The sequence below is a fragment of the Tachyglossus aculeatus genome, chromosome 11 (assembly GCF_015852505.1).
Source record: "Tachyglossus aculeatus isolate mTacAcu1 chromosome 11, mTacAcu1.pri, whole genome shotgun sequence".
In the NCBI taxonomy this organism is placed as follows: Eukaryota; Metazoa; Chordata; class Mammalia; order Monotremata; family Tachyglossidae; genus Tachyglossus; species Tachyglossus aculeatus.
This window is the reverse complement of record NC_052076.1, coordinates 29,538,943-29,610,195: the sequence shown is the minus strand read 5'-3', so window position 1 is coordinate 29,610,195 and position 71,253 is coordinate 29,538,943. Positions and strand designations below refer to the sequence as shown.

Below are 71,253 nucleotides of genomic sequence, written 5' to 3'. Positions count from 1 at the left end.
GAGCCCGCTGTTGGGTAGGGACCGTCTCTATATGTTGCCAACTTGTACTTCCCAAGCGCTTAGTCTAGTGCTCTGCACACAGTAAGCGCTCAATAAATGATTGAATGAATAAATGCCATTATTATTATTATTATTATTATTATTATTATTGGGTGCAGGGCGCCTCCTAGTGGCGCCAGGGTGAAGCGCCTGCAGCAAACTCTGATGGTCCTGTGCTGGACTCTGGACCATCATCATCATCATCATCAATCGTATTTATTGAGCGCTTACTATGTGCAGAGCACTGTACTAAGCGCTTGGGAAGTACAAATTGGCAACATATAGAGACAGTCCCTACCCAACAGTGGGCTCACGGTCTAAAAGGGGGACCATCATCATCAGTGGCATTTAGTGAGTGCCCACTGTGTGCAGAACGCTTGGGTGAGTACAGCAAAAGAGTTAGTAGACAAGTTTCTTGCCCGCAAGGAGCCTACAGTAAAAGGGGAAGCCAGGCATTAGAAGAAATAACAACGGACCACATGATGATGATATTTCAGTGCTTACTATGGGCCGAGCACTGTTCTAAGTGCTGAGGTAGATAAACGGTGATCAGGTTGTCCCACGTGGGGCTCCCAGTCTTAATCCCCATTTTCCAGATGAGGTAACTGAGGCACAGAGAAGTGAAGTGACTTGTCCAAAGTCACACAGCTGCCAAGTAGCGGAGGTGGGATTAGAACCCGTGACCTCTGACTCCCAAGCCCGTGCTCTTTCCACTAAGCCACGCTACCTCTAGACTGTAAGCTCACTGTGGGCAGGCAATGTCTCTTGTTGCCTTCACCTCCTCCAGGAGGCCTTCCCAGACTGAGCCCCCTCCTTCCTCTGCCCCTCCTCCCCCGCCTTACCTCCTTCCCTTCCCCACAGCACCTATATATATGTATACGTTTGTACATATTACTCTATTTATTTTACTTGTGCGTATCTATTCTATTTATTTTATTTTGTTAATATGTTTGGTTTTTGTTCTCTGTCTCCCCCTTCTAGACTGTGACCCCACTGTTGGGTAGGGACCGCCTCTATATGTTGCCAACTTGTACTTCCCAAGCGCTTAGTACAGTGCTCTGCACACAGTAAGCACTCCATAAATACGATTGATTATACACGCCCAAGTGGTTAGTACAGTGCTCTGCACATGGTAAATGCTCAAATACAATTGACTGTCCAATACTGTGGTGGGGGGGGGGGGCTTGATATTCATTCATTCAATCATATTGAGTGCTTACTGTGTGCAAGGCACTGTATTAAGTACTCAGGAGAGTACAATTTAACAACAGACATTGATTTTTCTGCCCCCAATGAGCGTGAAGGCCAGGAGAGGGACAGAACCCCTTCCATGCTGGAGTGTTGAGTAAGTACTCAGTCATGGTATTTGCTATGTGCCAAGCTCTGTGGGAAGCAGTGGGGTAGATCCAAGACAGATTGGATACAGTCCCTGTTCTGCTTGGGGCTCACAGTCTAGGGAGGGAGAAGGCGTATTTAAATCCCCCATTTTACGGGTGAGGAAATGAGACACAAAGAACCTAAGATCACACAACAAGCAAGTGCTGCAGCCAGGATTAGACTATAAGCCTTCTGCTACCTAAGCCCCTGCTCCTTCCACTAAGCCGCAATGCTCCTTATTGCAGCTACGGCCAGTACCAGTCACTCAATCGTATGTGAGCACTTACTGTGTGCAGAGTGCTCTACTAAGCGCTTGGGAGAGCACTGGTCCACTGGTCACGCCTTTCCAGCTCCGTGACAACAGTTGACGATCAGAATGATGCTATCTAGGGGAAAAACCCCTCAAGTCTGTCTCACATCTGCTAACTTATACTTCCCAAGCACTTAGTACAGTGCTCTGCACACAGTAAGTGCTCAAATACGAATGAATGAATCTATCTCAGCAACCGGGGCAGTTAGGTGACACCCCTCCCTCTCCCCCTCACTTCTTACCCCTCTGCCTTGTTGCTTCCCAACTCCTCCTGCCTCACTGGCTTTCGGCCTCTGTCTTTAGAGTATCCATCCTCTCTTCTCTGCTTTCCACCCCACTTTTCTCCTGCCATTTAGTCATAATAATAATAATAATAATAATGATGCCACCCCCTGATGCCTTACATCCTTCCTCCAGATCTGCTTGCCTTCAGCTGGAACTTGGTGACTCTGCTGAAAGGGCTGGATCTCTGGTTATGGGGGAAATTCAAGTGGGCATTCAATCAGATTTATTGAGCACTTACTGTGTGCAGAACACTATACTAAGCGCTTGGGAAGTACAAGTTGGCAACATATAGAGACGGCCCCTACCCAACAATGGGCTCACAGTCTAGAAGGGGGAAACCGACAGCAAAGAACATGTAGACAGGTGTCAAAATCACCAGAACAAATAGAATTAAAGCTATATGCACCGCATTAACAAAATAAATAGAATAGTAAATATGTACAAGTAAAATATTGTAATAAATCTATACAAGTGCTGGGGGGAGGGGAAGGAGGTGGGGTGGGGAGGAGAGAGGAAAAAGGGGGCTCAGTCTGGGAAGGCCTCCTGGAGGAGGTGAGCTCTCAGTAGGGCTTTGAAGGGAGGAAGAGAGCTAGCTTGGCGGATGTGTGGAGGGAGGGCATTCCAGGCCAGGGGAAGGATGTAGACCGGGGGTCGATGGTGGGACAGGCGAGAACGAGGTACAGTGAGGAGGTTAGTGGCAGAGGAGTGGAGGGTGCGGGCTGGGCTGGAGAAGGAGAGAAGGGAGGTGAGGTAGGAGGGGGTGAGGTGATGGTGAGGTGATGGACAGCCTTGAAGCTGAGAGTGAGGAGAGGGAGGGCAGGAAAGGGGAGGCCCCCTTTTAGACTGTGAGCCCACTGTTGGGTAGGGACTGTCTCTATGTGTTGCCAATTTGTACTTCCCAAGCGCTTAGTACAGTGCTCTGCACATAGTAAGTGCTCAATAAATACGATTGATTGATTGATGGCTTTGCTCTCAGGCCCCCGGGTCAGTAATGATAATAATAATAATGATATTTAAGTGTCTAAGACTGCGGACACCTGAGGGGAGATCCATCAGGGTGATGTCTCCCAGCTGCTCTGCTTTCTTCCACGCTACACCAGGACTCTACTTCTATTAGTGGCTCCCACAGCCCTTACTCATTCAATTTAATTTATTGAGGGCTTACTATGTGCAGAGCTCTTGGGAGAGTACAATACCACTTAACCCAGACCTCAAAATTGTAACACAACCACCCAGGCCCTGCCCTCGAAGGGAGAGACATGAGCCCACACATACCACCTTGCATCAAGTGCTGAGAAGCAGCATGGTGGAGGGGCTAGAGCACAGGCCTAGCAGTCAGAAGGTTATGGGTTCTAATCCCCACTCTGCCACTTCTGCTGGATGACTTTGGGCAAGTCACTTCACTCCTCTGGGCCTGTTATCTCATGTGCAACATGGGAATTGAGACTGTGAGTCCCATGGGGGACAGGGACTGTATTCAACTCAACTTGATTGTATCCACCCCATTAGTACAATGCCTGGCACAGAGTAAGGGCTTAACAAGTATCATTATTATGTACTGGGGGAGGAACAGAAAGACGGCAACATCTCTGCCCTCAAAGGTAGTATGAAGTAGGAGTGAGGAGAGATAGTGATGGTATTTTCAGTAGTCACTATTTGTGGAGCACTGAATTGACTCATTCAAATGTTAAGTGCTTACTGTGTGCAGAGCACTGTACTACTACTACTACTAATAATAATAATAATAATGTTGGTATTAAGCGCTTCCTATGTGCAAAACACTGTTGTAAGCGCTGGGGAGGATACAAGATGATCAGGTTGTCCCAAATGGGGCTCACAGTCTTAATCCCCATTTTCCAGATGAGGTAACTGAGGCACAGAGAAGTTAAGTGACTTGCCCAATGTCACACAGCTGACAATTTGCGGAGCTGGGATTTGAACCCATGACTTCTGACTCCCAAGCCCGTGCTCTTTCCATTGAGCCACACTGCTTCTACTAAGCACTTGGGAAAGCACAGTAGAGTGACAATCCCTGCCCACAACACACTCACAGTCTAAAGCAGGGGAGACAGTCATCAATATAGACATAAATAAAATGGCATATCTACCTAAGCGCTGTGGGGCTGGAAGGGGGGAAGAGCAAAGGGAGCAAGACCACGATGCAGAAGGGAGTGGGAGATGGGGGGGAAAGTGGGAAGTCTGGGAAGGCCTCTTGGAGGAGATATATCTTTAATAAGGCTTTGAAGAGGTGGAAAGTAATTGTCGGATTAGAGAAGGGAGGGCGTTCCAGTGGTTAGCGGCAAAACAAGTGTGATGGAGGCCCATTGAGAAGGTTAGCAGCACCAGAGGAGTGAAGTGTGTGGGCTGGGTTGTAGGAGGGTGCAAGATGGTGGAGGGCTTTAAAGCCAATGGTGAGGAGTTTTTGTTTGATACCAAGGTGGATGGGCAACCACTGGAAACTTTGGAGGATGGGGGAGTGACGTGTCCTGAACGTTTTTATAGAAAAATGATCCGGGCAGCAGGGTGAAGTATGGACTGGAGTGGGGAGAGACAGGAGGCTGGGAGGTCAGCAAGGAGGCTGGTGAAGTCATCGAGGCAGTATAGGATGAGTGATTATCCATAATGTGTTTATAGTCTATTTATATTCTATAGTTTATATTCTATTTTATTTTGTTAGTATGCTTGGTTTTGTTCTCTGTCTCCCCCTTTTAGACTGTGAGCCCACTGTTGGGTAGGGACTGTCTCTGTGTTGCCAACTTGTACTTCCCAAGCGCTTAGTACAGCGCTCTGCACACAGTAAGCGCTCAATAAATACGATTGATTGATAGTCTAGAGGGAGCTTAGAGTCAGCAGGGCTTGTTAGGCAACTGTCCTTTCTCCTCTAAAAAGGGAGTCAGGGCGGGTTGCTAAAGTCATCCACTAACTGCTTTCTCCTTGCCAGTTTGGTTGCAAAGTTAATTCGGATTGTATTGACTCTAGAGCGAAAATAAATCAGAAGGCCCCTGTCCTACAGTGGGCTCACCACTGATGGGGCGAGGACAGGAACAGAGAAAAGAAAGTTACAGAGAAGGGGAGCGGTGGAAAAATATCGGAAGAGGAACGGACCATGGAGGGGCAATCCTGGGGTTCCTCCCCCAGGCCTCGGGGGTTGGTTCCAAGCTCCAAACACACAAACAGCTCTCAAGAATCTGCAGTTTCCTTACCAGCTGGGGGTAGAGAGACCAGGCTCTCCTCTCCTCTTTAAACTGCAAGCTCCTTGTGGGCAGGCAATGTCTGTTACTCTACTATACTCTCCCAAGCACTTAGTACAGTGATGATGGTATTTGTGACATGTTTAACATGTGTTAAGCACTTTTCTAAGCACTGGGGTAGATACAAGCTAATCAGATTGGATACGGTCCCTGTCCCACATGGGGCTCAGTCTTAATCCCCATTTTTCAGATGAGGGATCTGAGGCACAGAGAAGTTAAGTGACTTGCCCAAGGTCACAAAGCACATTTTTGAGACTAGCTTCTATCATGATTTTTCAAGAAATACTCTTCAGTTTCCTTTTTTGTTCTTAGTTTACAGTTTAAGTGTACTGTGTGCCCTGCACACCGTGAATGCTCAATAAGTACGACTGACTGACTCGGATGCTTTCCATTTTCAGATGGGGGATCTGAGGCACAGAGAAGTTAAGTGACTTGCCCAAGGTCACAAAGCACATTTTTGAGACTAGTTTCTGTCTTGATTTTTTTTCAAGAAATACTCTTCAGTTTCCTTTTTTCTTCTCATTTTACAGTTTAAGTGTACTGTGTGCCCTGCACACCGTGAATGCTCAATAAGTACGACTGACTGACTCGTTGGATGCTTTCCATTTTCAGATGGGGGATCTGAGGCACAGAGAAGTTAAGTGAGTTGCCCAAGGTCACAAAGCACATTTTGGAGACTAGTTTCTATCTTGATTTTTTTTTTCAAGAAATACTCTTCAGTTTCCTTTTTTCTTCTCCTTTTACAGTTTGAGTCACTGTACACAGTGAATGCTCAATAAGTACGACTGACTCTCCTGGCGTCGTTGGATGCTTTCCAACTGTGGTGTAGTGTACTCTCCCAAGTAAACACTCTGCACAGTGTAGGCATTCAGTAAATATCACTGATTGATGGATTGATTTGGGGGTGGGGCTGCTCTAGGCCACTGATTGCCCAAGGCCCACACACCCACATATTGTGCTATGGGGGGCAGGGGCGGTGGGGGGAGATGGAGACTTGGCCCTAAGGGGCCGGTGGTCAGGTGGATTCGAAGCAGTGGGGCGTAGTGGATAGACCGCGGGCCCGGGAGTCAGAAGGTCATGGGTTCTAATCCCACTTCTGCCACTTCATCATCATCATCAATCGTATTTATTGAGCGCTTACTGTGTGCAGAGCACTGTACTAAGCGCTTGGGAAGTACAAGTTGGCAACATATAGAGACAGTCCCCACCCAACAGTGGGCTCACAGTCTAAAAGGGGGAGACAGAGAACAAAACCAAACATACTAACAAAATAAAATAAATAGAATAGATATGTACAAGTAAAATAAATAAATAAGTAGAGTAATAAATATGTACAAACATATATACAGGTGCTGTGGGGAAGGGAAGGAGGTAAGATGCGGGGGTTGGAGAGGGGGACGAGGGGGAGAGGAAGGAAGGGGCTCAGTCTGGGAAGGCCTCCCGGAGGAGGCCACTGCCACTTGTCTGCTGGGTGACCTTAGGCAAGTTCCTTTTTCATTCATTCATTCAATTGTATTTAATGAGCACTTACTGTGTGCAGAGTACTGTACTAAGCGCTTGGGAAGTCCAAGTTGGCAACATATAGAGACGGTCCCTACCCAACAGTGGGCCCTTGACTTCTCTGGGCCTCAGTTACCTCATCCTCACTCTCGGATTCAAGGCTGTCCATCACATCACCCCCCCCGCCCCCACAACCTCCCTTCTCTCCTTCTCCAGCCCAGCCCACACCCTCCGCTCCTCTGCCGCCGCTCACCTCCTCACCGTACCTCGTTGTCGCCTGTCCCGCCGTCAACCCCCGGCCCACATCCTTCCTGGCCTGGAATGCCCTCCCTCCACACATCCACCAAGCTAGCTCTCTTCCTCCCTTCAAAGCCCTATTGAGAGCTCACCTCCTCCAGGAGGCCTTCCCAGACTGAGCCCCCCTTTTCCTCTTCCCCTCCCCACAGCACCTGTGTATATGTTTGTACAGATTTATTACTCTATTTTACTTGTACATATATACTATTCTATTTATTTTGTTAATGATGTGCATTTAGCTTTAATTCTATTTGTTCTGATGACTTGACACCTATCCACATGTTTTGTTGTCTGTCTCCCCCTTCTAGACTGTGAGCCCGTTGTTGGGTAGGGACCATCTCTATATGTTGCCAACTCATACTTCCCAAGTGCTTAGTACAGTGCTCTGCACACAGTTAGTGCTCAATAAATACGATTGAATGAATGATGTCCAACCTGATTTGCTTGTATCTCCCCCAGGACTTAGTAAGGTGCCTGGCACATAGTAAGTGCTTAACAAATACCACAATTATTATTATTATGGAGGCTGGTTTCGAAGGTGGGGCCAGTCCCCCACTTTTTGCCTGGTGCTGCCTCACCCCACCGTGTACGTGTGGAATGGACACGGTGACATCGTGCTACGTTTGGTAGAAGAGCATTTTGCTACCGCCTGCCTTTCATTCGGAGCTGGGGGTGAACTTGGGGTGGAGTTTGGAAGGGGGAAGGAGAAGAAGAGATGTGGGGGAGAAGAGGAAAAGAGGAGGGGATGGAGAAGAAAGAAACAAAACATCCCGAAAGAGGCCCACTGCCTCTTTCACGGCCACCCGCTGGTCCTCATCTGGCACCGGTGCTGGGCTTGAGCAGAACCCAGCTCTCACTTCAGAGGAGGATAATAATAATGGCATTTTATTAAGCGCTTACTATGTGCAAAGCACTGTTCTAAGCGCTGGGGAGGATACAAGGTAATCAGGTTGTCCCTCGGGGGGCTCACAGTTTTCATCCCCATTTTACAGATGAGGTAACTGAGGCCCAGTGAAGTGACTTGCCCAAAGTCACACAGCTGGCAGTGGGCAGAGCCGGGATTTGAACCCATGACCTCTGACTCCAAAGCCCGGGCTCTTTCCATTGAGCCGTGTCAAGCACTGTCCTGAGCGCTGGGGCGGATACAAGGCGATCAGGTCAGACACAGTCTCTGTCCCACATGAGGCTCACAGTCTTAATCCCCATTTTACAGATGAGGGAATTGAGGCCCAGAGAAGTGAAGTGACTGTCCCAAGATCACACAGCAGACTAGTGATGGAGCTGGGATTAGAACTTCTGAATTCCAGGCGCAGCCTCTATCCACTAGGCTAAGCTGCTTCCTAATAGGCTCAGTGGAAAGAGCCTGGGCTTTGGAGTCAGAGGTCATGGGTTCAAATCCTGGCTCCACCACTTGTCAGCTGTGTGACTTTGGGCAAGTCACTTCACTTCTCTGTGCCTGTTACCTCATCTGTAAAACGGGGATTAAGACTGTGAGCCTCATGTGGGACAACTTGATCAACTTGTAACCTCCCCAGCACTTAGAATAGTGCTTTGCACATAGTAAGCACTTAATAAACACCATTATTATTATTACTATTATGATATTTGTTAAGCACTTACTGTGTACCAGGCACTGTATTAAGCGCTGGGGTAGACACAAGCAAATTGGTTTGGACACAGTCCCTGTCCCACATGGGGCTTAGTCTCCATCCCCACTTTCCAGATGAGGGAACTGAGGCCCAGAGAATCAATCAATCAATCATATTTATTGAGCGCTTACTGTGTGCAGAGCACTGTATTAAGCGCTTGGGAAGTACAAGTTGGCAACATATAGAGACGGTCCTTACCCAACAGTGGGCTCACAGTCTAGAAGACTGAGCTCCTTGTCTTCCCTCCCAAACCTTGTCCTCTCCCTGACTTTCCCATCTCTGTTGACGGCACTACCATCCTTCCCGTCTCACAAGCCCGCAACCTTGGTGTCATCCTCGACTCCGCTCTCTCATTCACCCCTCACATCCAAGCCGTCACCAAAACCTGCCGGTCTCAGCTCCGCAACATTGCCAAGATCCGCCCTTTCCTCTCCATCCAAACCGCTACCCTGCTAATTCAAGCTCTCATCCTGTCCCGTCTGGACTACTGCACTAGCCTTCTCTCTGATCTCCCATCCTCGTGTCTCTCTCCACTTCAATCCATACTTCATGCTGCGGCCCGGATTATCTTTGTCCAGAAACGCTCTGGACATATTACTCCCCTCCTCAAAAACCTCCAATGGCTACCGATCAATCTGCGCATCAAGCAGAAACTCCTCACCCTGGGCTTCAAGGCTCTCCATCACCTCGCCCCCTCCTACCTCACCTCCCTTCTCTCCTTCTACTGCCCAGCCCGCACCCTCCGCTCCTCCACCACTAATCTCCTCACTGTACCTCGCTCTCGCCTGTCCCGCCATCGACCCCCGGCCCACGTCATCCCCCGGGCCTGGAATGCCCTCCCTCTGCCCATCCGCCAAGCTAGCTCTCTTCCTCCCTTCAAGGCCCTGCTGAGAGCTCACCTCCTCCAGGAGGCCTTCCCAGACTGAGCCCCTTCTTTCCTCTCCCCTCGTCCCCCTCTCCATCCCCCCGTCTTACCTCCTTCCCTTCCCCACAGCACCTGTATATATGTATATATGGTTGTACATATTTATTACTCTATTTATTTATTTATTTATTTTACTTGTACATTTCTATCCTACTTATTTTATTTTGTTGGTATGTTTGGTTCTGTTCTCTGTCTCCCCCTTTTAGACTGTGAGCCCACTGTTGGGTAGGGACTGTCTCTATGTGATGCCAATTTGTACTTCCCAAGCGCTTAGTACAGTGCTCTGCACATAGTAAGCGCTCAATAAATACGATTGATTGATTGATTGATTGATTAGAAGGGAGAGACAGAACAAAACCAAACATACTAACAAAATAAAATAAATAGAATAGACATGTACAAGTAAAATAGAGTAATAAATATGTATAAACATATATACATATATACAGGTGCTGTGGGGAAGGGAAGGAGGTAAGATGTGGGGTGGAGAGGGGGACGAGGGGGAGAGGAAGGAGGGGGCTCAGTGTGGGAAGGCCTTCTGGAGGAGGTGAGCTCTCAGTAGGGCCTTGAAGGGAGGAAAAGAGCGAGCTTGGCGGATGGGCAGAGGGAGGGTATTCCAGGCCTGGGGGATGACATGGGCTGGGGGTCGATGGCGGGACAGGTGAGAATGAGGCCTAATGGTGAGGAGATTAGCTGCGGAGGGTGCAGGCTGGGCTGGAGAAGGAGAGAAGGGAGGTGAGGTAGGAGGGGGCGAGGGGATGGATGGACAGCCTTGAAGCCCAGGGGGAGGAGTTTCTGCCTGATGGGCAGATTGATTGGTAGCCACTGGAGATTTTTGAGGAGGGGAGTAACATGCCCAGAGCGTTTCTGGACAAAGACAATCCGGGCAGCAGCATGAAGTATGGATTGAAGTGGGGAGAGACAGTTGCCTAAGGTAGGTCATTTGTTCATTCAATCATATTTATTGAGCGCTTACTGTGTGCAGAGCACTGTACTAAGCGCTTGGGAAGTACAAGTCGGCAACATATAGAGACGGTCCCTACCCAACAGGTCACCCAGCAGACATGGCAGAGCTGGGATTAGAAACCAGTTCCTTCTGACTCTCAGGCCAGTGCTCTATCCATAAACCACATTCCTTGATTAATTGATCGATGCAACGAGGCACAGGGAGCCCGTGGAGGAGAGGACGACGAGGTTCCGAGCGATGTTTCCTTGCCATAAGTGCAAGTGTAGACTGGAGTAGGGACGGGCTTGAGGGTGTGAGGCCAGCAGGGAAGTTTAATGCAGTAATCTAGCGGAGGCATGGCTAGAGCTTGCACTAGGATGGTAGCAGCTTGGGCAGAGAGGAAGGGGCGGATCTGGGAGATGTTATGCAGGAAAAACCGGCAGGGTTTGGCATTCAGCTGAATGTGAGGGTTAATAGACAGTGAAAAGTCACAGAAGACACCATCGACCCCTGGCCTGGAATGCCCTCCCTCCGCACATCCGCCAAACTAGCTCTCTTCCTCCCTTCGAAGCCCTACTATGTGCTCACCTCCTCCGGGAGGCCTTCCCAGACTGAGCCCCCTTTTTCCTCTCCCCCTCTCCATCCCCCCGTCTTACCTCCTTCCCTTCCCCACAGCACCTGTATATATGTATATGTTTGTACATATTTATTACTCTATTTTACTTGTACTCATCTATTGTATTTATTTTATTTTGTTAATATGTTTTGTTTTGTTGTCTGTCTCCCCCTTCTAGACTGTGAGCCCACTGTTGGGTAGGGACTGTCTCTATATTATTGCCAACTTGTACTTCCCAAGTGCTTAGTACAGTGCTCTGCACACAGTAAGCGCTCAATAAATACGATTGATTGATTCCCATAGCACCTGTATATATGTTTGTACAAATTTATTACTCTATTTTACTTGTACATATTTACTATTCTATTTATTTTCTTAATGATGTGTATCTAGCTTTATTTCTATTTATTCTGATGACACCCATCCCCATGTTTTGTTTTGTTGTCTGTCTCCCCCTTCTAGACTGTGAGCCCACTGTTGGGTAGGGACTGTCTCTATATATTGCCAACTTTTACTTCCCAAGTGCTTAGTACAGTGCTCTGCACACAGTAAGCGCTCAATAAATACGATTGATTGATTCCCATAGCACCTGTATATATGTTTGTACAAATTTATTACTCTATTTTACTTGTACATATTTACTATTCTATTTATTTTCTTAATGATGTGCATCTAGCTTTATTTCTATTTATTCTGATGACACCCGTCCCCATGTTTTGTTTTGTTGTCTGTCTCCCCCTTCTAGACTGTGAGCCCATTGTTGGGTCGGGACCGTCTCTATAAATACGATTGATTGATTTCCATAGCACCTGTATATATGTTTGTACAAATTTATTACTCTATTTTACTTGTACATATTTACTACTCTATTTATTTTCTTAATGATGTGCATCTAGCTTTATTTCTATTTATTCTGATGACTTGACACCCGTCCACATGTTTTGTTTTGTTGTCTGTCTCCCCCTTCTAGACTGTGAGCCCATTGTTGGGTAGGGACCGTCTCTATGTGTTGCTGACTTGTACTTCCCAAGCGCTTAGTACAGTGCTCTGCACACAGTAAGCGCTCAATAAACACAATTGAATGAATGAATGAATGAAATGGGTTGAGGTGGGTGAGGGCGTTATTAACTGGGAAAGGAAAGTTGGAGGGAAAGGTGGGTTTAGGGGGAAAGAGGAGTTCAGTTTTAGACTTGGTGTGTTGAAGGTGCCAACAGGACATCCAAATTTTGGAATTTTTTTTTTAATGATATCTGTTAAGTGCTTATGATGTGCCTGCACTGTACTAAGTGCTGAGGTAGATACAATGTTGTCAGGTTGAACAACCTCCTGTTGCCCACTGTTGCCCACTGAGTCCACTGTTGGGTAGGGACCGTCTCTATATGTTGCCAACTTGTACTTCCCAAGCGCTTAGTACAGTGCTCTGCACACAGTAAGTGCTCAATAAATACGATTGATTGAACACAGTCCCTTTAATTCACTCACTCATATTTATTGGTTGTTTACTGTGTGCAGAGAACTATACTTAGCGCTTGGGAGAGTACATTACAACAATAAACAGACATGATCCCTGCCCACAACAAGTTTACAATCTAGAGTCCAACAAGGGGCTCACAGTCTTAATCCCTAATTTACAGATGAGGGAACTGAGGCCCAGAGAAGTGAAGCGACTTGCCCAAGGTCACAAAGTAGACAAGTGGCAGAGCTGGAATTAGAACCCAGGTCCTTCTGATTTCCAGGCCTGGGCTCTAGCCACCAAAGCCACGCTGCTTCCATTGGGGTTTCCCCGTGCAGGTCCAGTGCTTAGAACAGTGCTTTGCACATAGTAAGCGCTTAATAAATGCCATTATTAAAAAAAAAAAATCCTGGAGGCACGAGGAGAACGTGGGATTCCCGGGCAGATGAGAGGCCGGGGCTAGCCGGAGAGATTCAGGAGACGTCGGCGCAGAAGCGGTAGTAGCTCCTTCTGGACGGGGAACCTGTCTTCCCCCTCCGCCCCACTGTGCTGTGCCAAGCACTTCGTCCATTCATTCAATCGTATTTATTGAGCGCTTACTGTGTGCAGAGCACTGGACTAAGCACTTGAAGTACAAGTCGGTGACATATAGAGACGGTCCCTACCCAACAACGGGTTCACAGTCTAGAAGGGGGAGACAGACAACAAAACAAAACATGGAGACAGGCGTCAAAATCGTCAGAGCAAATAGAATGAAAGCTAAATGCACATCAATCAATCAATCATATTTATTGAGCGCTTACTGTGTGCACAGCACTGTACTAAGCACTTGGGAAGTACAAGTACACATCATTAACAAAATATATAGGATAGTAAGTATGTGCAAGTAAAATAAAGAGTAATAAAACTGTGCAATCTTTCATACACAGCGATAGATTCATTCATTCAATCGTATTTATTGAGCGCTTACTGTGTGCATAGCACTGTACTAAGCACTTGGGAAGTACAAGTCGGTGACATATAGAGACGGTCCCTACCCAACAACGGGTTCACAGTCTAGAAGGGGGAGACAGACAACAGAACAAAACATGTAGACAGGCGTCAAAATCGTCAGAGCAAATAGAATGAAAGCTAAATGCACATCATTAACAAAATATATAGGATAGTAAGTATGTGCAAGTAAAATAAAGAGTAATAAATCTGTGCAATCTTTCATACACAGATAGATGATAGCAATAGATAGATTCATTCATTCATTCAATTGTTTTGAGCGCTTACTGTGTGCAGAGCACTGTACTAAGCACTTGGGAAGTACAAGTTGGCGACATATAGAGACGGTCCCTACCCAACAACGGGTTCACAGTCTAGAAGGGGGAGACGGACAACAAAACAAAACATGGAGACAGGCGTCAAAATCGTCAGAGCAAATAGAATGAAAGCTAAATGCACATCAATCAATCAATCAATTGTATTTATTGAGCGCTTACTGTGTGCAGAGCACTGTACTAAGCGCTTGGGAAGTACAAGTACAAGTTGTACAAGTACACATTAACAAAATATATAGGATAGTAAGTATGTACAAGTAAAATAAAGAGTAATAAATCTGTGCAATCTTTCATGCACAGATAGATAGATGATAGCGATAGATAGATTCATTCATTCAATTGTATTTATTGAGCGCTTACTGTGTACAGAGCACTGTACTAAGCACTTGGGAAGTACAAGTCGGCGACATATAGAGACGGTCCCTACCCAACAGCGGGTTCACAGTCTAGAAGGGGGAGACAGACAACAAAACAAAACATGGAGACAGGCGTCAAAATCGTCAGAGCAAATAGAATGACAGCTAAATGTCCAGTGCTCTGCACATGGTAAGCGCTCAGTAAATACCACTGACTGACTGAGAGGAGAGAGAAAGCGGGAAGGGCAGAGAGCTTAGAACAGAGCCATGGGGGAAGCCGGCAGGAAGAGGAGCGACAGAGGAGCCAGCCGACAAAACTGAGAAGTGGACATGGAGGGAGAAGAGGAACGAGGGTAGTAATGACAGCAAACTCGTCACACACCCCTCTACACACAAACACGCACCCAAAAAACCCCCAAACTCATGATGTAGTGGATAGAGCACAGGCCTAAGGGGTCAGAAGTTCATGACTTCTAATCCCCGCTCCGCCACTTGTCTGGTGGGTGACCTTGGGCAAGTCACTTCATTTCTCTAGGCCTCAGTTACCTCATCTGGAAAATGGGGATCAAGACCGTGCGGCCCGACGTGGGATAGGGACCAGGTCCAACTCGATCTAGGCTGTGAGCTTGTGGGCAGGGAAGGTCTGGTGTTATGTCATAGTCTCTCAAGTGCTTAGTAAAGTGTTTTGCACACAGTAAGCGCTCGATTCATTCAATCATATTTATTGAGCGCTTACTGTGTGCAGAGCACTGTACTAAGCGCTTGGGAAGTACAATTTGGCAACAGATAGAGACCATCCCTACCCAACCACAGGCTCACAGTCTGCGAGGTTCAGTGGAACGAACAATGAATACGAATGAATGAATGATTTGTTTGTATCCACTGCAGCGCTTGGTACAGTGCTTGGCACATAGCCTTAAATAGCACAATGATGATGATGATTATACTTTCCTGGACACGGGAGAACAATAGAAAGAGAAAATACGGTCTATGCCTTAAAGGGGCTGACAGTCCAATGGGAACAGTGCTTTGCACATAGTAAGCGCTTAATAAAGGCAATTAAAAAAATAGGTACACATTTATGCATTGAACTAGTAGTCGTATTAATGGTGTGTGTTAAGAACTTACTATGAGCCAAGCGCTGGGATGGATCATCAGGTCAGACATAGTCTCGGTCCCTCCCCAGGCTGACCGTGTAAGTAGGAGGGAGCATGGGTTTTGAGTCCCCATTTTGCAGACGAGGAAACTAAGGCCCAGAGGAAGTAAAATGACTTGCACAAGGTCTCACAACAGGCAAGTGGCGTTCTTGCCACTGGGCCACACTGCTTCCCGGGCCCTGGAGGTGGGGCAGAGGGAGGAGGAGGAGGCCTGATGCTTGCCCTCGGGATGGGTTGCAGTGCACAGCACTGGACGAAGTGGTTGGGACAGCAAGTAGGGCAGACTATGTATTTATTCTATTTATTTATTTATTTATTTTATTTGTACATATTTATTCTACTTATTTTGTTAATATGTTTTGTTTTGTTCTCTGTCTCCCCCTTCTAGACCGTGAGTCCACTGTTGGGGCAGGGACCGTCTCTATATGTTGCCAACTTGTACTTCCCAAGCACTTAGCACAGTGCTCTGCACACAGTAAGCGCTCAATAAATACGATTGAATGAATGAATGAAAAGACAGGTCCAGAAGGAGCTACTATCGCTTCTGTGCTGACGACTCAGTACAGTTCTCTGCACGCAGTAAGCGCTCAATAAATACGACTGAATGCATGAATGAATGAAAAGACAGGTCCAGAAGGAGCTACTATCGCTTCTGTGCTGACGACTCAGTACAGTTCTCTACACGCAGTAAGCGCTCAATAAATACGATTGAATGAATGAATGAATAAATACCATTGAATGAATGAGTGACAACTCCTAAGTCTCTCTGGCTAGCCCCGGCCTCTCACCTGTCCGGGAATCCCGCACTCTCTTCTTGCCTCCCTTGGAAGCAGCGTGGCTTTGGTGGATATAGATCCTGGGCCTGGAAGCCAAAAGGATCTGGGTTCTCATCCCAGCTCCGCCACTTGCCTACTGTGTGACCTTGGGCAAGCCGCTTCACTTCTCTGGGCCTCAGTTCCCTCATCTGCAAAATGGGGATTCAATACCAGTTCTCCCTCCTACTTAGATTGTGAGCCCCGTGTGGGACCTGATTATCTTATATCTACCACAGTGTTTGACACTGTCTGTTGCCGACTTGTACTTCCCAGGCGCTTAGTACAGTGCTCTGCACACAGTAAGCGCTCAACAAATACGATTGATTGATTGACCGTCTCTATCTGTTGCCAACTTGTACTTCTGTCAAGTCGTCAGAACAAATAGAATTAAAGCTAGATGCACATCATTAACAAAATAGAATAGTAAATATGTACAAATACATATACAGGTACTGCGGAGAGGGGAAGGAGGTAGAGCAGGGGGGATGGGGAGGAGGAGAGGAAAAAGGGGGCTCAGTCCAAAGTGTCTTGGACATATTGAATTCCCTTGAAGAACCCCTACAGTAAGGGGATGGGAGAGGGAGGAGGAGCCCGTGAAGGAGACTGAGAATGAATGGCCGGAGAGATAAGAAGAGAAACAGGAGAGGACAGAATCCATGAAGTCAAGGTTGGATAGCGTGTTGAGGAGAAGGGGGTGGTCCACAGTGTCGAAGGCAGCTGAGAGGTCGAGGAGGATTAGGGTAGAGTAGGAGCCGTTGGATTTGGCAAGAAGGAGGTCATCGGTGACCTTGGAGAGGGCGGTTTCGGTGGAGTGTAGGGAACGGAAGCCAGATTGGAGGGGATCTAGGAGAGAGTTGGCATTGAGGAATTCGAGGCATTGAGTGTAGATGACTCGTTCTAGGAGTTTGGAAAGGAAGGGTAGGAGGGAGATAGGGAGATAACTGGAAGGGGCAGTGGGGTCAAGAGAGGGTTTTTTTTAGGATGGGGGAGATGTGGGCATGTCTGAAGGCAGAGGGGAAGGAACCAGTGGAGAGTGAGCAGTTGAAGAAGGAAGTTAAGGAGGGGAGGGGGGAAAGGGTGAGAGATTTCATAAAATGAGAGGGAATTGGGTCTGAAGCACAGACCAATCCCCTTACTGTGGGGGTTCCCCAAGGTTCAGTGCTTGGTCCCCTTCTGTTCTCGATCTACACGCACTCCCTTGGTGACCTCATTCACTCCCACGGCTTCAACTATCATCTCTACGCTGATGACACCCAGATCTCCATCTCTGCCCCTGCTCTCTCCCCCTCTCTCCAGGCTCGCATCTCCTCCTGCCTTCAGGACATCTCCATCTGGATGTCTGCCCGCCACCTAAAACTCAGCATGTCCAAGACTGAACTCCTTGTCCTCCATCCCAAACCCTGCCCTCTCCCTGACTTTCCCATCACTGTTGACGGCACTACCATCCTTCCCGTCTCACAAGCCCGCCACCTTGGTGTCATCCTCGACTCCGCTCTCTTGTTCACCCCTCACATCCAAGCCGTCACCAAAACCTGCCGGTCTCAGCTCCGCCAGATTGCCAAGATCCGCCCTTTCCTCTCCATCCACACCACTACCCTTCTCATTCAAGCTCTCATCCTATCCCGTCTGGACTACTGCATCAGCCTTCTCTCTGATCTCCCATCCTCGTGTCTCTCCCCACTTCAATCCATACTTCATGCCGCTGCCCGGATTGTCTTTGTCCAGAAACGCTCTGGGCATGTTACTCCCCTCCTCAAAAATCTCCAGTGGCTACCAATCAATCTGCGCATCAGGCAGAAACTCCTCACCCTTGGCTTCAAGGCTGTCCATCACCTCGCCCCCTCCTACCTCCCCTCCCTTCTCTCCTTCTCCAGCCCAGCCCGCACCCTCCGCTCCTCTGCTGCTAATCTCCTCACCGTTAGGCCTCATTCTCGCCTGTCCCGCCATCAACCCCCGGCCCACGTCATCCCCAGGGCCTGGAATGCCCTCCCTCCCCACATCCGCCAACCTAGCTCTCTTCCTCCCTTCAAGGCCCTACTGAGAGCTCACCTCCTCCAGGAGGCCTTCCCACACTGAGTCCCTTCCTTCCTTCCCCCTCGTTCCCCCTCCATTCCCCCATCTTACCTCCTTCCCTTCCCCACAGCACCTGTATATATGTATATATGTTTGTACATATTTGTTACTCTATTTATTTATTTTACTTGTACATATCTATTTATTTTATTTTGTTGGTATGTTTGGTTTTGTTCTCTGTCTCCCCCTTTTAGACTGTGAGCCCACTGTTGGGTAGGGACTGTCTCTAGATGTTGCCAACTTGGACTTCCCAAGCGCTTAGTACAGTGCTTTGCATACAGTAAGCGCTCAATAAATACGATTGATGATGGAGTAGCAGTTGGGAGGAGGGAGATCTCATCTGAAGATACTGCTGGGAAGGATGGGAAAGTAGAGCAGAGGGTTGAAAGCGGCGTGGATGGAGAAGGTGGAGGGGTGACTTTGGGGAGCTCAGACCTGATGGCGTTAATTTCACTAATGAAGTAGGAGGCCAGATCATTGGGGGTGAGGGATGGAGGAGGGGGAGGAACAGGGGGCCTGAGGAGGGTGTTAAATGTACTTTCAAAGCGCTTAGCCCAGTGCTCTGCACACAGTAAGCGCCCAATAAATGCAACTGAATCAATGTACTTTCCAAGCGCTTAGTCCAGTGCTCTACACACAGTAAGTGCTCAATAAATACGATTGAATGTATGAATGTGCTTCCCAAGCGCTTAGTCCAGTGCTCTGCACACAGTAAGCGCTCAATACGACTGAATCACTGTACTTCCCAAGTGCTTAGTCCAGTGCTCTGCACACAGTAAGTGCTCAATAAATACGATTGAATCAATGTACTTCCCAAGCGCTTAGTCCAGTGCTCTACACACAGTAAGTGCTCAATAAATACGAATCAATGTACTTCCCAAGTGCTTAGTCCAGTGCTGTACACACAGTAAGCGCTCAATAAATACGACTGAATGAATGAATATGTTGCCGATTTGCACTTCCCAACCGCTTAGTCCAGTGCTCTGCACACAGTAAGCGCTCAACAAATCTGCCTTGCATATAGTAAGCGCTTAATAAATGCCATAAAAAATACGATTGAATGAATAAATACGACTGACTGAATGTCTGGAACAGCTGACGGGGGTGATGGGTGTGGGGGTCAGTAAGGGAAGAAAAATAGTTTTGCAGGGGAAAGGTGGATAAATGCACATCATTAATGAAATAGATGGAGTAATAAATATGTCCAAATATACATTTGCAGGGGAAAGGTGGATAATAATAATAATGGCATTTATTAAGCGCTTACTATGTGCAAAGCACTGTTCTAAGAGCTGGGGAGGTTACAAGGTGATCAGGTTGTCCCATATGGGGCTCACAGTCTTCATCACCATTTTCCAGATGAGGTCACTGAGGCCCAGAGAAGTGAAGTGACTTGCCCAAAGTCACACAGCTGACAACTGGCGGGGCTGGGATTTGAACCCAGGGCCTCTGACTCCAAAGCCCGGGCTCTTTCCACTGAGCCACGCTGCTGTGGGTAAATCCACATCATTAATGAAATAGATGGAGTAATAAATATGCCCAAATATACATTTGCAGGGGAAAGGTGGATAAATCCACATAATTAATGAAATAGATGGAGTAATAAATATGCCCAAATATACATTTGCAGGGGAAAGGTGGATAATAATAATAATAATGGCATTTATTAAGCGCTTACTATGTGCAAAGCACTGTTCTAAGCGCTGGGGAGGTTACAAGGTGATCAGGTTGCCCCACAGGGGGCTCCCAGTCTTCATCCCCATTTTCCAGATGAGGCCGCTGAGGCCCAGAGAAGTGAAGTGACTTGCCCAAAGTCACACAGCTGACAACTGGCGGGGCTGGGATTTGAACCCAGGGCCTCTGACTCCAAAGCCCGGGCTCTTTTCACTGAACCATGCGGCTGTGGGTAAATCCACATCATGAATGAAATAGTTGGAGTAATAAATATGTCCAAACACACATTTGCAGGGGAAAGGTGGATAATAACAATAATAATGGTATTTATTAAGCGCTTACTATGTGCAAAGCGCTGTTCTAAGCGCTGGGGAGGTTACAAGGTGATCAGGTTGTCCCACAGGGGGCTCCCAGTCTTCATCCCCATTTTCCAGATGAGGCCGCTGAGGCCCAGAGAAGTGAAGTGACTTGCCCGAAGTCACACAGCTGACAACTGGCGGGGCTGGGATTTGAACCTAGGGCCTCTGACTCCAAAGCCCGGGCTCTTTCCACTGAGCCACGCTGCTGTGGGTAAATCCACATCATTAATGAAATAGATGGAGTAATAAATATGTTTCACATATGCGTTTGCAGGGGAAAGGCGGATAAATCCGCATCATTAATGAAATAGATGGAGTAATAAATATGTTCAAATATATATTTGCAGGGGAAAGGTGGTTAATAATAATAATAATGGCATTTATTAAGCGCTTACTATGTGCAAAGTGCTGTTCTAAGTGCTGGGGAGGCTGCAAAGTGATCAGGTTGTCCCACACGGGGCTCAGTCTTCATCCCCATTTTCCAGATGAGGTCGCTGAGGCCCAGAGAAGTGAAGTGACTTGCCCAAAGTCATCATCATCATCATCAATCATCAATCGTATTTATTGAGTGCTTACTGTGTGCAGAGCACTGTACTAAGCGCTTGGGAAGTCCAAGTTGGCAACATCTAGAGACAGTCCCTACCCAACAGTGGGCTCATAGTCTAAAAGGGGGAGACAGAGGACAAAACCAAACATACTAACAAAATAAAATAAATAGAATAGATACGTACAAGTAAAATAGAGTAACAAATACGTACAAACATATACACATATATACAGGTATATCATATATACACGTGACTCCAAAGCCCGGGCTTGCCCAAAGACTTGCCCAAAGTCACACAGCTGACAACTGACGGGGCTGGGATTTGAACCCAGGGCCTCTGACTCCAAAGCCCGGGCTCTTTCCACTGAGCCACGCTGCTGCGGGTAAATCCACATCATTAATGAAACAGATGGAGTAATAAATATGTTCAACTATGCGTTTGCAGGGGAAAGGTGGATAAATCCACATCATTAATGAAATAGATGGAGTAATAAATATGCCCAAATATACATTTGCAGGGGAAAGGTGGATAATAATAATAATAATGGCATTTATTAAGCGCTCACTATGTGCAAAGCACCGTTCTAAGCGCTGGGGAGGCTACAAGGTGATCAGGTTGTCCCACGGGGGGCTCCCAGTCTTCATCCCCATTTTCCAGATGAGGCCGCTGAGGCCCAGAGAAGCGAAGTGACTTGCCCAAAGTCACACAGCTGACAATCAATGAATCAATCGTATTTGAGCGCTTACTGTGTGCAGAGCACTGTACTAAGCACTTGGGAAGCCCAAGTTGGCAACATACAGAGATGGTCCCTACCCAACAGTGGGCTCACAATCAATCAATCAATCGTATTTATTGAGCGCTTACTGTGTGCAGAGCACTGTACTAAGCGCTTGGGAAGCCCAAGTTGGCAACATATAGAAACAGTCCCTACCCAACAGTGGGCTCACAGTCTAATAGGCGGGGTGGGATTTGAACCCAGGGCCTCTGACTCCAAAGCCCGGGCTCTTTCCACCGAGCCACGCTGCTGTGGGTAAATCCACATCATTAATTGCACATAGTAAGCGCTTAATAAATCATCATCATCATCATCATCAATCGTATTTATTGAGCGCTTACTATGTGCAGAGCACTGGACTGAGCGCTTGGGAAGTACAAATTGGCGACAAATAAATGCCATTATTATAATGAAATAGATGGAGGAATTAATATGTTCAAATATGCGTTTGCAGGGGAAAGGGGGATAAATCCGTATGATTAATGAAGTAGATGGAGTAATAAATCCGCCCAGATGGACATTCCCAGGTTTCCAGGGTCGGCCGCCCCTTCCCCCCAACGCCTCCCGCCTTTCCACCGCCTCGTCCTCGAACTCGGGCCGCGGCGCTCCGACCTCCGCTGGACCAATCAGAACGCCGCAATTCGGCCAATCGCGGCGCCCCGAGCCCGCCGTCCCGCCCTCCCCGGGGGTCCCCCCGCCCGCCCAGCCAATCAGAGCGCCGCGCCCCCGGCCGCCGGAGCCAATGGGCGGGCGGCCTCCCCTTCCCCCCCCACCGAAGTCCCGCCAGCCAATCGCGGCGAAGGTCCCGCCCACCCCGCCGGGCGGGCCAATCGGCGCGCGGGGCCCCGCCCGGCCGGCCAATCGGCGCTTCCGCGTGGCCGCGGCGGGGGCCAATGGGCTCGGAGCGCGGCGCCGCCGCGGTGAGGCCCGGCCCCGATATCCCTCCGCCGGCGCGGTTGGGGCCCTTCCCGTCCCGGCCGCCTCAGAGGCACGCCTCAGTCCTTCTCCCTCCGCCGCGCCGGTCCCCCCCCGCGGAGCAGGAAGAAGAGGGAACCGGTGAATGGGCTTGTGGTGACCCAACGCCGCCGCCATGGAGCTGATCACCATCCTGGAGAAGACCGTCTCGCCCGGTAGGCGGGAGGCCGCGGGATCGGGGGGGGTTGGCGGTTTTTCCGGCCCTCCCCGCTGACCCCTGTCCCTTCCTCCCCGCAGATCGCAATGAGCTGGAGGCGGCGCAGAAGTTCCTGGAGCGGGCGGCCGTGGAGAACCTGGTGCGTGCGGAGCCCGGGAATCCCCCCTCCCCACCCCCACCGCGCCCCTCTCCTCCCCTCCCCCTCCCCCGGGCCAACCTAACCCCGGCCGGCCGCGCGGAGGGGGGCGTGTCCGGGCCGCCGGCCAATGGCGGGGCGCGGGGCGGCGGCGGCAGCCAATGGGCGCGCGAGCCTTGGGCGGCGGCGCGCGCGCGCGCTCAGCCACGTTCGGTTGCGCGGCGCTGCGTGCTGGGCGTGGGGGGAGGGGCGCGCCGGGGCCTAGGGCCATGTGGGAGCCTCCTCACGCCCATCAGCCGGATTTAACGATGATAAGGATGGCGTTTATTAGGCGCTTACTAGGTGCAAAGCACTGTTCTAAGCGCTGGGGAGGCCACGAGGTGATCGGGTGGTCCCACGTGGGGCGCACGGGCTTCACCCCCATTTTGCAGAGGAGGGAACTGAGGCCCAGAGAAATGAAGTGGCTCGCCCAGAGTCACCCAGCTGACCAGGGGCAGAGCCGGGATTTGAACCCGTGACCTCTGACTTCAAAGCCCGGGTTTTTTAGACTGTGAGCCCACTGTTGGGTAGGGACCGGCTCTAGATGTTGCCAGCTTGTACTTCCCAAGCGCGTAGTACAGTGCTCTGCACACAGTAAGCGCTCAATAAATTAGATTGATTAATATAATAATAATATAATAAGATGGCATTTATTAAGCGCTTGCTATGTGCAAAGCACCGTTCTAAGCGCTTGGGAGTCTACAAGGTGATCGGGTGGTCCCACGTGGGGTGCACGGGCTTCACCCCCATTTTGCAGAGGAGGTCACTGAGGCCCAGAGAAATGAAGTGACTCGCCCAAAGTCACACAGCTGACCAGGGGCAGAGCCGGGATTTGAACCCGTGACCTCTGACTTCAAAGCCCGGGTTTTTTAGACTGTGAGCCCACTGTTGGGTAGGGACCGGCTCTAGATGTTGCCAACTTGGCCTTCCCAAGCGCTTAGAACAGTGCTCTGCACACAGTAAGCGCTCAATAAATACGATTGATTAATATAATAATAATAATATAATAGGATGGCATTTATTAAGCGCTTGCTATGTGCAAAGCACCGTTCTAAGCGCTGGGGAGTCTACAGGGTGATCGGGTGGGCCCACGTGGGGCGCACGGGCTTCACCCCCATTTTGCAGAGGAGGGAACTGAGGCCCAGAGAAATGAAGCGACTTGCCCCGAGGCACACCGGGGGCAGAGCCGGGATTTGAACCCGTGACCTCTGACTTCAAAGCCCGGGTTTTTTCTTTTAGACTGTGAGCCCACTGTTGGGTAGGGACCGGCTCTATATGTTGCCAGCTTGGACTTCCCAAGCGCTTAGTACAGTGCTCTGCACACAGTAAGCGCTTGATAAATACGATTGATTGATTGATTAATATAATAGGATGGCGTTTATTAAGCGCTTGCTATGTGCAAAGCACCGTTCTAAGCGCTGGGGAGTCTACAGGGTGATCGGGTGGGCCCACATGGGGCGCACGGGCTTCACCCCCATTTTGCAGAGGAGGGAACTGAGGCCCAGAGAAATGAAGTGACTTGCCCCAAGTCACACAGCTGACCAGTGGCAGAGCTGGGATTTGAACCCGTGACCTCTGACTTCAAATCCTGGGTTTTTTCGTTTAGACTGTGAGCCCACTGTTGGGTAGGGACTGTCTCTATATGTTGCCAACTTGGACTTCCCAAGCGCTTAGTACAGTGCTCTGCACACAGTAAGCGCTCAATAAATACGATTGATTAATATAATAATAATAATAATATAATAGGATGGCATTTATTAAGCGCTTACTATGTGCAAAGCACCGTTCTAAGCGCTGGGGAGTCTACAGGGTGATCGGGTGGGCCCACGTGGGGCGCACGGGCTTCACCCCCATTTTGCAGAGGAGGGAACTGAGGCCCAGAGAAATGAAGTGGCTTGCCCCGAGTCACACCGGGGGCAGAGCCGGGATTTGAACCCGTGACCTCTGACTTCAAAGCCCGGGAGCTTTCTTTTAGACTGTGAGCCCACTGTTGGGTAGGGACCGTCTCTATATGTTGCCAACTTGGCCTTCCTAAGCGCTTAGAACAGTGCTCTGCACACAGTAAGCGCTCAATAAATTTGATTGATTAATATAATAGGATGGCATTAAGTGCTTACTATGTGCAAAGCACCGTTTTAAGCGCTGGGGAGTCTACAGGGTGATCAGGTGGTCCCACGTGGGGCGCATGGGCTTCACCCCCATTTTGCAGAGGAGGGAACTGAGGCCCAGAGAAATGAAGTGACTTGCCCCGAGGCACACCGGGGGCAGAGCCGGGATTTGAACCCGTGACCTCTGACTTCAAAGCCCGGGTTTTTTAGACTGTGAGCCCACTGTTGGGTAGGGACCGTCTCTAGATGTTGCCAACTTGGCCTTCCCAAGCGCTTAGTACAGTGCTCTGCACACAGTAAGCACTCAATAAATACGATTGATTAATATAATAATAATATAATAGGATGGCATTTATTAAGCGCTTACTGTGTGCAAAGCACCGTTCTAAGCACTGGGGAGTCTACAGGGTGATCAGGTGGTCCCACGTGGGGCGCACGGGCTTCACCCCCATTTTGCAGAGGAGGGAACTGAGGCCCAGAGAAATGAAGTGACTCGCCCAGAGTCACACAGCTGACCAGGGGCAGAGCCGGGGTTTGAACCCATAACCTCTGACTTCAAAGCCCGGGCTCCTTCCTTTCCCCACAGCACCTGTATATATGTTTGTACATATTTATTACCCTATTTATGTTACTTGTACATATCTATTCTATTTATTTTATCTTGTTAATATGTTTGGTTTTGTTGTCTGTCTCCCCTTTCTAGACTGTGAGCCCACTGTTGGGTAGGGACTGGCTCTATATGTTGCCAACTTGGACTTCCCAAGCGCTTAGTACAGTGCTCTGCATGCAGTAAGCGCTCAATAAATACGATTGATTGATTGATTAGTATAATAGGATGGCATTTATTAAGCGCTTGCTATGTGCAAAGCACCGTTCTAAGCGCTGGGGAGTCTACAGGGTGATCAGGTGGTCCCACGTGGGGCGTACGGGCTTCACCCCCATTTTACAGAGGAGGGAACTGAGGCCCAGAGAAATGAAGTGACTTACCCAGAGTCACACAGCTGACCAGGGGCAGAGCCGGGATTTGAACCGATGACCTCCGACTTCAAAGCCTGGGCTCTTTTTTTTAGACTGTGAGCCCACTCTTTTAGACTGTGAGCCCACTGTTGGGTAGGGATCGTCTCTATATGTTGCCAGCGTGTCCCTCCCAAGCACTTAGTACAGTGCTCTGCACACAGTAAGTGCTCAATAAATTTGATTAGTATAATAATAATATAATAGGATGGCATTTATTAAGCGCTTGCTATGTGCAAAGCACCGTTCTAAGCGCTGGGGAGGCTACAAGGTGATCAGGTTGTCCCACATGGGGCTCACAGGCTTCACCCCCATTTTACAGAGGAGGGAACTGAGGCCCAGAGAAATGAAGTGACTTGCCCAGAGTCACACAGCTGACCAGGGGCAGAGCCGGGATTTGAACCGATGACCTCTGACTTCAAAGCCCAGGCTTTTTCTTGTAGACTGTGAGCCCACTCTTCTAGACTGTGAGCCCACTGTTGGGTAGGGACTGTCTCTATATGTTGCCAACTTGGACTTCCCAAGCACTTAGTACAGTGCTCTGCACACAGTAAGCGCTCAATAAATTTGATTCATTAATATAATAATGTAATAGGATGGCATTTATTAAGCGCTTACTTTGTGCAAAGCACCGTTCTAAGCGCTGGGGAGTCTACAAGGTGATCAGGTGGTCCCACGTTGGGCGCACAGGCTTCACCCCCATTTTACAGAGGGGGTCACTGAGGCCCAGAGAAATGAAGTGACTTGCGCAAAGTCACACAGCTGACCGGGGCAGAGCCGGAATTTGAACCGATGACCTCTGACTTCAAAGCCCGGGCTCTTTCTGCCGAGCCACGCTGCTTCCCTACTTCCCAAGCGCTTAGTACAGTGCTCAGCACACAGCAAGCGCTCGATAAATACGAATTTATTGAGCGCTTACTGTGTGCAGAGCACTGTACTAAGCGCTTGGGAAGTACAAGTCGGCAACACATTGAGATGGTCCCTGCCCAACAGCGGGCTCACAGCAGCTGTATATATGTTTGTACGGTTTTATTTGATTTGTACGTACTTATTCTGTTTATTTTATTTGGCTAATATAATAATAATATAATAGGATGGCATTTATTAAGCGCTTACTATGTGCAAAGCACTGGTCTAAGCTCTGGGGAGTTTACAAGGTGATCAGGTTGTCCCACGGGGGGCTCACAGGCTTAATCCCCATTTTGCAGATGAGGGAACTGAGGCACGGAGAAGTGAAGTGACTTGCCCAAAGTCACACAGCTGACAATTGGCAGAGCCAGGATTGGAACCCATGACCTCTGACTCACTCCAAAGCCCGGGCTCTTTCCACTGAGCCACGCTGCTTCTCTATGTTTCGTTTTGTTGTCTGTCTCCCCCTTCTAGACTGTGAGTCCGCTGTTGGGTAGGGACCGTCTCTACATGTCGCCGACTTGGACTTCCCAAGCGCTTATTACAGTGCTCTGCACACAGTATATGCTCCATAAATACGATTGAATGAATCTTCTAGACTGTGAGCCTGTTGTTGGGTAGGGACCGTCTCTATATGTCACCAACTTGTACTTCCCAAGCGCTTAGTCCAGTGCTCCGCACACAGTATGCACTCCATAAATACGACTGAATGAATCTTCTAGACTGTGAGCCCGCTGTTGGGTAGGGACCATCCCTAGATGTCACCGACTTGTACTTCCCAAGCGCTTCGTACAGTGCTCCGCACACAGTATGCGCTCCATAAATACGATTGAATGAATCTTCTATCAATCAATCAATCGTATTTATGGAGCGCTTACCGTGTGCAGAGCACTGTACTGAGTGCTTGGGAAGTCCAAGTTGGCAACATAGAGAGACGGTCCCTACCCAACAGTGGGCTCACAGTCTAGAAGGGGGAGACAGACAACAAAACATATTAACGAAATAAAATAAGTAGAATGAATATGTACAAGTAAAATAGAGTAATAAATCTGTACAAACATATATACATGTCGCCAGCTTGTACTTCCCAAGCGCTTAGCACAGTGCTCCGCACACAGTATGCACTCCATAAATACGATTGAATGAATCTTCTAGACTGTGAGCCCACTGTTGGGTAGGGACCGTCTTTAGACGTTGCCAACTTGTACTTTCCAAGCGCTTAGTACAGTGCTCCGCACACAGTAAGCACTCCATAAATACGATTGAATGAATCTTCTAGACTGTGAGCCAGTTGTACTTCCCAAGCGCTTAGTACAGTGGTCTGCACACAGTAAGCGCTCACTAAATACGATTGAATGAATGAAAGGAAGAAGGGTGGATTTGGGGGTGGATGTTTTGGGTGGGTGGGGGATTGGCGGGGCTTCATTCATTCAATCATATTGAGCGCTTACTGTGTGCAGACCACTGTACTAAGCGCTTGGGAAGTACAAGTCTGCAACATCTAGAGACGGTCCCTACCCAACAACGGGCTCACAGTCTAGAAGATTCATTCAATTGTATTTATGGAGTGCTTTCTGTGTGCGGAGCACTGGACTAAATGCTTGGGAAGTACAAGTTGGCAACATGTAGAGATGGTCCCTACCCAACAACGGGCTCACAGCCTAGAAGATTCCTTCAATCGTATTTATTGAGCGCTTACTGTGTGCGGAGCACTGGACTAAATACTTGGGAAGTACAAGTTGGCAACATATAGAGACGGTCCCTACCCAACACCGGGCTCACAGTCTAGAAGATTCCTTCAATCGTATTTATGGAGCGCTTACTGTGTGCGGAGCACTGGACTAAGCGCTTGGGAAGTCCAAGTTGGCAACATATAGAGACGGTCCCTACCCAACAGCGGGCTCACAGTCTAGAAGATTCCTTCAATCGTATTTATGGAACGCATACTGTGTGCAGAGCACTGGACTAAATACTTGGGAAGTACAAGTTGGCAACATCAATCAATCATATTTATTGAGCGCTTACTATGTGCAGAGCCCTGTACTAAGCGCTTGGGAAGTACAAATTGGCAACATATAGAGAGAGTCCCTACCCAACATTGGGCTCACAGTCTAAAAGGGGGAGACAGAGAAAAAAAAAACAAAAACAAACACACTAACAAAATAAAATAAATAGAATAGATTTATTATGGTCCCTACCCAACAGCGGGCTCATGGTCTAGAGTCTTCCTCTCCTCCCCCGGTGGGGTGTGACCTCCCCGCGGCCCGGAAATCCCCGCCATCCCGACCCCATTGGTGGCCATGGACCGTCTCTATATGTTGCCGACTTGGCCTTCCCAAGCGCTTAGTCCAGTGCTCTGCACACAGGAAGCGCTCAATAAATACAATGGAATGAATGGAGACCGTCTCTATCTGGTGCCGACTTGTACTTCTCAAGCGCTTAGTCCAGTGCTCCACACGCAGGAAACGCTCAATAAATACGATGGGAATAAATCTTCTAGACTGTGAGCCTGTTGTTGGGTAGGGGCCGCCTCTCTATGTTGCCGACTTGTACTCTTCCCAAGCGCTTAGTCCAGTGCTCTGCACATGGTAAGCGCTCAGTAAATACAATGGAATGAATCTTCTAGACTGTGAGCCCGTTGTTGAGTAGGGATTATCCCTATCTGTTGCCGATTTGGACTTTCCAAGCACTTAGTCCAGTGCTCTGCACACATTAAGCGCTCAATAAATACGATTGAATGAATCTTCTAGACTGTGAGCCCGTTGTTGGGCAGGGACCGCCTCTATATGTTGCCCCCTTGTACTTTTTCCCAAGTGCTTAGTCCGGTGCTCTGCACACAGGAAACGCTCAATAAATAAGATGGAATAAATCTTCTAGACTGTGAGCCTGTTGTTGGGTAGGGACCATCTCTATTCGTTGCCGACTCGTACTCTCCCAAGTGCTTAGTCGAGTGCTCTGCACACAGTAAGTGCTCAATAAATACAATTGAATAAATCTTCTAGACTGTGAGCCCGTTGTTGGGCAGGGACCGTCTCTATATGTTGCTGACTTGTAATAATAATAATAATAGCATTTATTAAGCGCTTACTATGTGCAAAGCACGGTTCTACTCTCCCAAGCACTTAGTCCAGTGCTCTGCACACAGGAAATGCTCAATGGAATAAATCTTTTAGACTGTGAGCCCGTTGTTGGGCAGGGACCGTCGCTATATGTTGCCGACTTGTACTTCCTAAGCGCTTAGTCCAGTGCTCTGCACACAGGAAACGCTCAATAAATACGATGGAATAAATCTAGACTGTGAGCCCGTTGTTGGGCAGGGACCGTCTCTATATGTTGCTGATTTGTATTCTCCCAAGCGCTTAGTCCAGTGCGCTGCACGCCGTAAGCGCTCAATAAATACGACTGAACAAATTAATGAAGAGAGATGGGCAGCCGGACCTTTTTCCCCACTCCAACGGATGTTCACTCATTCAGTCGTATTGATTGAGCGCTCACTGGGGGCAGAGCACTGGACTAAGCGCTTGGGAGAGAACAAATCGGCAATGTATAATAATAATGATGGCATTTGTTAAGCCGAGCCCTGTACTAAGCGCTGGGGTAGATACAAGGTCATCAGGTTGTCCCACGTGGGGCTCACAGTCTTAATCTCCATTTTGCAGATGAGGGAACTGAGGCCCAGAGAAGGGAAGTGGCTTGCCCAAAGTCACACAGCTGACAACATTCATGTATATATGTATATATGTTTGTACATATATACACATAAAGATATATATGTATATATGTTTGTACATATATACATATAAACATATATATGTATATATGTTTGTACATATTTATTACTCTATTTTACTTGTACATATCTATTCTATTTATTTTATTTTGTTAGTACGTTTGGTTTTTTTCTCTGTCTCCCCCTTTTAGACTGTGAGCCCACTGCTGGGTAGGGACTGTCTCTATAGGTTGCCAACTTGGACTTCCCAAGCGCTTAGTACAGTGCTCTGCACACAGTAAGCGCTCAATAAATACGATTGATGATGATGATAAGTGGAGGAGCCGGGATTAGAACCCATGACCTTTGACTCCTAAGCCCGAGCTCTTTCCACAGAGCTACCAAACAACGGGCAGGTTCCGGTCTTGCCTCCTTTTTTCCTCATAAGAAGAGACGCGGGATGGTGTGGCTATAGGCCGCTTCCGCGGGTTGGGCGACCGCCGGGTAGAGCCAGGGTGGCTAGAGTTGAGCAACCCACGTGCCAGTCGCACTCCTGTTTCGGCTTCTCCCTCATAAAACGGAGCTGCGGGGTTGAGAGGGACACCACCCTTTATAACCTCTCTTTAATGGGAGCAGGCCTATGACTACTGCAACCAAATGCACCCATTCATTCAGTCATATCAGGCAGAAACTCCTCACCCTGGGCTTCCAGGCTGTCCATCCCCTCGCCCCCTCCTACCTCACCTCCCTTCTCTCCTTCTCCAGCCCAGCCCGCACCCTCTGCTCCTCCGCTGCTAATCTCCTCACTGTACCTCGTTCTCGCCTGTCCCGCCATCGGCCCCCGGCCCACATCCTCCCCCTGGCCTGGCATGCCCCCAATCCCTCTGCCCATCTGCCAAGCTAGCTCTCTTCCTCCCTTCAAGGCCCTGCTGAGAGCTCACCTCCTCCAGGAGGCCTTCCCAGACTGAGCCCCTTCCTTCCTCTCCCCCTCGTCCCCCTCTCCATCCCCCCCATCTTACCTCCTTCCCTTCCCCACAGCACCTGTATATATGTATATATGTTTGTACATATTTATTACTTTATTTATTTATTTATTTTATTTGTACATATCTATTCTATTTATTTTAATTTGTTAGTACGTTTGGTTTTGTTCTCTGTCTCCCCCTTTTAGACTGTGAGCCCACTGTTGGGTAGGGACTGTCTCTATATGTTGCCAATTTGTACTTCCCAAGCGCTTAGTATAGTGCTCTGCACATAGTAAGCGCTCAATAAATACGAATGATGATGATGATGATATTTATTGAGCGCTTACTGTGCAGAGCACTGGACTAAGCCCTTGGAAAGGCCATTTCGGCAACAGACAGCCCCTACCCAACAACGGGCTCACAGTCTAGAAGGGGGAGACAGGCGATGATGCCCATTTGCATCACCTAAACCAGACAACAGGCTCCCACCCGAAAAACGTATGGACAAGGGGGGGAGATCATTTTTATCGCCTGTTGCGATTTCTCGGTACCTTTGGTTTAGTGACTTTTAAAGAAAATGATGGCGGGCAGGAGTATCCGAGAGGTGTGGATTAGCACTCTGAGAGGCCCTAAACTATTTTAGCCTGAAAAGGGGACCCCCCAGTGCCTTCACTGTTCTTCTCTGTTAATTGTAAGTACCTTATATGTGGCTTTGAGTGAGAATCGTGAGGCGTGGAAAGAAGCCTGGGTACCTTGTCCCTTCTAGACTGTAAGCCCACTGTTGGGTAGGGACTGTCTCTATATGTTGCCAGCTTGTGCTTCCCAAGCGCTTAGTCCAGTGCTGTGCACACAGTAAGCGCTCAATAAATACGATTGATCGATTGTCCCTGGATTTTCTCCTTAATAGAACCTCACGTGATTTTTGAGACTAGCCTCCACCGTTGACCGTGCCAAGCTGAAAATTGCATCCTCTCCTTTAAGGCTCACTGTCAGTTTGGGATGCTTTTGAGATTTTTGAACAGAAATTTTTTTTTTTTTAAAGTAAGGCTTTGAAGGGCCGTCTTGTACTGTCCCCCTTTTCTGGGTCCACGGGCTGAGTTTACGAACTCAGCCCCCAAATGAATTAAGGGATCCACAGTTAGTGTAACCACCGACTGTTAGACTGTGAGCCCACTGTTGGGTTGGGACTGTCTCTATATGTTGCCAATTTGTACTTCCCAAGCGCTTAGTACAGTGCTCTGCACATAGTAAGCGCTCAATAAATGCGATTGATTGATTGATTGACTATTAAGGAGTTTCAATTAAGTTGGTTCTTGGTTGCCTCAGTCAGATAAGATTGCCCGTGTAGGGTCGCCCTGGATTTTTACAGTTTCCACTGTGAAATTGGATTCTGTACTTCCCCTTATTTCCCAAAGGATGACTATCTTTCCCAGTTTTCATCTCCTTTCCTTGTCCACACTATTTCTATCATTAAGTTCATTTCCGTCATTCTCTCTGCCATTTTTTTTTAAGCCGTTAGAGCTGTTATCCTTGACCGAAGCCCGGTGGAGGAAGTGGGGGACCTAGGGCCCCGGGACCACTTTCTCTTGAGTCACTCCAAAATATTACCCTCTCATCCATGAAGAAGGGAATACCTTTTTTTTTTTTTTAAAGTGTCTTCTTAGGCGTAATCTCTTTTGGGGTGATGTTCCTCACGGGAAGTCAGTTGAGTTCTCTTCCCCTTTCACCCGGGGCGGAAACCCACTTTGATTGAGGGAAGTGTAAAAGCAGAGTTAGAAATATTCTGGTCTGGAGCGGATCGAGGTGTGGGGACTTGCCGAAGCTTGAGGTGGGCAGCCGGGTGGTGGTTGCACACAGTAAGCGCTTAATAAATACGATTGATTGATTGATTGATTGGGGCAGCTTGGGGTGGGGCCTCAACCAGCTGACCGTCCTCATTGGGCGCCAGATCGTGAAATGGGGGGATATGGTCATGGCTGCAGGAGCCCCTTCGTGAGGAATGTGGCAAATGGCCTCATGTAGATTTGCAGTCAGTCAATGGTATTTATTGAGCACTTCATTCATTCATTCAATCGTACTTATTGAGCGCTTGCTGTGTGCAGAGCACTGTACTAAGCACTTGGGAAGTCCAAGTTGGCAACATATAGAGGCGGTACCTACCCAACATCGGGCTCACAGTCTAGAAGGGGGAGGCAGGGAACAAAACAATCAATCAATCAATCAGTCGTATTTATTGAGCGCTTACTGTGTGCAGAGCACTGTACTAAGCGCTTGGGAAGTACAAGTTGGCAACATATAGAGACGGTCCCTACCCAACAGTGGGCTCACAGTCTAGAAGGGGGAGACAGAACAAAACAATCAATCAATCAATCAGTCACATTGAGCGCCTACTGTGTGCAGAGCACTGTACTAAGCGCTTGGGAAGTACAAGTTGGCAACATACAGAGACAGTCCCTACCCAACAGTGGGCTCATAGTCTAGAAGGGGAGACAGAGAACAAAACCAAACATATTAACAAAATAAAATAAATAGGATAGATATGTACAAGTAAAATAAATAAATAGGGTAATAAATATGTACAAACATATATACAGGTGCTGTGGGGAAGGGAAGGCGGTAAAATGGGGATGGAGAGGGGGAGAGGAAGGAGGGGGCTCAGTCTGGGAAGGCCTCATGGAGGAGGTGAGCTCTCAGTAGGGCCTTGAAGGGAGGAAGAGAGCTAGCTAGCTTAACAAAACATATTAACAGAATAAAATGAATAGAATAAATATGTACAAGTAAAATAAATAAATTAATGCGTGCCGAGCACTATATTAAGCGCTTTGGGGGAGTAACAGAACAGACACATTCCCTGCTCGCAACAAGCTTACAGTGTCAGGGCTCGGGGCTCTCCTAGCTTGGCTGTCCCGTCCTTGGCAGGGAGAGGGGAGGCAAGCGTTGGCAGCCCCCACCCGCCGCCGGGCTGACGGTTGTCCCCTTCGTTGTCCCCTTCTCCTCCGCTAGCCCACTTTCCTGGTGGAACTGTCCAGAGTGCTGGCAAACCCCGGGAACAGCCAGGTGGCCAGAGTCGCAGCTGGCCTACAGATCAAGAACTCTTTGACGTCAAAGGACCCGGACATCAAGGCCCAGTACCAACAGAGGTGGCTCGCCATCGACGCGAACGCCCGCAGGGAGGTCAAAAACTACGTAAGTAATCCAGATCCTCGTCGGGCTTGGGAAGAAATGCCCTCTGTCCACTTCGGGCGGTGGAGGGATTGAGGGATCACTTCGGGGGTGAGGGGTTCGGGATTCGGAGCGGCCCCGGGAATGCCGTCTGCCTTGCGGACCTTCCCAGGGTGCCTCGGCGTTCCTCGGAGGCATTGCTGGAAAAGGTGAGAGGATTCTAATCACGTGGGTTGGCTTTCCCCCCGGTCCAGTTTGCCCATTGAAAAGTTCTATTGCTTGTGTATTTCTGAATTACTATATATATATAGTAATGGTATTAAGTGCTTACTATGTGCCAGGCACTGTTCTGTGTCTTGGGGTACATACGTTGGACACAGCCCATGTCATCATCATCATCATCAATCGTATTTATTGAGCACTTACTGTGTTCAGAGCACTGTACTAAGCACTTGGGAAGTACAAGTTGGCAACATATAGAGACGGTCCCTACCCAACAGTGGGCTCACAGTCTAAAAGGGGGAGACAGAGAACAAAGCCAAACATACTAGCAAAATAAAATAAATAGAATAGATATGTACAAGTAAAATAAATAAATAGAGTAACACATGTACAAACATATATACATATATACAGGTGGAGTGGGGAAGGGAAGGAGGTAAGATGGGGGGATGGAGAGGGGGACGAGGGGGAGAGGAAGGAAGGGGTTCAGTCTGGGAAGGCCTCCTGGAGTAGGTGAGCTCTCATGTCCCGCATGGGGCTGACAGTCTTAATCCCCACTTTACAGGTGAGGTAACTGAGGCCCGGAGGAGTGAAGAGACTGGCCCAAGGTCACACAACAGATGAGTGGCAGAACTGAGATTAGGCCCCAGATCCTTCTGACTTCAGGCCCTGGCTCTATCCATTAGGCCGCACCGCTTCTCAACATGGGCCTTGCAAGTTTTCCCACCGGTCCGAAAGGGTTGAATCACGACCGGTGGCTGAAATAGCTTGGGTAGAGAGCCTTTCTAGGTTCACAGTCACCAGGCCGCTTTAGGACCCACTGGAGGCAGGGTGGATTTAGGACTTCCATCCCCAGCTCCCAAAGTGGAGACGTTTGTGCATTGGAAGGAACCTTAGCGTTTTTTCCTGAAAAGATGAAGGCCGGAGGCAGCTGCATGGCCCAGCAGAAAGAGCTTGAGCCTGGCAGAGGACCTGGGTTCCAATCCCAGCCCCATCACTTGCCTGTCTAGGGTGATCTAGGGCAAGTCATGTCATTATCTGTGCCTCATTCTCCCACCCTCTTCGGCTCTAAGCCCTTTGCAGGATGAGGACTGAGTCTGACCTGCTGACCCAGCGCTTAGTGCGGCGTTTTATAATTTGATAGGAATAATTGTGGTATTTCATTCATTCAGTCGCATTTGAGTGCTTACTGTGTGCAGAACACTGTACTAAGCACTTGGGAAGTACAAATTGGCAACATATAGAGACGGTGCCTACCCAACAGTGGGCTCACAGTCTAGAAGACTGTGGTATTTGTTGAGCGTTATTATGTGTTAGGCACTGGACTAAGCACTGGGGTAGATACAAGATATTTGGGTCAGACACAGTCCCTGTCCCACATGGGACTCACTCACAGTCTTAATCCCCATTTACAGATGAGGTAACTGAGGCCCAGTGAAGTGAAATGGCTTGTCCCTGGTCACACAGGAGACAAGTGGGGAACCCAGGTCCTCTGACCGCCCCCAGGCCACTGCTTCTTCCAGTAGGCCGTGCTCCTCTAGCTGTTTGAAGTATAGTATGTACTTAAATATACCATCATTATTATTATTATCGGGAGGACATCAGGGAAAATGGGTGGTTGCAGGGAAAATGGGTAGTACAGTGCTAAGCGCTTAGTACAGTGCTCTGCACATGGTAAGCGCTCAATAAATACGATTGATTGATTGATTGGTTGCGGGGGTAATCGGGGCGACTAAATGGTGCACCTCTAACCCCAAGTTTGAATGCTTCCCCAAACATGCTGTTGCCCTGGCAGAGCCGGAAGCTTGGGCTGGCAAGACCGGGAGTGCAGTGCCCAATTCCAGACTTCCAAATCAGTTGTCTTGCTGCCTTGTCAGTCCGAGATGGGATCTGAATTATTGTTATTTGTGGGTTTTCCCATGTGTCAAGCACTCTTCTAAGCACTGGGTTCAAAAGAAGTTCATCAGGCTCCTGTGACTTCCTAGCCGATTCACTCATTCCCCAAGACGCTTCTAAGTGAAGTAGAGGCAACTGGAATCCAAGGGCATCCAGCCATTTGCCTTTTCTCTCGTCCGCTTTAGTGAAGCCGTCGATGGCCTTGGGCCAGTTGGGGCTCAAGCTGCTGATTTTTTGGCCACGGTTTCCCTGTGACCGGAGTAGCGACAACCGAACCGGGGGCTGCCTTAGGTCACCAGAGTTTATTGGGGTTCTGCGGGCAGGGCTCAGAACCAGGCAGCAGGGAGGCGGTCACTAGGCCGAGCGTTCGGTGTGCGACCTTGGCCAAGTCACTCCTTTGGGCCTCCGTTACCTCATCTGTAAAATGGGGATTGAGACTGTGAGCCCCATGTGGGACAGGGACTATGTCCAACACGATTTGCTTGTATTCACCACAGTGCTAAGTACAATGCCTGGCACACAGTAAGCGTGTAACAAATACTCCTGCTAGTATTATTTGAATGATCCAGGCCCCTGGTTCTTCCCCTTGTCCCACCACGCTCCTCTCAGACATTCAGCAGCTTGTAGCCACCGACACCAGAGGGTTTGTTGGGGTGGGACGGGAATGGATGACCCATCAGCCCATTTTGCTGCATCTGAGCTGCTCCGATCAAAAGTTAAGGAGGTTCTTGTGGAGTAGGGGGTGGGGGCATGTATTCACTCCCAGCCCCACAGCACTTAAGTACATATCTGTAATTTATTTATATTAATGTCTGTCTTCCTCTCTAGACTGTTAGCCCGTTGTGGGCAGGGAATGTGTCTGTTATATTATTCTGCTGTACTGTCCCAAGTGCTTAGTACAGTGCTCTACACACAGTGAGTGTTCAGTAAATACAGTTGACTGACAAACATTTCCCATAGCCACGCTACCCTCCATCACCTCTCCTCATTGAGTAGGAATCATGCTTGGGTTCTGAGCAAAGAGATGTTTGCTCAAGGAGGATTCTGCTATCTCTTTGAATCTTGGGTTCGATCCCATAAGCGTCTTGAATTTGGTGTAGTTTTTTTTTTAGCACACTTTTAGAAATAACAAGAACATCTGCCCAATTTTTTGACTTGTAAAGCATCAATGTTTTAAAAGATTCCCCCGTCTTGCCGACGGCGCCTAGTCTGGAAGCCCTCAGGAGAGAAGGAAAGCAGAAGCCCCGTTGCCTCAGAACACTGATGGCGGTTACTGTAGCGGCGCGACGGTGGGACGGCGTGTAACCCATCTGGAGTTAGTTTGGTCTCCTTCTCGAGGTCCAAGCCTGCTCAAAAACTACTTCCTGCAACTCTGTGTCCCACTTTCACCATTTGAGCCGGAGTGTGCGAGTCGGACATTAGTTAGGGTTAATGATTGGAGGGCTCCCAAAAGGTGTCCGCATCCCAGATCTCTGAACGGAGGCCCCCCGTGACCCACAAAGCAGACAGGAGTGGGGAAACTAAAGATTGAAGGAACTCCATGCTGCAGTGACGTTGGGGTAGGCGAGACCGCCCTCCATTCCCCCCAGGTCACTGGTGAAGTAAGTGGACAGAGTTCATACATTGTCGTATTTATTGAGTGCTTACTGAGTGCAGAGCACTGGTCTAAGCGCTTGGAAAGTACAATTCGGCAACAAATAGAGGCAATCCCTACCCAGCCATGGACTCACAGTCTTGAAGGGGGGAGACAGACAACAAAACAAGTAGGCAGGCATCAGTAGCATCAAAATAGGTAAATAGAATTATAGATAGATACACATTAATAAAATACAAAGATAATAAATACGTACATATATACACAAGTGGGGTGGGGAGGGGGTAGAGCAGAGGGAGGGAGTCGGGGCGATGGGGAGGGGGAGCAGAGGAAAAGGGGGGCTCAGTCTGGGAAGGCCTCCTGGAGGAGGTGAGCTCTCAGTTGGGCTTTGAAGGGGGGAAGTGTGCTAGTTTGACGGATATGAGGAGGGAGGGCATTCCAGGCCAGAGGTAGGACATGGGCCAGGGGTCGACTGTGGGACAGGCGAGAACGAGTCACAGTGAGGGGAGCGGAGCGGAGTGTGCGGGCTGGGCTGGAGAAGGAGAGAAGGGAGGTGGGCTAGGAGTGGGTGAGGTGATTTACAGATTTGAAGCCAAGTGAGTTTTTGCCTTGAATCTGGTGTACTTCAAATCACCAACTGGTCAGGGATTGGCGATGGCCGGATTGTAGAAGGCATAACTGACTCCCGAGAACAATATCGGGTGACTTGGTTCAATAGGAAAATGACAGCTTGAAGATTGGGCAGTCTTACCTCCCCTTGCATTCAGTTGTATTTATCTAGCACTTATTAGGTGCAGAGCACTGTTCTAAGCAGTTGGGAGAGTACAGTATAACAATAAAGCAGACACATTCTCTGCCCACAGCCAGCTTGCATTCTAGAGGGGACCTGCTGGGTCCGAGGTTGAAGGTTTTTGCGTTTCGGTTGACCGGGTGGCGGGGAGGGGGCTTGAGGGAACAAAACGAGCGGGTTGCTTTTGGTAATGAGTAAGCCAGGATCAATTGGTTCTAAGCTGGCGTGGCTTCGAGACTCCTCAGGCCTTTTGTTTCCCCTGAGCGTTCTTCCACGCATGCCCTAATTGAGTGGCCTTCGGAAAACCAGAGCCATCAAAAGACTTCCAGATGAGTTGTTCTTCCTATCATCAATGGAGGGGGGAAGGCGGGCTTGCAATACCGTTAATCTCCCCCCAGCTCTTGGGGCAGGCGGGCCGGCCGAGGGGGTATTGGATTGTGGACAGAAGAGGAAGCCCAAGGTTGTCCAGACGGTCTAAACCCCACATCCCTCCCCGGGGATCTTTTCTCTGCAGGTTTTGCAGACTCTAGGGACAGAAACCTACCGGCCAAGTTCCGCCTCCCAGTGCGTGGCCGGGATCGCCTGTGCAGAGATTCCAGTGAACCAATGGCCCGAACTCATCCCCCAACTGGTGGCCAACGTCACCAACCCCAACAGCACAGAGCACATGAAAGAGTCGACGTTGGAAGCAATCGGTTACATCTGCCAGGACATCGTAAGTTCCCCACCCGAGCCGGCACGGGCCGCCCCGGCGGGCGTTGATCTCGGCGAGACCACCTACCCTTTCTATCCTCATTCTTCCGTTCCCTCCCGGAGGGGACACGGTGTAGCCTGGCAGGGGTGGGGTGGGGGTGTCTGGCCCGAGATCTTGATATAATCCAGAGGAACTCGTTTACGCCCCTTCACTCTCCCCTCTGTTGTCCTGATTTTATAATGATGGCATTTGTTAAGCTCTGTGTAGAAGTTTTATGTACGTTTGCGAGGAGTCAGGGTAGGGGAGAGGCTTCAGTCCACTTGTCCTCTTTATCGCTCTCTCCCAAGCGCTTAGTATAGGACTCTGCCCACAGCAAGCACTCAATAAATAATAACTATGGTATTTTTAAGCGCTAACTATATGCCAGGCACGGTTCTAAGAGTTGGAGTAGGTTCAAGATAATCGGGTTGGACATGGTCCCTGTCCCATATTGGGCTCACAGTCATTCATTCATTCAGTCATATTTATTGAGCGCTTACTGTGTGCAGAGCACTGTACTAAGCGCTTGGGAAGTACAAGGTGGCAACATATAGGGACGGTCCCTACCCAGCTGGGGGCTCACAGTCTAGAAGGGGGAGACAGACAACAAAACAAAACATATTAACAAAATAAAATAAATAGGATAGTAAATATGTACAAGTAAAATAGAATAATAAACCTGTACAAACATTTATACAGGTGCTGTGGGGAGGGGAAGGAGGTAGGGCGGTGGGGAGGGGGAGAGGAAGGAGGGGGCTCAGTCTGGGAAGGCCTCCTATCAGTCAATCCAGAGAAGTTAAATGACTTGCCCATGGTCACACAGCAGACAAGTGGTAGAGCTGGGATTAGAACCCATGACCTTCTGACTCCGAGGTCCATGCGCTGTCCGGTAGGCCATGCTGCTTTATATGATTGAATGAATAAATTCGCTGGGGCCTTAATCTCCCGCCAGCCCCTCGGGACCCCCATGACTAGAATCTCCTGTTGGTTCCAGTGCAAAGAGCACAGCTCTGGAAATCGGGAGATTCCCAGTCAGAAGCCTTCGATTCCAGTCCCGGCCCTGAAAATAGGAGAGGTGCCGGTCAGGGCCTGTGCCATCGGGAGGCAGGCGGAGGAGGGGTGAAAGTTTCTGACCAGAAGGACACCTAGGGATCCTGAGCTGGGTGGCCGAGACCATCGCTTGGCGGGTGTCAGCACCTTTGGCTCTAAAGTGGTTCCTGCACTGATAATTTTTGCCTGCCCTTTGCGTTGGGCCAGGCCCCTACACGCTTGTTGCTTTCACTAATAATAATTGTGGTATTTGGTAAGTGCTTACTGTGTGCCGGGCACTGTACTAATTGCTGGGGGGAAGACAAGCAAATCAGGTTGGATACAGTCGCTGTCCCACATGGGGCTCACAGTCTGAATCCCCATTTTCCAGGTGAGCGAACTGAGGCCCGGGCAAGTGGAGGGACTTGCCCAAGGTCACGCAGCAGACGAGTGGCAGAGTCGGGAATAGAACCCATGACCCTCTGACTCCCCCCAACAGGAACACAACTGGCAGGGATGAGAGGGTGAGATGAGCCCTTAGAAAAGGTTCATCGCACTGGAGGCCTATCTGTCATTCTTGATCGTCCTTATCTAGTTCATTCATTCATTCAGTCGTATTTATTGAGCGCTTACTGTGTGCAGAGCACTGTACTAAGCGCTTGGGAAGTACAAGCTGGCAACATATAGAGACGGTCCTTACCCAACAGCGGGCTCACAGTCAAGTTCGGCTTTTTTGTTTGTTTTTTACTGACATTAGCCACCGAGGAACGTTTGCGATCTGACGCTCGTCCCCAGAACTTTATAGGGTCTGATTTTTATTTTTATTTTTCCTCTTTCCTGCCGACTCTCACCAACCTGTGTAATGACTCATAATCCCAAGCTCCTGAGTGGTTGCTAGGGCCGTTGATGCTGATGAGGTCACCGCCCCTGCTGTCTGTTTCTGGGGCTCCGCTTCACGGAGGGGATGGGCCTCAGCATTTTCACTCTTTCTGGAGCGTCAGTGGTGGCGATGGGCCTGTTAAACGGGATCCAGGTTACCTGGTTTGGAAACCAGCCTACAGCAGGCCTGGTGTTCCCAGGATTTTGTCAGGGGCCAGCTAGTGCTGTGATTGGGATGGGGAATAGCTCGAATGAGGCGGACAGACAGATACTCTCCTCACCTTCACAGCCTTACTGAAGGCACATCTCCAAAAGGCCTTCCCTGACTAAGCTCTCACTTCCTTTTCTCTCGCTCCCTTCTGCATCACCCTGATTTGCTCCCTTTATTCACCCTCAGCCCCACAGCCCTTATGCCCGTGCCCATAATTTATTTATTGACATTAATGTCTGCCTCCCCCCCCCCCCCCCCCCAGGCTTTAAGCTCGTCGTGGTCAGGGAATGTATCTGTTATATCGTAGTCTCCCAAGCTCTTAGTATAGTGCTTGACACGCAGTAAACGCTCATTCGTTTGACTGAAGGTCTCCGCACCCCAAATCCCTGATTTGCAGCCTCCTGAGGCCAACAGGAGCAAGGAAACAGGGTTGAAAGGCACTCCGTGCTGCACTGATAGAGGGGTGAGGGGCCCTCCAGTTCCCCCAGGACCAGGAACCATTGGGTTCCAGCATTCAGCATGCTCACAGCCCCTGCCGCTCCCCCCTTTTTTTTTTCTCCCCCTTTTCAGGATCCTGAGCAGCTGCAGGACAAATCCAATGAGATCCTGACTGCCATAATCCAGGGGATGAGGAAAGAAGAGCCCAGTAACAATGTGAAGCTAGCAGCCACCAATGCACTCCTGAACTCATTGGAGTTCACCAAAGCAAACTTCGACAAAGAGGTAAGTGGCCCCTACTTGGGCAGGGGGGACCGGAGGGGGAGAACTGGCTATCCAGGGTCAGTGCCGTGAGACCCCCCACACGGCCCGGGCTCTTGCTGGCTGGTGCTCGGGGAGGTGGGCCGATCCCATAGATTGCCCTTGGGGTGTCCGTGACTCTCCCTCCATTCACAGGATGCTCTTAAACCTAATTTGGGGCTCTTCCTTCAGACCCCAGACCTGTCTTTCTCAGTGCTTGGGCAGGAAATGGGTTGGAGTCCTCCAGCTCTTTCCCCTCCGCCCCCAGACCTTCTCGGCCAAAGTCTTCCCCCAGATCATTTCAGGGAAAGGGGCTCCAAAAGTTCCATATTTTATTTTCGTTCTTTTTCCCCTCTCTCTCTCTGAAACAGACTGAGGGACTGTGATGTTTGGGGGAAGGGATGCTCTTTGTTTTTTAATTCTCCCTGTTCAGCCATTTGGACGACACTATGGCTGGGCTCTTTGCCACTCTCTGGCCTTTCAGTGAGAGGCCTGAGCAAGCCACATTCCCTGATAGATTGATTAAAAGGCCAGGCTACTTTCCCATTACATTTTAGAAGCTCCCAGAAAGGTAACGAACTGAATCTTTTTTGAGCGCTTGCTGGGTGCCGAGCACTGTACTAAGCGTTTGGGAGAGTACAGTGTAACTGACAGGTTCCCTGCCCACAACAAGCAAAATTGGGTCCCCCGGAACAGGGCAGGGTTTTAAGACCGCTAACCTTACAGCAAATATGTGGACTCTTTCCAAAGCAACAAATAAATTTCTTCCTCCGATTCCTATCGGCAACGTGACCCTCCTCCCCTGCAAATTTCCCCATGAGCTGTTAAAGAAGGTCATCGTTAGGATCAGCAGGAATGGGGAGACCTGTCAGCCCGGCCCCTCGGTGACTGTTTACCGAGCGCTTACTGGGAGCAGAGCACTGCACTAAGCGCTCAACCTCTCCAGCAAAACCTGGCCGACTGGGGGAGGGAGGCTGCCCGGAGCTTTCCTTACTCAGCTGATTCCGTTTTGTTTGTTTTCTCCCTCGCAGTCCGAGAGGCACTTTATTATGCAGGTAGTCTGCGAAGCGACCCAGTGTCCTGACACAAGGGTAAGTGGGAGACCCAGCAGGATAGCGGGGCTCCGGGCTGGCTCGGGCCTACAGCTGAGCGGTTGGGCCGCTGGGCAGACGTCAGCGGGGAACCCCGAGGAGGGTTAAAAGGGTGGAAAGGCCCCCGGGAGCAACCGGAATGGGTCTGCGCCTCCGAGGAGCCGAGGGGGAGTCGGGCGTCTTGGTGTCTGCGTGATGGCAGGGAGGTGCCGCGGGCCCCTCTGAACGGACTGGCGTTAACATTGACACAAAAGCCCACCCGGAGCCGGAGGGGGACACCCCGGGGTCGCGGCGGGGTACCTCACTTGTCTGTTTCCCCCGCAACAGGTCCGAGTGGCTGCGCTACAGAATCTGGTGAAGATAATGTCCCTGTATTATCAGTACATGGAGACGTACATGGGCCCTGCTCTCTTCGCTGTAAGGCTTGTCTGAGGGATGCGGGGGAACCACCAGAATCGACCCTTGTCGTTGTTTTACTGCCTCGATTATAGGCTCGGCCTAATGGCTCCCACTTCTCAATGAGCCCAATCCTTCGGGCTCTGGAGCTCCTGTCTGTTCTAGTGTTATATCGTACTCTCCCGAGCGCTTAGTTCAGTGCTCCGCACACAGTAAGCACTCAGTAAATACGATTGGCCGACTGACTTGTTTTAAATTCCCGGGTGACGACTCGAAGAGACGGTTGCCATCACCCTACGGCGAGTGAGGTGAACATTTTTCCCCCGCAGTTTCCCCCGAGATTTCTGTTCCCCGATTTTTGCTTCCCTAATTCCTCACCGCCCCGCCCCCTCCCCGCGCCCTCAGTAACGTTGAAAAGCTCGTTGTCGGTGGCATCCAAGGCGCCTCTGCCCCACCCCCCACCCCCCACCCCGCCGCCCACCCTCCTGTGGAAGAATGCCTGTCACGAAGATGAAAACCGACGGACTCCAGGGTCGGCCTGTGTTGCGCTCTCTCCCCCCAGATTACAATTGAAGCGATGAAAAGCGACATCGACGAAGTGGCCCTGCAGGGAATAGAGTTCTGGTCGAACGTGTGCGACGAGGAAATGGATCTGGCCATCGAGGCGTCCGAGGTCAGTTGGGAGGGAAAGGGCGGTTGGATTTGGGGAGGTCTCCTTTGAAGGGAGAAGGCAGGGAGGTTCTTGAAGGGGAATCTAGTGAGGATGACCCGGTCAGCGACCCGTGCGACTGGGGCCGTCGCGGGCCATCCTGACTTTTAGACTGTGAGCCCACTGTTGGGTAGGGACTATCTCTATATGTTGCCAACTTAAGCGCTTAGTACAGTGCTCTGCACACAGTAAGTGCTCAATAAATATGATTGATTGATTGACAGGTGACGATCTGACGGGGATGGTGTTCTGGGACGGCCACCAGGGGGCAGCAAGCTGACACCTTCAGGCAGGCGGGCCCGGGGATTCATTCATTCATTCAATCGTATTTATTGAGCGCCTACTGTGAGCAGAGCACTGTACTAAGCGATGTTGGCAGGGGGGTCTTTCTTTGGTTGTGGAGGCGTTTGGGCGCCCACAATCAATCAGTCAATCGTATTTATTGAGCGCTAACTGTGTGCAGAGCACTGTACTAAGCGCTTGGGAAGTACAAGATGGCAACATATAGAGACAGTCCCTACCCAACAGTGGGCTCACAGTCTAAAAGGGGGAGACAGAGAACAAAACCAAACATACTAACAAAATAAAATAAATAGAATAGATATGTACAAGTAAAATAAATAAATAGAGTGATAAATATGTACAGACTTATATACATATGTACAGTCCACAGTGTGGACTTGCGAGTCTGCCGATTCCTTATCCTGAAAGCATCAGGGAGGCGACCTAGCATGGCTCAGTAGGAAGGAGCCCGGGCTTTGGAGTCAGAGGTCATGGGTTCAAATCCTGGCTCCGCCACTTGTCAGCTGGGTGACTTTGGGCAAGTCACTTCACTTCTCTGGGCCTCAGTTCCCTCATCTGGAAAAGGGATGGGACTGTGAGCCCCACGAGGGACAACCTGATCAACTTGTGACCTCCCCAGCGCTTAAAACAGTGCTATGCACGTAATAAGCGCTTAATAAATGCCATTATTATTATTATCTAATGAGCATTCTGAGCATCTCGAACGTTTTTTATTTAGCTTTCTGTCAACCCAGAGATCTCTTAGCTCGGCGTCGGTGGTATTTCTTGAGCGTTTGCCATGTGCAGAGCACTGCATGATTGAATGCGGATATCTCCTACTCATTCTCCTCAATTAAGCTGATCGAGACAGAGGCACTGATCCTTGGGGAAATAGGGAAGCAGCGTGGCCTGGAAAGTCAGAGGACCTGCGTTCTAATCCCAGCTCCTCTGCTTGTCTGCCGTGTGACCTTGGGCAAGTCACGCGTTGGTTCCCTCATCTGTAAAAGACAGAGGCACGGGTGGGACCTGGACTGTGTCCAAGATTAGCTTGTATCTATGCCAGCACTTAGTACAGTGCCTAAGCGCCTGACAAATACCATAAAAAATAACTTGGTTATTATCATTATTATCGTCGCTTAGTGGTGGGGAGGATACCAGATCTGAGCAGCGTGGCCCAGTGGAAAGAACCCGGGCCTGGGAGTTGGAGGACCTGTGTCCTTCATTCATTCATTCAATTGTATTTATTGAGCGCTTACTGTGTGCAGAGCACTGTACTAAGCGCTTGGGAAGTACAAGTTGGCAACATATGGAGACCGTCCCTACCCAACAGTGGGCTCACAGTCTAGAAGGGGGAGACAGGGAACAAAACCAAACAGTAACAAAATAAAATAAGTAGAATAAATATGTACAAATAAGAGTAATAAATGCGTACAAACATATATACATATATACAGGTGCTGTGGGGAGGGTAAGGCAGGGAGGAGGGGGCTCAGTCTGGGAAGGCCTCTTGGAGGAGGTGAGCTCTCAGTGTCCTAATCCTTGTTCCTCCATTTGTCTGCTCTGTGACCTTGGGCACTTCCCTGGGCCTCAGTTTCCTCATCTTTAAAATGGGGATGGAATAGCTAGTTTCCTTCCTGGGGCAGAGACTGTGCCTGACCTGATTAACGTGTAATATGCCCCATCAGTTAGTTAGTACTTGACAGATAACTGCAGTTGTCATTATTCGTCTCACGGTTCCAGCCCCACCCGGAGCTCACAGCCTAAAAGATTGGGGGGGCAGGCGGTATTCCCATTTTACAGATGAAGAAATGGAGGCCCAGCGAGGCTAAGTGCTGCTGGCTGGGTGTGTTACCTGGCAGTTAGAGCCGGGACCCACGATGTTTCCCATTAGGCCTCACTCCTCTCAGATCATCATCATCAATCGTATTTATTGAGCGCTTACTATGTGCAGAGCACTGTACTAAGCGCTTGGGAAGTACAAATTGGCAACATATAGAGACAGTCCCTACCCAACAGTGGGCTCACAGTCGAAAAGATGGAAGAGGACCCCCCGGGCAACTACCTAGAACCTAGAGAAGCACGGGCCTGGGAGACAGAAGGACCTGGGTTCTTTTCCCGGCTCCACCTCTTGCCTGCCGTGACCGTGGGCAAGTCACCTAACATTTCTGGGCCTCGGTTAACTCATCTGTAAAATGGGGGTGAAGACTGAGCCCCCTGTGGGACAACCTGCTGACCTTGTAACCTCCCCAGTGCTTAGAACAGTGCTTTGCACATAGTAAGCTCTTAATAAATGCCATTATTATTATTATGTGGGATAATAATTGTGGTGTTTGTTAAGCATTTACTATGTGCCAACCACTGGGGTAGATATAAGGTACTCAGGTTGTCCCACGTGGGGCTCAGTCTTCTTCCCCATTTTACAGATGAGGTAACTGAGGCACAGACTTTAAGTGACTTGCCCAAGGTTACTCAGTTGACAAGTGGTGGAGCCGGGATTAGAACCTAAGCCCGGGGTCTTTCCACTAAGCCGTGCTGCTTCTGTTTGCACCCTTTCCTCACCCCGCCCTCAGCCCCATAACACTCACGTTCATATTCATGATTTACTTTAATACTGAAGCCTGCCTCCCTGCTTAGATTAAGCTTGTCGTGGCCGGGGAACGTGTTTACCAACTTTTGTTATTGTGCTTTCCTAAGCACTTAGTAGAGTGCTCCGCATACACCAAGTGCCCAATGAATACGACTGACTGACTGATGTGATTCTCTGTGCTAACTCCCTAGGCAGCAGAACAAGGCCGGCCTCCTGAACACACCAGCAAGTTTTATGCCAAGGGAGCTCTCCAGTACCTGGTCCCCATCCTCACGCAGACGCTAAGCAAACAGGTGAGGCCGGGGCGGACGTGGGGATTTGGAGGGGCCGTGGGGCCGTTGCCCCCCAGAGAACGTGGGCACCCCGCTCGGCTCCTAGGTGTTGGCAGACCCCGACAGCTGCGGCATCGGGAAAGCCCCGTGGCTTTCCCCAGTTGTATGGTAGAGGGGCGCGGATCGGAAGCGCGTGCCCAACTCCGATCACCCTGGCCCCATCTCCCCTCTACGGACGGTGAGACCCGAGATGCCTAGGGGGGCCCTGTTGACACGGGCTGGGTAGCAGTGGGGGACAATCAGGTTTCTTCCCCAGTCGCGGGTCTCTTGGTTGAGGGGCTGGGGGGCTTTTCCCCAGGGAAGGCACCTCTGGTATTACTTGGGGAGCAGGGAAGCAAATGTGGTTCTTCTTGGCACTCCAAGCCCTTAAAGGATGACTCCCCAGTGGCTTTGGCAGCTTCTGTGAGCGGCGTCCATTTGCTAATAGCACCTCCTTGGGCCGCTCGACTTAGCGTGGATTTTCTGGAAGGGTCCGACCGGCCCCTCCTCCCGTGTGGGAAGGGAGAAGCTCCTTCCATCTCCCTGCAAAGAGATGCGGGGATGCACTTCAGGCTGGTCCGGGGTTCGCCGCCGCTACCACCCCTGCCCCTGTACTGGCTGGCATTTCTCCCAATAATCCCAACCGGAGCAGCTCTGGGGAGGGGGAAGGGGCAAGCGGGTAAGGGGAAGAGTGGTAGGTGGGGATGCCAACGAGGCAAGCGCTCTGGACCCTTCCCCAGCCCGCTGGGTAACAGCCCCAGGAGCTGCAGTCTCCCTTTCTAGATGGTGAGCTCGTTTGGACAGGGAATGCGTCTGTCTGTTGTATTGTCCACTCCCAAGCGCTCAGTACGGTGCTTTGCACACAGTAAGCGCTCAATATGATGGAATGAATGAATGAGTGGGGAGCAAGAAGGGGAGGGAAGGGCCGGGAGAGAGACTGCCTGCCCTGGAGCCAGCCCTAGGCGTTTTGCCTGGCAGCGCTCGAATTCTGGGAAGGAAGGCCGGGAGACACTGAGCCAAAGGCGTTTCGTGGGACAGCTCGGGGCGGGGTGATCCGGGCTGGGGGCACGATTGACCGGCTCCCCTCGTTCCCCCCGCCTACCCCACTAGGACGAGAATGACGACGACGACGACTGGAACCCCTGCAAAGCGGCGGGCGTGTGCCTCATGCTGCTGGCCACCTGCTGCGAGGACGACATCGTCCCCCACGTGCTGCCCTTCATCAAAGAACACATCAAGAACCCCGACTGGCGGTACCGGGACGCCGCCGTCTTGGCCTTCGGCTCCATCCTGGAAGGGCCGGAGCCCAATCAGCTCAAGCCCCTGGTCATCCAGGTGAGGGGGCGGCCCAGCTCGGAGCCTCGCTTCCCGGGCGGAGTGGTGGTGGTGGGTGGGGGGGGTTGAACGAGCACTGGGGAGAGTTGGGATTACAAAGAGCAGAGGCTGAGCGCCCTGCCTGCCTCTTTAGCCGGTAGTGTTCTGCCTCCCGGCAGGGCTTCCTTCCCAACATACCAAGCGGGACCGTGGCCAAGCTTCTTAAATGAAACGGTTGTAGCGTTGGCTGTAGAGCCCCGGGTGCTCTTTACAGGGGCAGAGTCAATCGCCCTGCCCTTGTAGGGATCGGTCGTCCTCCCTTCCCCTGTGCCACCGAGAGGGTGAGTGGGCTCGGGAAGGGCAACTGAGATGGTAATGGTAATATCTGCTTCAAGGCAACCTGGCCTCTTCGGGCTGGCCCAGAGGAAAGGGCCCAGGCTGGGGAGCTGGGAGACCTGGTTTGGAAACGTAGCTCCACCATTTCCTTACTGTATGAACTGTGCCTCGATTTCCTCATCTTTAAAATGAGGAAATCATTTTATCATTAAATCATCTTTAAAATTCCTCATCTTTAAAATGTGGGGCTGCAGTAGCTGTTTTCCCTCCCTCTTAGACCGTTGAGCCTCGTGAGAAGCAGCATGGCCTAGTGGATAGAGCACGGGGCTGGGAGTCAAAAGGTCATGGGTTCTAATCCCGGCTCCTCTACTTGTCTGCTCTGTGACCTTGGGGAAGTCGTTTTGCTTCTCTGGGCCTCAGTGACCTCATCTGTAAAATGGCGGTTGAGACTGTGAGCCCCACGGGGAACAGGGACTGTGTCCAACTCCATTTGCTTGTATCCACACCAGTGCTTAGTACAGTGCCTGGCACATAATAATGATAGTATTTATTAAGTACTTACTATTAGTAAGTACTTCCCCTTCTAGGAGTATTAGTATGTCCAACTCCATTTGCTTGTATCCACACCAGTGCTTAGTACAGTGCCTGGCACATAATAATGATGGTATTTATTAAGTGCTTACTATTAGTAAGTACTTCCCCTTCTAGAAGTATTAGTACTAGGAGTATTAGTATGTCCAACTCCATTTGCTTGTATCCACACCAGTGCTTAGTACAGTGCCTGGCACATAATAATGATAGTATTTATTATAGTACTTACTATTAGTAAGTACTTCCCCTTCTAGAAGTATTAGTACTAGGAGTATTAGTATGTCCAACTCCATTTACTTGTATCCACACCAGTGCTTAGTACAGTGCCTGGCACATAATAATGATAGTATTTATTATAGTACTTACTATTAGTAAGTACTTCCCCTTCTAGAAGTATTAGTACTAGGAGTATTAGTATGTCCAACTCCATTTGCTTGTCTCCACACCAGTGCTTAGTACAGTGCCTGGCACATAATAATGATGGTATTTATTAAGGGCTTACTATTAGTAAGTACTTCCCCTTCTAGAAGTATTAGTACTAGGAGTATTAGTATGTCCAACTCCATTTGCTTGTATCCACACCAGTGCTTAGTACAGTGCCTGGCACATAATAATGATGGTATTTATTAAGTGCTTACTATTAGTAAGTACTTCCCCTTCTAGAAGTATTAGTACTAGGAGTATTAGTATGTCCAACTCCATTTGCTTGTGTCCACACCAGTGCTTAGTACAGTGCCTGGCACATAATAATGATGGTATTTATTAAGTGCTTACTATTAGTAAGTACTTACCCTTCTAGAAGTATTAGTACTAGGAGTATTAATACTTCCCCTTCTAGACTGTGAGCCCACTGTTGGGTAGGGACTGTCTCTATATGTTGCCAACTTGTACTTCCCAAGCGCTTAGTACAGTGCTCTGCACACAGTAAGTGCTCAATAAATACAATTGATATTAGTAGTAATTATTTTGAAGGATGGGGAATAAATTCTTAACAAATGCCATAATAATAATTATTGTTGTCTCCCCAGCACTTAGGTACTTATCTTTAAATTATATATTATAAATTACTTATTCACATTCGCAGCCGTCCCTCCTGTAAACTCGTTACGGGCAGGGAACGTGTCTGCTCATTCTCTTGTATTGTACTCTCCCAAGAGCTGAGTACAGTGCTCTGCTCATACTAAGCGCTCAGTACATCATCATCATCAATCGTATTTATTGAGCACTTAGTGTGTGCAGAGCACTGTACTAAGCGCTTGGGAAGTACAAATTGGCAACATAGAGAGACAGTCCCTACCCAACAGTGGGCTCACAGTCTAAAAGGGGGAGACAAAACCAAACATACTAATAAAATAAAATAAATAAATGCAAACCATTCATTGATTGACCTACTCCAGTGTTTTGCAAGTTCCCACGTAACAGGACCCGAGGAGGCAGGAGAGGATTCATTCATTCAATCGTATTTATTGAGCGCTTACTGTGGGCAGAGCACTGTACTAAGCGCTTGGGAAGTCCAAGTTGGCAACATATAGAGACGGTCCCTACCCAACAGTGGGCTCACAGTCTAGAAGAGTAATAATAATAATAATGGCACTTGTTAAGCGCTTATTTTGTGTCAAGCACTGGGGTAGGTACAAACTAATCAGGTTGGCTACAGTCTGGGGCTCCCAGACTTAATCCCCATTTTCCAGATGAGGTAACTGAGATCCCCAGAAGTGACTTGCCTAAGGTCACACAGCACGGCGAGCGGCAGAGCCGGGATTCAGGTCCTTCTGATTCCCGGGCCCCTGCCCTATCCGCCTCGCCGCGCTGCGGGTCCTTCCCACGGGCTGACGGCCCCCCTCCCACTGTTGTTCCAGGCGATGCCCACTCTAATAGAACTAATGAAGGACCCCAGCGTGGTGGTCCGAGACACCACGGCCTGGACGGTGGGCCGGATCTGCGAGCTGCTCCCCGAGGCCACCATCAACGACGTCTACCTGACCCCCTTGCTGCAATGTCTGATCGAAGGCCTGAGCGCGGAACCCAGGGTGGCTTCGAACGTGTGCTGGGTGAGGCGGCGTTCCCCGGCGGGGCCGAATCGGGGGGCTGGGCTCGTAGAGAGAAGGAAAGCGGGAGGGAACGGGGGGCTCCCCTCTCTGGGAGGGTCCGGCTGAGCAGACCTCCTCTCTCGAATAACTGGGAGAAGCGAGGGGGAAGGGCCCAGCTTTCCAAGCTCAGTGACTCACAGTGACTGGCTCCTGCGCCGTCAAAGCAGTCATGCTGATGTCAGTCCTGTCCCCCTCGAGTGGGGGGTGGGGGCGAGAGGGGTGTATCTCAGGGAGGTGGGATCGGAGAAGCCGGGGGAACCTGGGTGAGAAAGGAGCTGACACACTGGGACCTTTTGGAAAAGCCTAGAGAAAGATTCATTTGATCAGATTTATTGAGCCCTTACTGTGTGAAAAGCCCGGTACCAAGCGCTCAGAGATGGTGGCGTCTCCCCAAGGGAGGACTCGGGGGTTAGAAGCAGCGTGGCTCAGTGGGAAGGTTCCGACCTGGGAATCAGAGGACCCGGCGTTGCCGTCTGTGTGGCCCTAGGCCAGTCACTTCACTCCCCTGGGCCTCCCATTTCCTCAACTGTAAAATGGGGATAAAGTACCTGTCCTCTCCCTCCCCCTTAGACCCATGTGAGCCCCATGTGGCACAGGAATTGTACCCAGTCTGCTTATATTGTATCAGTCACAGCGCTCAGTATAGTTCTTTGGGTGCCATTAAGCGCTTAACGAATGCCTCTGTCATTATTGTTCTTAAACCTGATCACCTTGTAACCTCCCAGCGCTTAGAACAGTGCCTTGCACATAGTAAGTGCTTAATAAATGCCATCATTATTATTATTATTAAATGGCAGGGAGAGGAGGAGGAGGTGGGTGGCTAGGAGGGATAAGGGTCAAGTAAGAGCCTGGAGGTATGGGCAGGTTTTGGGAGCAGGGAGAGAGACTCCCCCTTAATAATAATGGTTTTTGTTAAGCACTTATTGTGTACCGTGCACCATTCTAAGCTCTGGAGGCTCCGTATGTAGCTCTTTAAGTGACTTGGGCTGTTTAGGGGGCAAATTGTACAGGACAGAAGGTTTGCCCAGTGTCTTTAAAACAAGGGTCTCCCCAAGGCAGTTGAGGTTCGGGGCTCCGATGCCCATGTGCTTACGTGGTTTCCAGGCCCTCTCGAGTCTAGCGGAGGCTGCCTACGAGGCTGCAGACGTAGGTGACGATCAGGAAGAACCAGCTACCTACTGCTTGTCGGCTTCGTTTGAACTAATAGTGCAGAAACTCCTGGAGACCACCGACAGGTAAATCTTAACCCAACTTCCCGCAAAAATGGGGGTCCTTGCATCCAGCTTCAGTTTGTGGGGAAACTCCCCTCCAAGGTCCCGAATGCCCCACTTACCGAATCTCCCACTCGACTCCTGCCAAATCTTCCTCGACCTCTCACCGACGTGCGTGAGACGCTATTGAGGGGCTCCCTTCTCCCGGGAACTTCCTGGGTTTGGTTTTACCAACCCCAACCCTCTTCTGGATGTCCCTTGTCGGTCATGGGTTCTGATCCCGACTCCTCCACATGTCTGCTGTGTGACCTTGGGCAAGTCACTTCACCTGCCTGTGCCTCAGTTACCTCATCTGTAAAATGGGGATTGAGACTGTGAGCCCCATGTGGTATGGGGAGCATGTCCAACCCAATTTGCATTTATCCACCCCAGTGCTTAGCATAGTGCCTGGCACATAATAAGCGCTTAACAAAAACATTGTTTATTATGATTTATCCCTTCGGGGTCTTCCGTAAGCTCATTATGGGAAGGGAATGTGTCTGTTTATTGTACTCTCCCAAGCGCTTAGTACAGTGCTCTGCACACAGTAAGCACTTGGTAAATACAATTGATCAATTGAATTAATTCATTCAATCGTATTTATTGAGTGCTTACTGTGTGTGGAGCACTGTACTAAGTGCTTAGGAAGTACAAGTTGGCGACATGTAGAGACAGTCCCTACCCAACAACGGGCTCACAGTCTAGAAGGGGGAGACAGACAGCAAACCAAAACATGTGGACAGGTGTCAAGTCATCAGAACAAATAGAATTAAAGCTGGATGCACATTATTAACAAAATAAATAGAATAGTAAATATGTACAAGTAAAATAGAGTAATAAATCTGTACTGTGGGGAGGGGAAGGAGGTAGGGTGGGGGGGAGATGGGGAGGAGGAGAGGAAAAAAGGGGGCTCAGTCTGGAATGGCTCTGGAGGTCGGTCTGGGCCCATTTCTCCACCTTCTTCACTGCCCTGCCGAGCTCACCTGCCCCCACGGCTTCACCTGGCACCTCGACGGGCACCGTGCTGTTCTAAGTGCTCCGACCTGTCCCGGCTTGATGAGTGCATCAGCCTCCTCGCTGAGCTCCCTGCCTCCGTCCCGTACCTTGCCCCACTGCCCGGGTCATTTTTCAGCAGTGGCTCTGTGCACACACTTCCTCCATCCTGGTTTGCCCCCACCCCTCCATCGGAATGCAAAACCAGGGAACCTGTCTTGCTTCTGATGTACTCTCCCAAGCGTTTAGTACAGGTCCTCAGTAAATGCAGTTGATGGATTGGCATAATGGCAGTGCCTGCCACGGCCCTAAGCAGCATCACCTTTTCACCACTGGAATGGTCACGGGGCGGACGGGGTTGGGGGGAGACAGGCCACAGCTGAGTGGCCGGGTCCCCGGGTCAGTCGGCTCACCCCGCCCCCTCCGCGCCCAGGCCGGACGGACACCAGAACAACCTGCGGAGTTCCGCCTACGAATCCCTGATGGAGATTGTGAAGAACAGTGCCAAAGACTGTTACCCCGCCGTGCAGAAGACGACGCTCGTCATCATGGAGCGGCTGCAGCAAGTGCTGCAGATGGAGGTGAGGCGGGGGCCTTCCGGGGCTTCCAAGGGCGGGCTCCATTTTGGGTTCCCCTCGGAGGAGAACCCAGTGTCTCTGGAGCGTGGGGCGTCCGGCCGGGTTTCGGGGCGGCAGGGTGTCGATCCGACTCCGTCTCGGTTGGGGAAAGATGGGGCTGAAGACCCTTATTGGTATCCATAGAGCGGATCCCGCCCCATCAGCCGCTACTTACCCTGGGGGAGGGTCGAAATGTCCCAGGGTGACACTAAAGCTCTCGTCCTCCTTCCCACTCCAGTCCCACATCCAGAGCACGTCCGACCGGATCCAGTTCAATGACCTCCAGTCTCTGCTGTGCGCCACTCTTCAGGTACAGTGGAGGGGCAGAGGGGAGATTGGGGGTGGGGGGTGGTCCCTCTTGCTTCCCGACCCACTCCAGGAGGTAGAGGGTAGGGCAGGAAGCTCAGGCCCCTGCCAGTATCCTGAAACGGTGCCAATAGGGCTACCCGGATGCCAAACTTTTTAGGAGGAGGGCCATTACTGACTCATCGGTTGATGAGAGGAGAGGCCAAAAAGCCCACCTTGACCAGCCCGCAGAGGCCATTAAGGAAAGCTGCTGGGACCCTCTGGATCCTGCCTCCTCTTTGCCGGCCCTTGGGCGAATAGATGGTGGCCTATTGTTTCCCGTTGGACTGTCGGAGCCGATCCACCCTACAGTTGAGCATTTTTTTGCTGCTTCTTCCAGCTTCTCTCCTGGAACCAAAAGAGTAGCTTTCCTGCTAATAATAATCAGAATTATGGCACTTGTTGAGTGCTCACTGTTTTATTTTGTTAGTATGTTTGGTTTTGTTCTCTGTCTCCCCCTTTTAGACTGTGAGCCCACTGTTGGGTAGGGACTGTCTCTATACGTTGCCAGCTTGTACTTCCCAAGCGCTTAGTACAGTGCTCTGCACACAGTAAGTGCTCAGTAAATACGATTGATGATGATGATGATACCAAGCACTGTTTTAAGAACTGGGGTAGATGCAAGTTAATCGGGTTGGACACAGTCATTCATTCATTCAGTCATATTTGTTGAGCGCTTACTGTGTGCAGAGCACTGTACTAAGCGCTTGGGAAGTGCAAGTTGGCAACATACAGAGACGGTCCCTACCCAACAGTGGGCTCACAGTCTAGAAGGGGGAGACAGGAAACAAAACAAAACATATTAACAAAATAAAATAAATAGAATAGTAAATATGTACAACTGAAATAGAGTAATAAATCTGTACAGACATATATACAGGTGCTTTGGGGAGGGGAAGGAGGTAAGGCCGGTGGGGATGGGGAGGGGACCCCAGTCTTCATCCCCATTTTACAGATGAGGTAACTGAGGCCCAGAGAAGTGAAGTGACTTCCCCAGGGTCATGCAGCAGACTGGTGGTGGAACAGGGATTAGAACCCAGGTCCTTCTGACTGCCAGAACCACCCCCGGCTGTCTTTTAGGGTGCTGTAGCTCGGCTCCCACTTCTCGGGATAGCTCTTTGCCCCTGAAATCATACCACTGCCTGATGGAAGCTTTCCCATTTGGTAAAGACCAAGCCAGCCGGCTGAGTCCTCTTTAGGTGAGGTCTCTTTCTCAGTACGGGCCCGTTTGGGGCAGTGGGGGAAACGGGAGTGGGTAGAGAGGAAGGAGAGAAGACTAAAATAATGAAGCATGGGAAGAAGAAGAATAATGATGGTTTTCATTAAACCCATACTACGTTGGAAGGGGTAGGGTAAGTGATCGGATCGGAAACGACCCTCAGGTCAGACATGGGGCTCACGGTCTGAGGGGGAGGAAATCGGTGGTGCTCACTGTGTGCAGGGCATTGAACTAAGCACTTGGGAGAGTATAATAGCATCTGTAGGTGTGGTTCCTGCCCACTTGGAGCTTCCAGTTGAGAGAGGGATTCAGATGTTAAAATAATAGATCAGGAAAATGGCATCTGGACGTAATGCTGTGTGGCAGGGTTGCCTAGCCTGGGCTAAAGCCCGGTTGTCATGCCTCCCGGCCCCGATGGAGCGGTAAGCCACATTTCCTTCCCTGCTGTGGAAAAAGAGGAAGCCACCGATCTGTGGCCTGAAGTAGCGGGTTGGGTTTTCTTATTAAGCGGCACTAGCTGGGATGCTTCCCCATCCTCCACATTTCCCACAATGAGACCGGCTGCGGTGTAGGAGCCGGCCAAGGGAGCCCGCCCCCGCTCCCGGCAGGAGAATCTCTTGGGGCGTTGGGAATCGGAGCCAGACGGGCCTTCGCATCTCAAGGGGAAGCGGTGAACGAACTAAGCAAGCCACCGTCTGTCAGTCCGTTGATTGGGTGTGAGGCACTGTGCCGAGTTCTTAATAATAATGATGGCATTTATTAAGCACTTAGTATGTGCAAAGCACTGTTCTAAGCACTGGGGAGTTACAAGGTGATCAGGTTGTCCCACGGGGGCTCACAGTCTTAATCCCCATTTTACAGATGGGGGAACTGAGGCACAGAGAAGTTGTGGCTTGCCCAAAGTCACACAGCTGACAATTGGCGGAGCCGGGATTTGAACCCATGACCTCTGACTCCAGAACCCGGGCTCTTTCCACTGAGCCACGCTGAGTTCTTGAGAGAGTAGTCAGTTGTATTTAGTGAGCACTTACAGTGTGCAGAGTACTATACTAAGGGTTTGGGAGAGGACAGTACGACAATAGAGACATTCCCTGCCCACAAGGACCTTAAACTCTAGATGGGGAGCCAGACAGCAATATAAATAAGTACATTTTGGATACGTACATAAATGCTGTGGGGTTGGGATGGGGGATGAATAAAAGGAGGCAGTCAGGGTGACATAGAAGGGTTGGGAGAGAAGGAAAGGAGGGCTTAACTCAGGGTAGGCCTTTTGGAGGAGATGTCACTTCAGTAACGCTTTGAAGGGGGTTGGGGGGAGTAATCATCTGTTGGATTTGAGGAGGGAGGGCATTCCAGGCCAGAGGCAGGATGTGGGTGAGGGATCGGCAATGAGGTAGTTGAGATCAATCAATCAATCGTATTTATTGAGTGCTTACTGTGTACAGAGCACTGTACTAAGCACTTGGGAAGTCCAAGTTGGCAACATATAGAGACAGTCCCTACCCAACAGCGGGCTCACAGTTTAAAAGGGGGAGACAGAGAACAAAACCAAACATACTAACAAAATAAAATAAATAGAATAGATATGTGCAAGTAAAATAGAGTAATAAATATGTACAAACATATATACAGGTGCTGTACAGTGAGAAGGTCGGCATTACAGGAGTGAAGTGTACCAGCTGGGTTGTAGTAGGAGAGTAGCTAGGTGAGGTAAGAGGGGGGATTGAGAGCTTTCGAGCCAGTGGTGAGGAGTTTCTGTTTGTAGAGGGGAATGGACAACTGCCAGGGGTCCTTGAGGAGTGGGGAAACGTGGCGATAGAAATGGACCCTGCCCTCTATGTGCTGACAGTCTAGTGGGCCTTAAGCCTCTTGGGGGGCCGCCGGCTGTTGGATGGCTAAAGGAAAACAGCAAGGTGGGAGGAACGCCCACACTCGGCCCCAGCCAGGAAAGTAAAGGGCAGGCCACCGCCAAGGGCATCCTGGCACAAGTGGGACACTGGGATATGGGTGATTTGGCACAAGTTTGGGGGGGGGACCCATGTGGAGGCTGTGGTGACTGATGGAGGGGCTCAACCATTAACTAGCCTGTCAACCTTCAGTCAATCAGTGGTACTTATTGAGCATTTAACTGTGTGCTGAGCACTGTGCTAAGAGGTTTGGAGAGTACATTGTGGCAAGTGGCAGTCCGCAGAGAACCTCTACCTAGAACAGCCCTCCCTGTCCTCTCCAGAATGTGCTCCGGAAAGTGCAGCACCAGGACGCCCTGCAGATCTCAGACGTGGTCATGGCCTCCCTGTTACGGATGTTCCAGAGCACGGCCGGCTCGGGGGGCGTGCAGGAGGACGCCCTGATGGCCGTTAGCACACTGGTGGAAGGTCAGTGGTCAGCAGCGGACGGGGGTTGTCTCTTCCTTGGACCGGTTTCGGGGGGTGGGGGCCTTCCCTTCGCTGGGTGAAGGTCCGTGGGTGTCAATCTGCTCCAAGATTGCGGCTGCATTTTGTAAAATTTTTTTATGGTATTTAAGCGCTTACTGCTTGCCAAGCACTGTACTAAGCGCTGGATTAGATCCAAGCTAATCCAGTTGGACACCGCCTGTGTCCCACATGGGGCTCCCAGTCTCAATCCCCATTTACAGAGCTGTGATGAAAGCCCAGGTCTTCCAACTCCAGGGCCTGGGCTCTTTCCCCTAGGCCACAGCAAAAGCCAGTCCACCTTTGGCTCTGGGGTGGCCAGCGTGGCCAGGAACTACAGTAGATGGGCTGAATGGGAGGACGGGGAGGGGACTTGAGAGTTTCCTTCCCCCTGGCTCTACTGCATTCTTCCAAGTTTGAGTTCCAGCTTTCCTGACTCATCGGCACTCAGTATGGTTTCTGACAAATAGTAAGCACTTTGCAAATACAGTAATTATTAAGTGAGCGTCACCGGAGAGGGACGTTCACAGAATTGGGGACATCAGGTGGTGTGTTTGAGCGTGCCGGGCAGGTTGGAAGAAGGCCGGCCCATCTGGTGGAATTCCATGGAAAGGCCATAAAAGCCCCGCTAAAAAGCACTTAAATCGGGAAGAAGGGCTCCCTGCAGAGTAGTTTCCTTGGCCTCTTGGTGCTTCTGTGGCCCCGGAGGGCCTTTCCCCTGAGGGCCAGGCCTATTTCCAGCCCAAAGAACATGTGCCCAGCTTGCCCAGGGACCCACAGCGCATCCCTGGGGGGTAGAGAAACTGCCTGGGGCATCTAGTCCGAGTCCTGCCAGCCTGGGGCTCTGGGAGCCGGTTCGTTGTGCCGCCCTTAGCGCTTCTCGCAAATCGGAGACTACTAAGTCTGCCCCGGCTCGTCCGGCGGAGCCCCACAGACCTGTGGACTTCATCATCATCATCATCAATCGTATTTATTGAGCGCTTACTGTGTGCAGAGCACTGTAGTAAGCGCTTGGGAAGTACAAATTGGCAACATATAGAGACAGTCCCTACCCAACAGTGGGCTCACAGTCTAAAAGGGGGAGACAAAACCAAACATACTAACAAAATAAAATAAATAGAATAGATATGTACAAGTTAAATAAATAGAGTAATAAATATGTACAAACATATATACAGATATACAGGTGCTTTGGGGAAGGGAAGGAGGTAAGATGGGGGGATGGAGGGGGGACGAGAGGGAGAGGAAGGAAGGGGCTCAGTGTGGGAAGGCCTCCTGGAGGAGGTGAGCTCTCAGTAGGGCCTTGAAGGGAGGAAGAGAGTGAGCTTGGCGGATGGGCAGAGGGAGGGCATTCCAGGCCCGGGGGATGATGTGGGCCGGGGGTCGATGGCGGGACAGGCAAGAACGAGGTACGGTGAGGAGATTAGCGGCAGAGGAGCGGAGGGTGCGGGGTGGGCTGTAGAAGGAGAGAAGGGAGGTGAGGTAGGAGTTAGGCTGGGGGCAGGGAGGTGGTAGACCACCAGTCTCCGCCTGGATAGTCAACGTCCTCTGCTCTCGGGATGGGTGTGTTTCTGTGTAGTGTTGGGTGGCGAATTCCTGAAGTACATGGATGCTTTCAAGCCTTTCCTGGGCATCGGGTTGAAGAACTACGCCGAGTACCAGGTAGGCTGCGTCTCCCACTGTGCCGCCTTCCGGCTGGGGGCCCCTCCCAGAAACTGCCCCGCAGGGCCTTGCAGAAGCCGGCCCGGGACCCAGCGGGCCGTCTCGGTTTTTGTGGCGGGCACATTTATCGGTCGTTCCTTTGGATTTGGTCCGACGTCAAGGGAGCTTCTGCAGTGGGGCCCGCAGGGACGGGAGAAGATTGCCGCTCTCCCTTCCTCCAGTCCCATTCCCTCCCCCCGGCTTCGGTCTCCGAGTTGACCGAGATTTAGCGTCTGCCCCAGCAGTGCTTACAACTCGGTGGTCCCCAAGAGGGAGGCCTTTCCCACCCCTCGATGTTCACACCCCCAGCTGACATCCTTTCCTTCCAAACCGATTTTTGGCAAAGTGCACAGTTTGCCATGGGGTGCTGGCAAGCAGAAGACTTCCGCCTTCCCCTCTTCCTCCCTGACCTCAAGTCCTCAGCTGTAAGCCCCCGGCCGGGCAGGGGTGTCACCCGCTGGTGTCTCTGGCAGGTTTGTCTGGCAGCGGTGGGCCTGGTGGGAGATTTATGTCGAGCTCTGCAGTCCAACATCTTGCCTTTCTGCGATGAGGTCATGCAGCTGTTGTTGGAGAACTTGGGGGTGAGTGTCCTATGCAGACTCACAGAAGGGTTTGGGGAGAATTGGACGGTTAAGAGAAACTTCTAAGATCCACCCCAGGCAATGTGGGTCCCCAGGGTACCAGAGGCTGAAGAGTGGATGGTCTGGAGGTTGGGGTAGTCCTTGAGGGCAAGGGGGACCTGAGGAGACAACAAGGGGCGAGTGAGGTGGGGGGAAGCGGTCAAGTCTGGGAAGAGGGACTTGGCAGATCCTAATGGAGGGAAAGGAGTAGCAAGCGAGGGCGTTGACATCTTCCCATTGCTGGCAATGGAGCACATAATAATAATGACTGTATTATTGTATTTTACGGTATTTGTTAAGCACTGACTATGTTCTGGGCACTGTTCTTAAGTGCTGGGGTAGGTACAAGGTAATCAGGTTGGACACAGTCCCTGTCCCACATGGGGCTCACAGTCTTAATCCGCATTTTGCAAATGTGATCACTGAGAACTGACTTGCCCAAGCTCACACAGCAGACGTGCAGAGCTGGGGTTGGAACCCATGTCCACGTGAAAGAACTAGAGGGACCAGAAAACGTGGAATTCTAAAACCATGGTCCACTGGCCACAGCAGGCTCTCTTCCCATGGAGGGGGCCTGAGGCCCTTCAGCTCTGCTCCCCTCCCAGACCAGCCATAAGTCTTTTTTTGGGGTGGGGGGAGCTTCTGGGCTCCAGGAGCCATTAGGGAAAGGTCGCCGATCACCATCGTGGTGACTGGGGGAGAACGCGGAGGGAGTGAAGCCGAAGTGGGGAACTCACTCTCCTCCACCCCGGACCTTTTCTCCAGGCGGGAATGGATCGGGTGGTTTCTGACCCATTTCTGGGTTCCTCTCTGGTAGAACGAGAACGTCCACAGATCAGTGAAGCCTCAGATCCTCTCCACGTTTGGTGATATTGCTCTTGCCATCGGGGGAGAGTTTAAGAAGTACCTAGAGGTGGTATTGAATACCCTTCAGCAGGCGTCCCAAGCGCAGGTGGACAAGGTAAGCCTGCTCTCAGTGTGTTGCCCCCTCCCTCACCGCGGGTTGGGGTCTGGGGGGGTCATTGGCCCCACCCATACGGGCAGGTCGGGGGCCCGAGGCAGCTGAGCGTGTGTTGTGGCTGGTCTCCCATGTAGTCCGATTACGACATGGTGGACTATCTGAACGAGCTGAGGGAAGGCTGCCTGGAAACCTACACCGGAATCATTCAGGGATTGAAGGGAGACCAGGAGAACGTGCACCGTGAGTATGACGGTCGCGGCCGGGCGACGGAGCTCCAGGTTGGGGATGTCTGGCGGCAGAGAGGATGCCTGATCCGGTTCTGGGGGTGCTGGGCTGGCTCGCTCCAGGGCAGGGGTTTGCCGGTCCACTCCACCACCCGGCAGCTTGCGGCGGGGAGGGTGCCCATCCAGGCCGGCACGGCTAGGGCCCACTCTCCCCCTCCCTCCCCCTTTTAGCCGATGTGATGCTGGTACAGCCCAGAGTAGAGTTTATTCTGTCCTTCATTGACCACATCGCTGGAGACGAAGACCACACAGACAGCATCGTGGCTTGTGCTGCTGGCCTGATAGGGTAAGGTCCTCGGGCTGGAGGCCCCCAACACCGTGTGGAGGGGGAACTGTGGAGCGGAGCCCACGTGGGGGTCGGGGGGACGGGACTCAATGGGGAAGGCCTTCTGGAGATGCGTTTTGGAGGGGCTGAAAGATTGTAGAGAGGGGGCCGTGGTCCTTCAGATTGGAAGCCGAGGATGGTGGGGCCGTGAGCAAAATGGTGTCAGGAAAGGTGAGAGTGAGGCCCAGTGAATAAGTTACCTTGGGGATGGAAGGGTGTGAGTCAGGAGGTAGAGGGAGAAGAGGGAATAAATGAGAGCTTGATTTGAGTGCCCTAAAAGCAATGGTCAGGAGTTCCTGCTCCGTGTGGAGCGGAGCGAGTGGGCGATGATTGAATATTTTTGAGGTGGTGAGAGTTGGGCAGGCAAATGATCTGAGTAGCAGAGAGGAGTATCGACTGATTTGGACGGTGTTGGGAGCAACAGTCAAGCCTGCGATATGGCCAGTCCAGGGTGGTGGCCATTCAGATGGAGGAGGAAGGAGCAGATCCCGAAACTGTTGTGGAATTGGCAACCGGATGAATATGGAGGTTGAAAGGAAGGGATGAGTCAAGGATAAAGCTGAGGCTATGGGCTAGAGATGGAGAAGATGGCCACCGAGAATGGGAAGGTGAGGAGTTCAGATGTGGACGTGTCGGACCAGGGGTGCCGTCTAAGAACGTGCTGGAGGAAATAACAAGATTTTAGAGAATTAGGTCTGAGCTAGCTAGGATGATTTATGAGTCAATTAATCAATGGCATTTATTGAGCGCTTCCTGTATGCACAGCAGTAAGTATACAGGTGGTGTTACCGTGTGAGAAGTGACATGGGCCAGTGGAAAGAGCATGGGCTTGGGAGTTCGAGGGTCTGGGTTCTAATCCTAGCTCTGCAACTTGTCTGCTGCGTGGCCTTGGGCAAGTCACTTAATAATAATAATGTTGGTATTTGTTAAGCACTTACTATGTGCCAAGCACTGTTCTAAGCACTGCGGTAGATACAAGGTAATCAGGTTGTCCCACATGGGGCTCACAGTCTTAATCCCCATTTTACAGATGAGGTAACTGAGGCACAGAGAAGTGAAGTGACTTGCCTAAGGTCACAACTGACAGGTGGCAGAGCTGGGATTAGAACCCACGACCTCTGACTCCCAAGTCCAGGCTCTTTCCACTAAGCCACACTTAACTCCTGTGCCTCAGTTCCTTCATCTGTAAAATAGGGGTAAAACTGTGAGCCCCATGGACTGTGTCCAACTTGATTAGATTGATTAAGTGGTCCTTACCTCAGTGCTTAGTACAGTGTCTGGAACATAATAAGCGCCTGATAAATACCATTTTAAAGAAAAGTACAGCACAGTACTAAGCACTTGGGAAAATGCAATGCAACAGAGTTGCTTAATGTGATAGCTGCCCACAAGGAGCATATTCTTCAGGGAGTCCTCGGAAGGAGTTGAAGCCTTGGGATAGGATGAGCTCTCCAAAGAAATGGGCATTAATTGGAAAAAGATGGGATCTTAGAACAGAGCCTTGAGGGGCCCCTCGTTCATCCATTCATTCATTCAGTCGTATTTATTGAGCACTATCTGTGTGCAGAGCACTGTACCAAGCGCTTGGGAAGTACATGTTGGCAGCATATAGAGACGGTCCCTACCCAACAACGGGCTCACAGTCTAGAAGGAGGAGACATGACAAAACAAAACATGTGGACAGGTGTCAAGTCATCAGAATAAATAGAAATAAAGCTAGATGCACATCATTAACAAAGTAGAATAATAAATATGTACAAGAGATAGGGGGGTGAAGCCAGAGACTGAGGAGTGGCCACAGAGGTGAGAGGACAGCCAGGAGACAAATGTGTTAGAAAAGCCATGGTTCGGCAGTGATTTGTTTTGGTATTCTTTGGTTGTTGTTGTAGTGTTTTGTATTGGTTGGTTTGGGTTTTTTTGATGGTATTTGTTAAGCATTATGTGCCAGACATGGGTTCTAAACATTGGGGTAGATACAAGGCAATCAGGTTGGTCACGGTCCCTGTCAGTCAATCAATCAATCGTATTTATTGAGTGCTTACTGTGCGCAGAGCACTGTAGTAAGCGCTTGGGAAGTACAAGTTGGCAACATCTAGAGACAGTCCCTACCCAACAGTGGGCTCACAGTCTAAAAGGGGGAGTCCCACATGGGGCTCACGATCTTAATCCCCATTTTACAGGTGAAGTAACTGAGGCCCAGGGCAATGAAGCAACTTGCCTAAGGTCACACAGCAGACAAGTGGCAGAGCCAGAATTAGGACCTCGGTCCTTGTTACTCCCAGGCCTGTGCTCTGTCCACTAGGCCATGCTGCTTCTAGTGTTCGGGGTTCTAATAATAATAATAATTTGGTATTGAGCGCTTACTGTGTGCCGGCACTCTACTAAGTTCTGGGGTCGATAAAGGCAAATTGGGTTGGACCCAGTCCCTATCCTAAATCAATCAATCGTATTTATTGAGCACTTACTGTGTGCAGAGCACTGTACTAAGCACTTGGGAAGTACAAGTTGGCAACATATAGGGACTGTCCCTACCCAACAGTGGGCTCACAGTCTCAATCCCCATTTTACAGGTGAGGTAACTGAGGCACAGATAAGTGAAGTGAGTTGCCCAAGGTCACACAGCAGATAAGTGGCAGAGCCAGGATTAGAACCTATGACCTTCCGACTCCGACGCCTGTGTTCTATCCACTACGCCATCAGTGTTTTCAGGAGAAGGGAGCCAACACGTCAAGCGGAGTCGGAATAGTCAAGACCAATCCATGTCAGTGGAGTGAAGTGGGTTGGGTCGAGGACGGAGTTTCTGGGGAAGGAGGTGGACACAGTAGGGGTATACAGCCCAGTAGAAGGATTTTGGACAGGAATGGGAGGAGGGAGTTGGGAAAAGATGGATGAAGCCGTGGGAGTCGGTGAAGATTGTTTTTTAGGATAAGGGAGACACTGGAGTGTTTGAAGGCAGAGGGGAAGGAGCTATCAACGAGTGAGCGGTTGAATTTTTTTATAATAATAATAATAATAATAATGGCATTTATTAAGCGCTTACTATGTGCAAAGCACTGTTCTAAGCGCTGGGGAGGTTACAAGGAGATCAGGTTGTCCCACATGGGGCTGACAGTCTTAATCCCCATTTTACAGATGAGGGAACTGAGGCTCAGAGAAGTTAAGTGACTTGCCCAAGGTCACACAGCAGACATGTGGCGGAGCCAGGATTCGAACCCATGACCTCTGACTCCAAAGCCCGGGCTCTTCTCCACTGAGCCACGCTGCTCCTCTTTTTTATGGAATTTAAGTGTTTTCTGTGTGTGTCAGGCACTGTTCTGAGCGCTGGGGTAGATGCAAGATTGCAGGCAGGGAAGAATGGGGACAAGTGTGTAGAAGGGAGATGGGTTGGAGAGGTAGCTTTTTTTTTCTGGTATTTGTTAACCACTTGTGTGCTAAGCACTGTTCTAAGCTTTGGGGTAGATGCAGACTAACCAGATTGGAGCCGACCGTGTCCCTTATGGGGCTTTCAGTCCTAATTCCCATTTTACAGATGAGGTATCTGAGGCAGAGGGATGTTAAGTGACTTGCCCAAGAGCACACAGCAGACGATTGGCAGAGCCAGGATTAGAACCCACAGCTCCCAAGCCCACGTTCTTGCCACTAGGCCATGCTGCTTCCCTAAGTGACTTGCCCAAGGCTACCCAACAGGCATGTGATGGAACTTGGATTAGAACCCTGGTCCTTCTGGCTCCCAGGCCTGTGCTTTATCCATTGAGAGACAGAGAGAGAAAATCAAAATGAATATGTGTATGTGGGGGCTTGAGAGGGGTGACAGATTTTGAGGAGCTCACCCCCAGTGACTTGACGTTGAAAGCAGGGAGAGGTAGGGATGAAAGGCCTGAAATAGTTGGTAAGGACAGCAGGCATGTGAGTTGATGAGAGAAATAGTGTGAGCAGAAGAGACGAACAAGAGTGAATTTGAAGCGGCCTCAGTGGAGCCATGGATCGGGAGCAGGGACAGCACCGGAGCAGAAGAAGCATCCTGTGGGGGAATTGCGGGTGGATCCAGGGCTGCATCCTGGAAGTTTCGGAGGGATGCCCAATGAAGGCCAGAGCAGATGGAATCAAGAGATTGACAGGTCTTTGCGAGTAGGGGACGTATCTACCAACTCTGGTATTATAGTCATTCATTTAATCATATTTGAGTGCTTACTGTGTGCAGAGAACTGTACTAGCGCTTGGAAAGTACAATTCAGCAATAGAGACAATCCCTGCCCACCCCAGGCTTACAGTCTAGAATGGGGGAGACAGACATCCAAACAAGTAAACAGGCATCAATATAAATAAAATTGTAGGTATATACACGTCAAAACAAGTAAACAGGCAGTAGTATACTGTACTGTACTGTCTCAAGCGCTCAGCCCAGTGCTTTGCCCCCAGTACGTGCTCAGTAAATACGAATGAATGAGTAAACGCCTTGAATAGATTGGTTGACTGAGAGTGTGGATTTGTGCTTCAGGAGAGGGGTAATTTGGCCAGAAATCCAAATGCGGCATGGCGACTTGGCCTGGGAGAAGCAGAGGGTGGGTGAGAGCTAGAAATGCCTTGGGGAGGTCATCTGGAAGGCAGCTGTCCAGGGGCTTCCGTGGCTGGCCATTGAAGAGAGGGAGATGTAGAGGGGGGAGGTGGACCACAAGCCGACCCAGTGGATTCTAGCTGTGGGCTTGCTGGGGCCACGGCCAGGCTGCCATCCCCCGAACCCCGTGGCGTTTCATGCGTGCAGCCCCGGCCTCAGCGTCTTCGCTCTTGTTTGTTTTTGTCAGGGATTTGTGTACGGCGTTCGGGAAGGATGTGCTGAAATTAGTCGAGGCTAGGCCCATGATCCATGAACTATTAACTGAAGGGCGAAGATCCAAGACTAACAAAACAAAAACCCTTGCTACCTGGGCCACGAAAGAACTGAGGAAACTGAAGAACCAAGCTTGGTAAGGAACTTCTCCGCAGCCCAGGTTTTTTCTCTCCCTCCCTTGCTCCCTCTTGTTTTCTCTCACTCACTCTGTCTCTGAGTATTTAAGTACTTATGTGCCAGACACTGGAGTTAGGTACAAGGTAATCAGGTTGGACACAGTCCATATCCCATGTAGGGCTCACAGTCTTCATCCCCATTTTAAAGATGAGGTAACACACACACACACACACACACACACACACACACACACACACACACTCTCTCTCTCTCTCTCTCTCTCTCTCTCTCTCTCTCTCTCTCTCTCTCTCTCTCTCTCTCTCTCTCTCTCACTCTCACACTGGAGTTAGGTACAGGGTAATCAGGTTGGACACAGTCCACATCCCATGTGGGGCTCAGTCTTCATCCCCATTTTACAGATGAGGTAACTCTCTCTCTCTCTCTCTCTCTCTCTCTCTCTCTCTCTCTCTCTCTCTCTCTCTCTCTCTCTCTCTCTCTCTCTCTCTCTCTCTCTCTCTCTCTCCTCTTAATGTTTAATAATAATACTAATTGTAATATTGGTTAATGCTTGCAGTGTGGCACTGCGGTACATACAAGATAAGCAGAATGGGCACATGTCCCACATGGGACTCATAGTCTTGAGAGAGGAGGAAAACGGGTATTGAATCCCCATTTGACAGCTGAGGAAACTGAGGCTCGGAGAAGTGAAGTGACTCGCCCAAAGTCACCTTGAAGGCAAATGGCAGAGCCCGGACCTCCCGACTCCCAGGCTTGGGTGCTTCCCACCAGGGCACGGTGAAGCTCTGGCCCCGTGGGCAACTGAGAAGCCTAAGGCCAGAAGCTCTAGTGCACTCTGCCTTGGTGGAGATGGAGAAGGGGTGTCGGGGGGCCGCGACGCTAGCTCACCTCCACCAAACCTCCATTTGAGCCAGCGGTTTCCACTTGCCCCTCGCGTGGGAGCCCCCCTGGGTCCCCGGGGGTTAAGCCTGCCGAGTTGACTCCTCTCCTCTCTCTTTGCAGATCTCCGTCTAATTGGGATGGTACCCGAGGCCCCCCCACTGGAAAAATCTCCAATCTTATGAAAAAAAACCCGGAAGCAAGGAGTGTGCGCGGATGCTGAATGTTTGGGAATGAGAGGATGAGTGAGTGAGGCTTGAACACACCACATTGAAACCCTGGCCCAGCGGGCCCTGGCCGCGCCGTTTAGTGAGCCGCGCGCCGACTTGCGTAGAACACCGCACCACCGGCTGTCTCGGAAAAAGAGAAAACGGCAGATTTCCGGGCCAGAGCGAGAAGGAGGGCCTTCTCTTCCCGAGAGAGGCGAGAACTCTTTTCTGTCTTGGGGCCAGCGCGGAGCGGAGTGACTAGCTGGAGAGGAGGTCCTGGGTTCAACTGTGGTGCTTTGTTGTTAGACGCCTGGCCTTTGCTACTGAGGAGAGAGAGAGAGAGCGCGAGAGAGAGAGAAAGAGATGGAGTCTGGGTCTCCAGCCCACCTTCGGGGTCCTTTTGCCCCAGGGCACTGTCCCTGTGGGGACTGAAAGGAGGGAGAGGGATTTTTTTTCAGTCTACGAGTGAATGTGTGTGTGAGTGAGACGGAATCCACATTCTCAAGTTCAAGTCATTGCAGTCTATCTTTCTCCCAGGAAAACACACACATACACACACATACACACCCACACCCACACACACGAAAAGGGTTAGAAGTTGCATTTCCTAAACTAACCGAAGTTCAGTCTACTGATGCAGCACAAGAGATGTAAAAAGGCAGGAAGCAAGAAAGGAAAGCCACCCTGGTGGTTTGTTGTTGTTTTTTTTTCTTTTTTTTTTTTTTTTGTTAAAGGGGTGACCATGGCACCCTGGCCCCACGTGACGCTTCTCGTGATTCCCCTACGTGGCGCCTTTACTTCTAGGGTTCAACTGTGAATGTAGAAGTGGGGAAAAGAGAAAGACAGCCCCGGGGTTAGAGAAATTAGAAAAATAGCACCGTCAGAGACAAAAAAAAAAACAAACAAAAAACCCCACCACGAGCCATTCAAACCAAATTCAATGTTCAGAATTGGCAGAGTCGAAGGGAACACTCTCTCCTGACTTGTACTATGGCAGCCTGCCCCCTAAATTGTGCCAAAGAGTTTAAAAAGCAAAACCAACACACGAACAATAAAAATACAAAGTACAGCAAACTTCAGGTAACTATTTTGGATTGCAAACTGGGGATAAATTTAAATGTCAAACAGAATCTGATAAAATGCCCTTTGGAAACTGCTTGGCCTTCTGTTCTTTTTTATTTGATTTGATTGACTCCAGTGTAGTAGTGATCTCTTGCTGCACTTGCAAACCAACAAAACAACCCCGCTGCCCACCCACTGTATATAAATATATACATATATATATATACTGACTTCAGCTCTCCTGACGGAACAGACCGGCACTTGTCAGGTTATATTTTTCCACTGCAGTTGAAGATTAATAAAGCGGTGTCAGATGTTTCCCTAGAACTTAGCTCTGTCTCCTAAAGTTTGGTCTTTCCAGTGAAAAGGGGGGAAGCCTGTTCCCAGACAGGTAAAAATGGAGGCACAAGGCTCTGAAGGGTAGGATGCCTGCTCAGCGGGCCTTCTGCTTCTCCGTTTAGGGGTGATGGGTGGGGGCAGATCCACTCCCATCAAATCAAGCCTTTATGGGGACCAGAGGGACAAGGCGGGGCGACCCGGCGCTTCATCCCTGGAGTCTTTCGGCAATAAGGGACAGGGGAGCAGTGATGACTCTTTTTCTTTTCCCTCACCCCCCCTCAAGTGCCATTTGGGGGAGATTTTTTGGCTCGTGCCAGGAGGGTTGTGCCGCTGTAATGTGAAACCCTGGTAATGGCTTTTTAGGAGGGCCTG

The 71,253-nt window shown here is 50.2% G+C and overlaps 1 protein-coding gene across 1 annotated transcript; it reads left to right on the top strand.

The window, feature by feature from the left end:
• The first annotated feature begins 22,676 nt into the window (after nucleotides 1-22,676).
• On the top strand, nucleotides 22,677-70,636 carry KPNB1 (karyopherin subunit beta 1). The gene is made up of 22 exons (XM_038753456.1): nucleotides 22,677-22,860; nucleotides 22,943-23,001; nucleotides 34,746-34,928; nucleotides 39,921-40,121; nucleotides 42,829-42,981; nucleotides 44,028-44,087; nucleotides 44,415-44,504; nucleotides 45,046-45,156; nucleotides 48,253-48,354; nucleotides 49,483-49,707; nucleotides 52,473-52,664; nucleotides 53,808-53,938; nucleotides 55,380-55,527; nucleotides 55,802-55,873; nucleotides 59,358-59,502; nucleotides 61,118-61,200; nucleotides 61,713-61,820; nucleotides 62,677-62,820; nucleotides 62,955-63,060; nucleotides 63,276-63,390; nucleotides 68,232-68,393; nucleotides 69,395-70,636. Coding segments are annotated over exons 1-22 (2,631 nt in total). The 5' UTR covers nucleotides 22,677-22,820; the 3' UTR covers nucleotides 69,396-70,636.
• The last annotated feature ends 617 nt before the right edge of the window (nucleotides 70,637-71,253 follow it).

What these genes read in the sequence shown, in the direction of transcription:
- KPNB1 (XM_038753456.1), top strand. Translation starts at nt 22,821, where the DNA reads ATGGAGCTGATCACCATCCTGGAGAAGACCGTCTCGCCCG. An exon ending in AGCAAGTGCTGCAGATGGAG is followed by an intron (nt 55,528 to 55,801) that starts GTGAGGCGGGGG and finishes TTCCCACTCCAG; the next exon opens with TCCCACATCCAGAGCACGTC. An exon ending in TGTTGTTGGAGAACTTGGGG is followed by an intron (nt 61,821 to 62,676) that starts GTGAGTGTCCTA and finishes CCTCTCTGGTAG; the next exon opens with AACGAGAACGTCCACAGATC.